Source organism: Castanea sativa, chromosome 5, assembly GCF_040712315.1.
Source record: "Castanea sativa cultivar Marrone di Chiusa Pesio chromosome 5, ASM4071231v1".
In the NCBI taxonomy this organism is placed as follows: Eukaryota; Viridiplantae; Streptophyta; class Magnoliopsida; order Fagales; family Fagaceae; genus Castanea; species Castanea sativa.
In genome coordinates, this window is record NC_134017.1 from 27392641 (window position 1) to 27464729 (window position 72089).

At 32.8% G+C, this 72089-nt stretch overlaps 2 protein-coding genes across 2 annotated transcripts; both read right to left on the minus strand.

The window, feature by feature from the left end:
* Positions 1-35748: 35748 nt before the first annotated feature.
* Positions 35749-45413, minus strand: LOC142633408 (uncharacterized). Its single transcript, XM_075807643.1, has 5 exons — positions 45046-45413; positions 43279-43411; positions 41973-42193; positions 37609-37782; positions 35749-36150 (listed from the first exon to the last, which is right to left on the minus strand). The coding sequence occupies exons 1-5, from the start codon at positions 45223-45225 to the stop codon at positions 36064-36066; spliced, it is 795 nt and encodes a 264-aa protein (XP_075663758.1). The 5' UTR covers positions 45226-45413; the 3' UTR covers positions 35749-36063.
* A 5887-nt stretch (positions 45414-51300) lies between these two features.
* Positions 51301-59198, minus strand: LOC142635007 (polygalacturonase QRT2-like). Its single transcript, XM_075809228.1, has 8 exons — positions 59085-59198; positions 58335-58466; positions 56962-57138; positions 53181-53388; positions 52587-52668; positions 52156-52264; positions 51671-51787; positions 51301-51540 (listed from the first exon to the last, which is right to left on the minus strand). Exons 1-8 carry the CDS (start codon positions 59196-59198, stop codon positions 51301-51303), a joined length of 1179 nt encoding a protein of 392 aa, XP_075665343.1.
* Positions 59199-72089: the final 12891 nt, after the last annotated feature.

Below are 72089 nucleotides of genomic sequence, written 5' to 3' on the forward strand. Positions count from 1 at the left end.
CTTTTGTTTGTGCTGCAAAGTCTTTTGGAACTCCATCCGAAATTGTGGTAGTTTATCAACTATGCCACCTACCACTAGATTATCTCCAATCTTTATGCCTTCGGATCTCAGTTCTGCCACGATCATCTGGAAGTCTTGTGCTTGATCCACCACTGATTTTCAATCCACCATTTGGTAACGGAAAAATCTGCTAAGAGCATACTTTTTTGCACTAGCCTCCTTGGTATCATACTTGCTTTGTAAAGCTTTCCGAATTTTCTTGGCAGAATTATAAGTTGTATCATAATAATCATAGAAATGAATGACAAGATAATTCAAAAGATAAGAGCGACAATTGTATTCATCTTTTGTATACTTACCTTTTTATTTTTATTTTTTTATGAAGACTATATTCTTCCTCACTTATCTCATTGGTAGAAACCTTTGAGGGATTCTTGTTAATGAGAATGTAGGCGACTTTGAGAAGACTCAAGTAGAAGAGGACCTTTCCTTTCCACCTCTTGAAGTGGGCTCCCTTAAAGTGAAAAGGCTTGTTGAGATCTCCAATAATCTCATTTGATTTCTCTTGTGTATGCTCCATGTGTAATAAATCTCCTTAAAATTGTTGGTGCAAACACAATAATAATCGAAATAACACAAAGAGAAACTGAATGGTACTTCTAAATAATATTAATTTGAGATTAAAAAATACACAATATTATTTGGACTGAGACGCGACACTCACTCTCTTTAAGGAGATTTAAGTCCTAGGTTAGCTAAGCTTTGTAATTTGTGCAGACCTTCTCTGACTTGTTTTCCACAGGATACAACAGTCTAACAAATGTCGTATGGCTAGAACAACCTCTACACAAAGTGTTCAAGCCCAAAACTCCACCAGAAAGAACACCCTTCCTTGCCAAGAACCTCTCTATTTTTTGTGTATAAGAATGCTTGCAATTTGCTGGATTTTTTTGGTGTACTAATGTTGTAACTTATATTGGGTCTGAATGAGTCTATTTATCGGCTCAATGGGCTTCACGAAATTACTACCCAAATTAATTTAATTAATTAGGTTCATTATTCTGATGTAGTGAATGTTACAAAATTAATTGCTGGATATTAGTCTGATGGCTTGGAGTTACACAATTAAAGGTGAGATAAGTAGTTTCTGAAGAGTGAAAAGGCCCAAATGGCTAGTCCATTAAGTGGGTTAATGACTCTTCACTTTCTATAATAAAAATGGAGTATTAATTCAGGTCATTTACACACCAATGGATATGGTAATTATTCTGAATGGGCTGTCAAGTAGGAGGATCCAAGAGGCTGATTCATTTCCATTTTTGACACCTCCTCCCTTCACCACCCCCTTGCGCACGTATCTAGCCCTATATTTGAATTAATTCATATTAGTCTAATAATCACCACAATTAAAAAGAATAAAATAGTCTCTCTCATTTTTAACGTAGGATTAAACATTTTCACTTAACTCCTTATCTTTCATATTCACTCCCACATTTTTACATTTATGTTGTAACATTTATTCATTTTAATTAATTTTTTATTAAAATGCTCCAACACATGCCATTAAAAGGAGTTAGGAAATGTAAATTGTTAAGATTGACATAATTAAAAATATGAACATACTAATTTAGTAAATTCAGAAAATATTTAATTATCAACTAAATTAAGTGCACAATTATTTTTTAAGATAAATATATATTTTTTAGCTTATAAGGTTTTCATGAAGGTTTAAAAAAAAAAAAAAAGAATATAACAAAATGTTACCCTTTCTTTCTTTCTACCCTTGTTAATTTTTATCGTGTGTCTAGCGAAATGTTTTGGTGGCCCTATACTTAGTATTAAAAATTTGACATGGACAATTCAAAAAAAAGAAAATGCTAAAAGTACTTATTTATTTATTTTTTTTACATCAAACATACAAACTGATGTGATGATGTATGTGATTGGTGGATTTCAACCATCGAATAAATGAATGTTTGAAATGTATTTTAGTGATTGGTAACACGTTAGTTTGTAAACTTTCTGTTATAAAAGTTGCAGTATCCTTAGCAATACTCTTAAAAGAAAAAAAAAAAGAATTAAAACACAAAATTGGAGACATGGCAAAAAATTATTGGTCCCCTACACGAAGAAAATGAATTTACAAAAACGCCCCCAAATCATCTAAAGTAAAACCCTATTCAGGGCTCATGCATCCCCTGATCCCCATTCTAAAATTTTATTTATTGAAACAAATATCATATTCCAGTCCAGCCTATCAACTATATTTACAAAATTGAATTCCTAATAATCATCATTTTTTTCTCTCTCTAAGTGCTAGTTCATCTAGATTTTTTTTTTGATACTAACATCAAAATGCAAACTGCAACCTCTCACCTATTATCCTATATATATATATATATACACACAAAACTGAAGTCCTCTCTCTCTGTCTCTCTCTCTGAGATCAGAAAAATGTGAAATACAACCGAATAAAAATCGTGAGAAATTGAGGAATGAAGATCGATCACCTTTTTCCCTTTCCATTTTTCCTGCCTTTCAAATAATGTTTGCCACTGGGGGGCAACCAGATTTTCATCTATCTTCTTCTTCTTTGTTTTGTAAATGTCTTTATTTCATTTTTTTAGTAATACACTTTTAACGAATGTGCAATTGTGCGTATTAGCTTTAATTCTTTTAATTTTAAAAATCTGATGTGACACAATATTATTCGATGCTGTAAATCGAGTTTATAACATCTTCTCCTTATTCAAAGAAAGAGTCTTCAATCCTCAATCCCTTCATTGGAAAGTGATTAAAGTGTTCTAAGCATCAAAACAAATTCTCTTTAATGAAGAATTTCTTTAGTTGCTTTGTTTGAGAATGGTGAGGTCAACTATATCATATTTGAGCTAGATATATTCTATTCCTGTATGCAGACAATATACTCGTGACAAAACTTCCGCAGACAAATCTCAACATTCTAAAGAAAATTAGAACAACAAATCGGACAAAGATAGCTTGGGGTATGAAAACATTTACCATTTAATTTTGTTAAAAAAATTCTTTCCATTTCTTCTAGAAGTAAGCTGAGACAAGCCGACTTGAGTCCATTAGCACTTGAACTTATTTCACAATATATATATAAAATAAATTTTCCACTATATCATTGTGCCACAATATCTACTTATTTTCAACTTCTATTTTCCCTTTTTAAACTTTTCTTCTCCCTATCTTAAAAAAAAAAAAAAAAAACTCTTCTTCTCTCTATTAGTTGTCATTTATTGTTACACTTTCTCCAACATTTCCCCTCCCTCATTGTCTCTTTATCTCCTTATTACTTTTTATTTTATTGTTAAATTTCCTTTATCATTTCCTCTTTATTTTATTTTAATTCTTCTTCTCTCTATCTTATTTTATATAAATTTGATATTATTTCTTCTATTCAATCTTTTTGTTTTCACACAAAAACTATTAGTACTCTCTCTCTCTCGGTGGATTTTTGTTTTTATTTTTTTATTTTTTTTATAACTATAATTTAGATTAATGGTTTTCTTTTTAATAATATGTGTTTTGGTGTTGTTGTTGTTGTTTTTTTTTTTTTTTTTGTTTTAAAAATTTCCATCATAAATCCCTCTTATAGCTTTGATTGAATTTTGATTTGGGTTACTACTTACTACTTACTTTTTTTTTTTTTGGAAATAGGAATTTGGGTTAATATAAAAATAAAATCTACATGGCTACAAATTCGAATGTGCCTACCAATTGTTTGAGTCATAAATCATTATAAAGTGTATCTTTAATTCTTATGGTTTCATTTTAATTTTGGTTAAGATAATATTATAGTTTTGTGATAAGTTTTGATTATCATGATAATCCCTTTATTCCTTAAGAGTTAAGAGATGAGAAATTTGAATAATAAATTTGAAACTTATAAAGTTTAGTTTTATATTTGGCAAATATAACCAACTATAATAGAAGTTAGAAAAATATAGTTCAACTTAAAAAAGTATTAATCAAACACACCAAAAATAATAGACTTACATATTTGTAAAGATAAAAAAAAAAATACTTGTAGAAATCTCTTATAAAAAAAAAAAGACAATACTTGAAGTAATTTTAGCTTTTAATATATTATATCTCATTACATAATATTTATATATTCTTACATATCGCCTAAATCTGCGACTAGTATACAACAACATGCAGCGCAATATTAACTATACCAAACGAAGCAGGCAAATCTTTAAACCGTGACAACCATATTCCCTTTGAAGTACAAAAGGTGCAAACCAAAGTGACTTGGTGCAAGTTGGCCAACCGAAGTGCCAGGTTGAACACTTCTTTAGCTTTCCGTCTAGAATATATTCCATTATGGTTAACTAATTGATGCAGTTGACAAATGGAAGAAGGAAAAATAAATGCAAGACCAAGATAAGGACTAGGCAATTTAGTCAGAGGGACAAAATTATGTAAGGATCCCAATTCGATTCATTCATTTCCTATAAATTGAGACTCTAAGGTGTAGTATTTGCAGGAACCATTGGGTTTATGGAATATTATTTGCAAGGAAGAGAGATCTAACATGAGGATAAGTTAGTCCTGTTTGGTAGCCAGGGATGAATTGCCTGCTCCTCTTAGGGGTTTCAAGTATTGAGTCTAGAAACTATTTCGTGGTTTGTAGGCATTCTCCTTGGCTAATCTGACAGACTCTTCTTTCTCATGCTGGGCCTTCTCTTCTTCTAATTAGCAAGCCTTCAACATTATTTTGCAATTTGCATGCAAGATTTATACCAGAGTGTTGGCAAATATCCTACTTAATTATATGGGGCAAGAGTTTCAGATCAAAAATAAAGGGTACATAAAATTGAAATTCTTGTTAATGGCTTGCAATGCCTTCTCCTCCAAATAGGTTTAAGTGTATGGTTATGTACTAATTACTCTCTCACTCACTAAGCTAACAGGCTATTATCAATCTCTAATGTTAGGCCTTCTTTCTCAACAAACCCTTGACCTTAACTCTATTGTGCTAGAAAACCATTTGCATGCATGGTAAATACGAGAAATTCTAGAGCCACAACCTTTTGTGCCACAACTTTGATATGGTATATTATAATTGGTGGAGAATAAATAGAAATCCATATGAAAATAACAGGTAATCGGTCACAATTTGTCACATAAGATAGTTGTAAAAATTAGTGTGATAAAATTTGCGGTATTATATACGAAGAATTGGCATACAAACACATGAAATAGTACTTGCTGGTTTTAGTTGCATTTGTTTTTTGTTTTGGTAGTCTTAATTAATTTTCATTGTTGCTAGTACTCTCTGATTTAGTACCTGTAATTTATTTTCTTCAACTCTTCAAGAGGGCTCAAATGCTCATTACCGCTACTTAATAATCATTTATTTTCCCTTTTGCAAGGTACTGGAAAATTTTCAACCCACACACATTGCAGAATGAGTTGTACTTCTGTATAACTTGGGAAATATGGACCGAAGAGCCCACAGGAAGTCGTGCGAGTTGCTCAGAACCTACTATATAAACAATTTTTGTTCAGCCCTAGATCCAGACCCTGAGTATACACGTGCACCACTCCAACAAAGTGCATGCAGATCAGTTGGCAGGATCAGCTACTGCAGATTTTTATAAGATGTGTAACCCTTTTGTTTTTCGCTTGCTAATGGGGTTGGAAGATTTAAATCCAAGCTCTCCCATTGAGAAAGCTTGGCAATACCATTGAATTATAATGCTCTTTACAAATGACAAAACTGATGTACAATACTTGGAGCGTAGTTCCTTAATTAAATTCCTCAATTAAATCACTACACATGGTTAATTTATCCACATCAGCCAAAAGGGAGTTTACTCATCCTTAATCCTATCAAATATTTGTGTTGCTGAATAAAAAACAAGACCAAGCAGCCACCGTTTCTCAAACCTCCACCCTTTCTCCTTTTTCCCTCACCTCTCCAAGCTCCACCGCACCGCCGCCAACATCCTCTTCCTCGCCAAAATCAGAACCCACTTTCAATTTCAAAAACCAAGTAGCCCAAAAATCCTACTGTGTCAACCAAGCCCATGCACTGCATCGCATTGTGCGAGCTTGTCGGAGGCACTGAGTCCAGGGCCATGCCCGCCGCATGCACCGTCCAGATGATTGACACCATGTCTCTTCCTTGCATGGACAACAACCATTGACAGCAATTGCTAACTCATGATTTGTAACAAAAACTCACCGAAGCACGAAGAGCTTTTCCAGGGGCTGAACCGGGGTTTCAGCCATGACGTGGAATGATTGTGAATATGCGGTGCTTGTGGTTGTTTGGATGGTCGTGGGTTCTGGGTTTGGGTTTAGTGAGACAGAACTGGGTTTTGACAGCTGTAGATTGTTGAATTTGGGATAGGGTGACCATGGGGGATAGTGTTTGGGATAGACTAATGGACAAATGGCCACGGACAACTTGGTTTAGGTGTTGAATTTGGGTTAGGCTTCGTTTGAGAGATTTTAAGGGAATGAAATGGAAAGAGATGATTATAAGAGAATGGAATGGAATGAAATATATTTAAGGAATGAAAATGAATGGAATTGAATATAATAGAATTAAGTAACTTTGATTAGATATTTTAAAATAAATGAATGAAAGTGAATAAAATGTAAGTAATCTTGTTTGGGAGTAACCTAAAGGGAATGAAATAGAATAATTTTATAACAATATTACTATTAGACCAATATTTTAAAGTAAAAGGTTGAATGTATAGGGGTATTTTGAGAGTTTTAATAAAAAAATTTATTAAATCTAATTTCGTTTTCTCCCATTTTTTTCAATTTCAAGAAAAATGAAAATTTGAAGTTTTAAAGGAATAGAAAAGAATGAGCGTTCTATCCTACTCATTTCGTTCTCTTCCACTTAAACTCTCAAATAAGGAAATGGAAAGTCCATTCTCTCCATTAAAACTCACAAATAAGAGAAAAGAAAAATATTTTAAAATTATTTTTTTCATTCATTTTCATTTCATTCCATTCTCTCCTCCTAAAAGAGGGCTAAGGGTGGTCATGGGTGGTAGTGTTTGGGATAGACTAACAAGCCAAATGGCCATGTACCACTTGGGTTTAGGTGGCAGTGACGTACGTCACTGGGTTTTTGATTCAAGCGCAAGGGTTGAGCATTCATGGAGATGCCATTAAGATCAAATTGACACCGTGAATAAATTGGCTAGTGTCACAAGCTTGGAGAGGTTTGACACTAGCCAATTTGGGGAGGTTGTGACACTAGCCAATTTGGGGTATCATAATGAGAATTTTTTAGTTAAATTTCAAGTCTAAGTAATGCCTTCTGTCTAGCAAGAGTCACAAGCTTTCGTCATAAATTCTAGGTGTGAGCACATGATCTTCCATTAAAGGCAAGTATAAGTGAAATAGAATCAAATCCATAGAAATAAGGAAAGTATAAGCTTTCAACACATGGCAGCACAACACATATTCATATAATCATATCCACATAATTTGGGGTATTAGAATGTGAATTTTTGAGTTAAACTCCAAAGATAAGTAATGCCTTTTGGCTAGTGTCACAACTCACAAGCTTTCATTATAAATTCTAGTAATTGCTAAAATTTGACTTTTTACAAAGCAAGCCAAAACATACGTAGCTTAGAGTAGTGTCTTTTTATTTAGGGTCAAGGGAGTTAGTATGTAATTAATAAGTAATTTAAAAAAAAACTATTAACGAGAAGTCACAATACAATCAAGGCACTTTTTATTTTATTTTTTCTCCATTTTCCTTTTTGCAAATCAAAACATACAATAGGGAAGTTGAGTAATTTTCTTTTCCACTGTCTAAAAAGCCTTATTATATCTATATATATATATATATATATATATGTATATTAATAGGCAAAACTCAAAGAAAGTTCAATTAGAATTCGAAATTAGAATACAATTTTATGTATCTAAATTTATGTAGAGACCACACCATATTTATCCATTTAAGTTTGTTAAATTGAGACTGTTTGAACTGTATTTTGTGTGTTTGGGTTTGATTATTGATGGTATGATATGATTGTTTGATTTGGATTTTAAGGCATGGCAATGATTGTTTGATTTAGGCTTGAGGCATGTTTGTGATTGTTTGAATTGGGAAATAGTTTTTTTTTTAGAAACATCTGGGAAGAAATATTGAAATGGAAAAATATGGTGGAAAATATTATTTAGAGAGAGTAAAAAAATAATATTTAAATAAAATAATGATAGAAAGTAACAAAAGGTAATATTTTATGGTAAATTTGACTAAAAATACACTGATCCTAATGCGAATGCTCTGATGTTATTATCATTGATTGCTTTTAGCCACCACAGTCCACGACAGCAGAGTGATGCTCTATTCCAAGATTGGATTTTTGATAAAGAGTTTTCAAACGATTGTGGGAGATAGAGTCTAAGAGCTCACACTCATGGTTTTAAAAACCGAACCAGTCAATGAACCAGTTTGGTACCCATTTCCTGATTTTTATCAGTTCTACCCAGTTGTTGACCGGTTATGAGTGGTTTTACCGGATCGGATCAATGGCCGGTTCCCAATTGAACTGGTCATACTGGCCTAGTCGATCCGGTTTTTAATTAAAACCTTGCTCACACTACAATAATAATAATAATAATAATAATAATAATAATAATAATAATAATAATAATAAAAATAATACAAATTCAACAAAACTTTCTTTAGTGTAATATAATAATTTTCGCGCGCATCACATGAGTTTACTACTAGTAACATTAAAATTTAAATATGGAATACTATAAAATTAAATAATACATTATTTGTAAATAGCATTATTACACAACTCAAAATCACAAATTTAGAGCAATTAGAGGCACGAAAGATTGTCATGTAGGAAGTGTAACTCTTGCACCAACAAAGAGAGCCCTGAAATTAAAGATGAAAACTGAGCATGCTAAAAATGTGAAACACATTTCAATAAATTAAATGGATTAAAACCAACGTGGAATAATAGCTTTTTAGTAAAACAAGTACGGGTGTATATGTATTACACTTGATGCGACTTTAAGTTGCACCTATTGTAATTTTAAGTAACACTACAGGCCAAAATGAGCTTTTACCTCTTTCACACAAAAAATTCAACATTTTGCCCATTTTTTTAAACTAATTAGAGAAATGCTCCTATTTTGAAACTCGATTTTTTAAAAATCGAATTCCAAATGTAAAACTCGATTTTTAGAACATCGAGTTATAGTGAACGTGGACTTAGGAATTTATATTTTTATTTTGGAATTCGAGTTTCAAAAAAAAAATTTTAAAATTTTTTTCAGGTTACTATAACTCGATTGTCCAAAAATCGAGTTTCAAAATAAGGGTATTTCCCTAATTAGTTTGGGAAATTGGGCAAAATGCTAGATTTTTTGTGTGAAAGGGGCATTTGCCCATTTTGGCCTAATATTACACTACTTAAGTTATCTTTACAGAATTAATATTTTGAAAATTTCACCATCGAATTACATGTTCTTTATGTTCTTAACATGTACATCAAATTTTATATATATCAAATATTATTTATTATTTGATTCGTGAATGTTTCATTTATGCATAATTTTATAATACTAAAACTTGAAATTTAAACATTTTATAGATGAAATAATAATTGATCACCGCTCATTTTGAAATTTTTCATATTTTAAAGATATAAGAAAAAGATGTAATTAACGGTAGATTTATTGAAATTTGTATCCAACAAAAAATATTAAGTGTTCTAACTTTATTTGAAATTACACCAAGTGTAATTTAAATCTATATCATATAGCCATATATCCATATATAATGCACAAAATATGACAAGAAAATATATAAAAAAATTTATTATGTTTTTGGTACAACAAAAGGTGCATGTTAAACAGTCACAGTCATTAAGTAATAGCGTACATTAAGACGATTTCCAATATATAATACAATACAAATGATATAATATTGGTAAAATCTTGATTTTTTTTTTTTAAAGCAACCTAGGCCAATGAATTCAGGTTAAGCTATATTAGGGACTCAAGAAAAAAAAAGAAAAAAAGAACAATCACAGTTTGGGGCCTTCCCGTCATTGCCAAATCATTTGTCAAGTTTGCAATGAGGCGTACACAAGAGCTTAGCATAAAAACTTTAAAAGTTGTCAATGTTATTCTTCATAGCACATAAACTAATATTATTAATAATTATAAAATCGTGTATATATAATTAAATTAGACAAACCATCATGAGATTAATCAAAGCAATTCCAAAGGAACTTATTTAACACACAACGCTCCCAAAATGTTCACAATAAATTAATTTAATTTGTCACAAAATTTAATTTAAAAAAAATTTAAATAAAACTTCCTTCAAAATAAGAATTGAATTAATCCTTTTTCCACATGCAAGTTGTAAAAAGTAAAAGTTCCATCATTTTAGCACATAAGAATATGGAAATGGAAATAGTTTCCTCACAAAATTTAATTTAAAATAATAGAGTTCGTTTGTTTCCTAGGAAAGAAAATTAAGAAATCAAAAGAACCTTTGAAAAAAAGTTAACAAACCCACATTATGCTACCTACTTAATTCATAGGTTCAAAAAAAAAAAAAAAAAATCCGACATAGAATTACCTCCCTCATTTTTATTTTTTTTGAAACCAACACTTAATCTTAGTGCTATGGATTGATCTAAAATTGGAAATTACTTTTTGTTATCTTCTAATAAGATATTATCACCGTTATTTTATATATATATATATGTTATAATAAATAAATATTATAATAAATATAAAAAATTACCATAAAACATTACCTCAATTCAAAAAAAAATATTCATAGTTTTAAACCTTAGAATCAATTAAACGAAAAAAAACACAATATAAAAAATAGAAAACTTAATTATTCATTGCATACTAAGAAAATAAATAGTACTAATAAGTTAATGTAAATAAGTTACTATTCTTCAAAAATTACAAAACAAAAAAAAGCTTTTTTTTTTTTTTTGGTATCGGCCGGTATTGCCCGAAATTGTCCTGTATGGCCAGTACATGGCAGGTAAAGCCGATGTTTAAACCGGTACGAAACATTGGTGGTTCGATACTTGTATTCGTACCAGTATGATACATACCGGCCGGTACGGTATTGACTACATTGCTATATACCCAAAAGGATTAGTATATTGCAATTGAGGACTCTCGTAATCACTTTCATGACTAAGATCCACCTTGTAAATAGGTGATGTGGGACTCTAAACATGCTTGCACAACACATATTCATACTAGGGGCGGACCCACTAAGAAGGTTGGGTAGGCCATGGCCCCCAAACTTTTCTAATTTTATAAAATTACTCCTAAATTTCCAAAAAATTTCAAAAAAATATGGTTCCCCCCCCCCCCCCCCCCGAACTTTTAAAATATTAGATTTTTACTCCTTAAATTTACCTAAAACTTTCAAAAGAAATTTGGTTAGCCCCCCAAACTCTTCATATTTCTATGACATATTAAATTTGTTCAATTTTATTTTTGTTATTATTTTGGCCCCCCCATTCATAAAATTCTAGTTCCGCCCTTGATTCATACAATCTAATTCAATTAAATCCATATAATTGGGTTATCACAATATCTTTACTTGAGTACATGACATCCTTACAGGCCCATATTATGTGGTTGTGCTCCCAAGCCACTTGACATTACTAAGTTTGCTTTAATACCATTTATAAAGACCTGAAGAAGGCGATAGCCAAAAATGTAGATGATATGGTACCCAACATATGGCAGCACAACACATTTCGGGGTGCAAAGTGTAATTTAGGATATAGTTTAGGGTGGTAAAGTGTAATTTTCCTGAAAAAGAAAATATAATTGGTTTTAGATGAAGTTGTAAGCAAGGATGGTCCAACAGTCTCAAAATTATGTGTTGAATACAATTCATATTAGAGTAAATTTAGGTTGAAGTCATCCTAGTATTTTACCAAAAGACAACATATGTGGTTAAAATTATGTGGATGTGATTGCTAAGAAGGATGTGTTTATAAATGGATAGGAAAATTTATAGAAAAAAATTGATTCCTGCAAATTATGATATCCTAAGGCTAAGTATATATGTGGTTTCTATGGTTTCATGATATCCATGAGATCTTGGATTCAAAACTTTTTGCCAGCATCTCGAGGCTATCATTAAGGGATTCGTTCATGTAATAAACCTAGTGTGTGTGGAACAGGAGGAATTGCATACACCCAAGAAAATAATTAAATGCTTGAAAAGGTTTGGAATTTGGATAACCTCATTTGTAAATAAATAAATAAATAAATGATTGGACATATAAATTGAGGACCGAAGTGAATAAATCAAATCCATTGTGTCAAAATTTATGACTTAAAGGATGGTGGTAAATTATTTGATGGAAAAATTTTATATACTACAACATTTCCCTACATAAAATTATATTTAATAGGACAATTGTTTAAAATTTGAATTTTGACCGAGCAAGCCAAATCATATGTGGCTTCATTTTTAAAGAGTAGTACCCCTCTCTTATAAGGCTATGAGCTCAAGGGAGTTAGTATGTAATTAATTTTACTGCCAAATGTTTAAAACCATGAATTATTATAAGAGGCTTTTCGAAAACATTAAGGGTCCGTTTAGTTGGGGAGTTTAAAAAGTGGGAGGATAGAAAACAGAGTGAGGATAGAAGAGATTTTAGGTTCCCTCATTTGTGTTTGGTTGGGGAGGGGGTGGAAAAGTGGAGGGAAATGAGAGGATAGAAAATATGGTTTGTCTAAATTTACTCTTATGTCCTTATATCAATATTATAAGCAATACCTTTCTTTATAATAAAATATTACTTATTTATCAATTAAAATTAATAAAATCACATTTTATAAAAATTAAAACATTAAATCTATTATATTTTTTCTCTTTATTATTATATTTACTAGTAAGTTGCCCGTGCAATGCACAAATAATATTGCAATGTTTCATGTAAGATAAGTTCGGAGAATGTTGTACATATATTATACCATAATTGTCATAGAACTTTGTTAGTAATGAGTTCATTATAAGAAGTAACAAAAGCTAAACAAAATAATGAAATAAAGATGAAATTTAGAATTTAAAAAAAAAACGTTAACGAACCAAATTCTAAAATGATCGATTCATACATTATTGAAATTCATAGAAAAGAAAAGCACACACAAGATATAGATCATTATACAATCATCACTAAACCAAAACTCAAAAAAAAAAAAAAACCATTAACCCAAAACTCAATTTATCGTAGGAAAAAAGTCAATATGTATTTTTTTATTGAAATATCAAGAGACTTACTCCAGAAAGAAACTTTGGAGTCTAAAGAATGCGGATTGAATAATCATGTTGTTTTTCCTTTGCAAATTCAATTGCCATTGACTAAATCCCTTCCACGCTACCACCGCACACCCTTGGTGTGATGGTTACTTCACAAGTATAAGTGCTTATGGGATATGGGGAGTAAGGGTTGGGGTTCAAGTCTCCAAGAGAGAGCTTCGCACACATATACACTTAGATTTGGCTCGAGTAAAATTTCTATCTTATATTTTTAAAAAAAACAAAAAAACAAAAAAACCCCTACACCCTAGATGATAACTGCTTGATCTCTATAATCCAATTTATGATTTACAGTAGGTTTAACTTTAGTTTATTTTGAAAAGACCAGTCTACTCAAGCCATATGCTAAGATTAAACAATCTTGAAAGGACAATGACAATGACAATGGCAATGAGACTTTTACACTAAATAAAAAATTATCGACTTCTCAGTTCTAGACTTCAAGCATCTTTTGAAATCGATATACACAATAACACAACCTATAAAAGAAAATAGCAAAACATAGAATCTCACGATCTTAACCCTACTGATTGTAAGTGAAGAAATAAATTTTTGAAAGTAACAAAAGATAGCTTGAACTCATACATGTCAAGGCCACTTAATGTGCAATGGATAGCCACTAACTACAACAAAAGATCACAAGAGCAATAGGTTTCTTCCATTGGCTTGGTGTTTTAAAAAATTGTATGTGTCGGGGGCGAAAAAGTTCCCTTTCCGACAATTGAGATTTAGGTTGGGTCGGGGGCCTAAACTGAAACTCAACGATAGGCCCGATGCACGACCCAAAGGCTATCAGCGAAGATCTAAATAATTCACCGTGTTTTTATGCCTTGGGCCTAGATTTGGACTTACAAGAATGGCCCATAAACAATCCCTATAGCAGACGCGTTAGTGCGGTTGAAAAACATACCGTGTGAAATAGCCCAACAGTGAAGTGTTTCTGCAGAAAATAGCCCAGCGGTAAAGCACTTCTACAGAAAAGAGTAACCCAACCGTAAAAATATTTATGCAGAAAAATAACCTAACAGTACAGTGCTTCTGCAGAAAATAACCCAGCTGTAAAGTACTTCTGCTAAAAAGAGTGACCCAGCCGTAAAAATATTTCTGCAGAGAAAAAATAACTCAGCAATACAATAAAATAAACTTTGAGTATTTCACGGATTAAGAGGAAACATCAGAATCATCATCCATTAGCTCTAGGGAAAAGTCTTCTAATACAATAATATGAGGGAAAAATTCTATGGTAACAGTTACATCATAACCATGAATAGTAAATGAATAGATAAATATCATGGGCTCTATAATGAGGAAAGCTTAGTGTTGGATGAAGGGAGAGAGAGAGATCCCACCTAGTGCAGTAAGATCATTATGGTGCCAAAGTATGCTCTTGGGTGTAGTACATATAATGAGTAAAGAGAGTCATTTGTGAGTAGCGTGAGCCATTTGTGAGTAGCATGGGCAGTGAGTCAGAGTGTATAGTGGGCCGCTGGAATTTTCTGTTGGGGAGGAGCTGTATGTTTTTAACTAGAGGTATGAGAGGTGTTTTTAAGCTAGGAGTGGGGGAACTCAATTTCCATGCTTGAGAATGAAAGTTTTGTGACTTAGAACTTTGCTGGGATTTTGAGAAGCTGAAACAGAGGGGTTTTTGTGAGAGTTTTTCTCTATGAGTGTGTTTCTTGGTATGTTCTTGTTCCCCCTGAGACATTAATGGAGGGTTCTATTTATATTTGAGATTTAGGGGGCAATTGGCAAATATCTTTTGCCAAATCGTCCCCAATCTTCAGAAAATCCCTAGGGATTCGTTCTTAAAATGTTAGCTAAGAATGGTAAGCTTAACCTTTTGGAAGCCTCTTGCTGTTTTTGGGTAATATCAGCTGGGATTCTGACTTAGCATTAATGCTAATTGGTCTTGGCTGATGGGGTTAGAGCATGCATTAAGCTAATGACCTTGGTTGTCCTGCTTACTAGATTTAGAGCTCCCAAAGGCAGGTTGCATCACCCCAAGCCAGGCGTCAACCTTGGAGCCTTTGCTAAGAACTCTGCTGGGATCCCCTTGGTGCCCTCCAAGCCACATTTCCCTAAGTTTCCCCATAAGGGGTTCATGTGCTTGGTCCATGAACCAGAAAATACATATTTTTTAGCATGAAAATGAGTTGATTTCAGCTTGCTTTAGGAGCTTTAATGGCCTGGTCATGGCTACCTTTGATGCTTGACCGAATGGGTTGGAGGACAAAGAGGATGTGGCTAGCTGAAGCGCTTTCAGCTTCTGGTCAAGTCTTTTTAGTCTTATGTCAAGTCTGTTTCAACTTTATGTCACATAATAAATGATGATATTTAAGCTTGTGGAGGAAGGGTTCAACTCTTGATGGACATGTGTCCTGTTCTGACCTGATGGGACAAGCTGAAACCTGACAGCAGTGGGCTCCAGCTGTTGACTTGTGCTGGATTTTGGCTGATTAGCTCACGTGAGCTTCAGTTGCTGGGACCTGAGAACTCTGCTGGGATCCCCTTTGTGCCCTCCAAGCCACATTTTCCTAAGTTTCCCCATAAGGGGTTCATGTGCTTGGTCCATGAACCAGAAAATACATATTTTTTAGCATGAAAATGAGTTGATTTCAGCTTGCTTTAGGAGCTTTAATGGCCTGGTCATGGCTACCTTTGATGCTTGACTGAATGGGTTGGAGGACAAAGAGGATGTGGCTAGCTGAAGTGCTTTCAGCTTCTGGTCAAGTCTTTTCAGCCTTATGTCAAGTCTTTTCAGCCTTATGTCAAGTCTGTTTCAGCTTTATGTCACATAATAAATGATGATATTTTAGCTTGTGGAGGAAGGGTTCAACCCCTGATGGACATGCGTCCTGTTTTGACCTGATGGGACAAGCTGAAACCTGACAGCAGTAGGCTCCAGCTGTTGACTTGTGCTGGATTTTGGCTGATTAGCTCACGTGAGCTTTAGTTGCTGGGACCTGAGTTTGGGCTGGCTAGTCCAGCTGGGCTTTAAGTTTGAGTTGCTTGGGCTTGATTGTTCCTACAAAATGAGGAATTTTGCCATGGATGATTTTCATGGGCTCTTATAACCTTTGCAAAAGAAGTATTCCTTGAGGGATGAATACTAATATTTCCCTTGAGTAAGGAATTTTGGTATATGTGGAATAATTGTTAAGGTAATATTTAAGTTTTGTAATTATGTGCCAAAAATAGTATTTGAGCTTTTAGAAATTGTTGCCAAAATAATATTCGGCTTTATGTAAATAGTTGCCAAATATTATTTGGGCTTTGTGGAAATAGTTGCCAAACAATACTTGGGCTTTAGGAAATAGTTGCCAAATATTATTTGGGCTTTGTCGAAATAGTTGAAAAAGTTGTCAAAATAATATTGGGCTTTATCGAATAGTTGCCAAATATTATTTGGACTTTTGGAAATAGTTGCCAAAATGACATTGGGCTTTTATGAAATAGTTGCTAAATAATATTTGGGCTTTAGGAAATAGTGCCAATTAGTATTGGGCTTTTAGAAATAATTTGCCAAATTAATATTTGGGCTTTGTAAAATAGTATCAAATTAGTATTTGGACTTTGTAGACTAGTTTGCCAAATTAGTATTTGGACTTTGTAAAATAGTGCTAAATTAGTATTTGGGCTTTGTAGAATAATTTGCCAAATTAGTATTGGGCTTTGTAAAATAGTGTCAAATTAGTATTTGGGCTTTTAGAATAGTTTGCCAAATTAGTATTTGGTTTTTGTAAAATAGTGCCAAATTAGTATTTGAGCTTTGTAGAATAATTTGCCAAATTCGTATTGGGCTTTGTAAAATAGTGCCAAATTAGTATTTGGACTTTGTAAAATAGTTTGAGATTTTGTAAAGATATTGCCGTATAGCAACAGACTTAGAAGTGTTGTGTAGCAACATGTTTAAGGTGCTGTGTAGCAACGGGCTTAGTAAGGTGTCATGTAGCAACGGGCTTAGAGGTGCCGTGTAGCAACGGGCTTAGAAAGGTGTCGTGTAGCAACGAGCTTAGTAAAGGGTTTTGTTGGGCTTTTTGGGTCTTGCCCACAAGTTAAATGATTTTGGGTTTTTTGTAGTGGAGGAAGTATATTTTTGTGGCCCAATGTTGGTAGCAATGTGATGGGTAATTTTGTGAAAACCCAAGTTGGATAATATGTGGACTATAATGGGTAATATTTGTGAGAGGACCCATAGTAATTTGTGGGGCTTATATATGTAGGAAACACTTGTGGGAGTCCAATAACATGGAGAATATTTAAGTAATGTGTGGGAGATATTTATGTGGGCTTCAAAATAATTCTTGGGCTTGTGTGGGTATTTTGTGAGTGGGCTAAAGAAATTAGGGCCCAAAAATTTGTATCTCAACAATATGGAAACAAAATTTGAGAGTAGCAGTAGTTTAAGAAATTTAACTATTAAAGGTTTTTTTTTGAAGAGAAAGAAAGCTTTTTTAAGAGAGAAAGAAAGAGAATGGAGGCATAGAGTCAAAGTTGAGGGGAAGGCAAAGCGAGAGAGAGAGGTTGGGGAGTCAAAGGTTTAGAAAATCCTACATTAATCATTATAGCAGAGTATTGATAATGTACATAATTTGAAAACAAAAGGGCAAAAACCAAAATGTCATTTTGGAGGCAAGCTGTGATTAATGCATCTACACAAACATAAAGGCAGAAACTTTTTATATAACTAACGCAAAAACTTGCTGTTCCAAAAAAAAATACTAACAGAGTAGTGAGACTTTGTTTATGAGATGTTTGTATGTAAATTCATCACTATAAAATAAAAAGGATTCCCATAAAATAAAATAAAATAATAATGATTATAGTAAATACAAGATATGGATTTGTGTAATTTAGGCAATAGAAATACTAGAAGATTATCTATCTCAATCTTATTAGTTATTAGTATCCATTTTTATTAAAAAAAGATTGAAACATTTGGTATACTAAAAGACATGAAGAAGAAAGAGTTGTGGCGTAAACTCAAACAATTAATGGGAGAGTTGGATGATTGTAGAGAAACTTCATAAGAGGTGTCACTTGGCAAAAACTTAGACTCTCACACAATGAGGTCTCTGCTTTTATATTTATATATATATATATTGATTACATTTTATTATAAAACAATGGTAAAAAAAAGAGCACAGAGATGTGATGAATACTGAACAATCAAAGAAAAAAAAAAAACAAGGAAAAAAAGGTTACACGTAAAAATAAAAGACACAACAAAAGGGAATTAAAAAAAGAAATGAAGAGATAGAACAGGAAAACTAGAAAAGAACAAGCACAAAAGGATGAAAAGGAGGGGACAAAAAACAAAAGAAAAAAAAAATGAAAGAGAGAGATGACGTTGTCCAACATTAGAAAATTGGGGCAAATTGTAACAAACTCAACTAAGTTTCGCCACATGTGTTTTCTTTCCAAATTAGAGATTGAACATTTTGGGTGGCCCGGGGGAAAAATACCTAGGCCCACCAAAATCCTTTCAATTTGTCACCTCTAACTTGATTACCCCAAAATCCTTTTTTTTTTTTCATTTACTTTTATCCTCCCTATTTCACCCCTATCAAATAGACCCTAGAACTGGAATCATTATCAAATAATATGTATGGGTGATGTGAGATAAATTTTAAATTATACTAATCACTTAAAGAACCTACTTTTTTTTAAGAAAAATTTTGCGTAAAGGTAGTTGAAAAAATAGTATTGTTAAAAGACAAACCCTAAAATTAATGGGATTTTTTTAAACAAAACAATTAAAGTCTATTTTTTAATATTTTAAGGGGGAAAAAGCTATATCCTAGATAAAAATCGTTTTTGAATACTCTTCTCCAACTTTACCCATTTTAATGTTTATTAAGGTTTTTTAAAAAGAAAAAAAAAAAGTTTACTAAGTTAAACGAAAAGGTTAATATGTGAGATAATACAAATATTTTGCACAAAAATCCCTAAACATATTCGTAGACATATAAGTCCTAGATATTTTTCAAAAAAATTTAAACATATTTATAAACATATAAAAACAATAATTATTTTGGGTAAATGTTACTTCAAGTGTTTTTTATTTTATTTCTTAACTTCACCTTCCAACATGGTGGGTTCCACCTTATAGGATGAAGTAAAGTTGAATATACAAATTCTTGGTTTGAAATGGAGCACTTTTCCTCTTTCAATTGCTATCTAAATCAAAATTATGAACATACTTGTAACTATAATTCTTACAAACTTTGAAAAAAAATAAAGTTACTTTCAATTTCTATTAAATTCCGAACATCATATGAATTCTTCTCTTTTTTTTTTTTTTTTAAAAGATAAATTTCTTCATATACTATGTATAACATATTTTTAATCATAAATACAATAGTAAACTTTGAGACACAACCATAGATGATTTTTTTTTTTCACGTTGAAGTCCAATATTAGCAACTTTGTAATTAATTTTGCTTGTCTAATATCACATATGTTAGACCCATTTGTTTACTCTCTTTCCATTTCATTCCTCTCCTCACCCCCTCCAACCACCTCAGTTATTTGCCACCTCTCTCTCTCTCTCTCTCTCTCTTCCCCCTTATTGAAGAAGAGAGGCTTAATTGTTGACCCATTTCTCTAATATTCCCCTTATTGAATGTTGAAATTACAGAAAAATTAGACTAATAAGTAAGTATAGAAATCTATTAAAATAAAAAATGAAAAACTTGAGACTATTAAAAAAAAAGGATAAAGTACATAATTGGTCCTATCTTTTATACCATATCTCAATTTGGTTCCTAACCTTTTTAATGTTATTTTAATTTAGTCCTTACTGTTATCTCTTGGATAAAAAAGTTGATGCGTTAAACTTAATAATAATTTTTTTTATGTCACATCATCTACCAACTCTACTGCCAGATCATTGTTTTTAATTAAAAAAAAAAAATTAAAATTGAGACATGTGACCACCAAAACCCCTAAAATCCCTAACTCATATTCGTTTCTTCAACATAAATCCATCTAATTATTATAAAAAATGGGTCTTCGTTATACAAATTTGAGATCAAAACCAGAATTTCAAGCACAAAAGCAAATTGATTCTGTGAGAATTCAAAACGAGATCAATGCAACACAACATGCAGCTTTTGAAGCTCCAATCAGATAGATCCAAACAAAATTGGATCAAAATGTAAATTCCAACTGAAACTAAAACTGGGATTTGTTGGCTTCTAGGATTTCATTCATATCGAAAGCACTTGCGTAGACCAACACAATCCCCTCCAAGGCCAGAGCATAGCAAAGACTCAAAGACACAGAGATTTTGAAGCACAGAAATAATAAAAAAAAAAAAAAGGGTAAAACGCAAAATTGACCCTTTAAGTTTTTTTAGATTTTATTTCAGTTCTCTAACTTTGTTTCTGTTCATTTTTGTCCTCTAACTTTCAAGTTTATTCAATTAAGGCATTTCCATCAACTTTTGTTATATGTTGTGGTTAATTTTTCAATTTTATAAATTTTTCTTCAAATCTTTTTAATTAAAAAATTCAATTAATGATTGAAAAATATTTTCCCGATTTTTTTTTTCAAAATTTTTTAATAAAAGTTAACTGAAAGGCCTTAATTGAATCAATCTGAAACTTAGAGGATTAAAATGAATGAAAACAAAGTTAGAAGACTAAAATAAAATTTGAAAAAAGTTAGAAGGTCAATTAGCCTAAAAATAAATTAATAAAGCACAAGTGAAAATGGCAGAGAAGGTTCTAGGTATGTTTTAGTTTTTGATTGGTTTAGTGAAGATCTGAGGCTTCTTCACTTTGCGTAAATAGAAACATTGAAGTTTTTGTTTGGTTTCTCAAAGAACAAAGGTGAGGGAATGATAAACAAAATTGGAATTTTGTTATGGTCTTTTTGTTATACGTTTTTTTTTTTTTTTTGAGGAACCATTTGTTATACGTCGTTATGTGGAAAAAAAAAATTAGAGAACTAATTAAATGAGTGAAGTCTGAGTTATTGGTTTTGTTGGAAACTAAAAGGTGAAATTTCAAGTGGGATGAAAATAAGAATTAATCATGATAACCTTTATTCCACGTGGTAGTACATGTGTCATTTGATGTGGCATAAAAATAGTTTGTTATTCTGGTTGTTAGCCACGTTAGCATAAAAATAGTTTTTTATGTGGTAGTACATGTGTCATGTGTTACTTAATGGTAGGGATTATTTTGATAGAATACTAAAATTTTAGGGACTAAACTGACACATTTAAAATGTTAAGGACTAAATTAAAATTTAAAGTAAATGTGAAGGACCAAATTTACCCAAAAAATATCAAATCAAATGTATAGCAGCCTCCAAATTTCACATCAAACAACTACAGAGCCTTTCTTTAAAAGAAAATAAAAATAAATAAATAAATAAAACTTGTGTGCCCTTTTTAATACCTAGAAAATCTGTCCAAAAAAAAAAAAAAACCTAGTATCTATCTATATCTATAATCAATCAATCTATCTATAATCAATATATCAATATAATAAAAGTTGGGTTTAGAAGACGTGGTTGCACCAAGTATTCACCAAATTGCAGAAAATTTTAAAATTTTTAGATTAAAAATATATATATATATAATTTTTCTTTTCCTATAATTTCTAAGTTGATAAAAATCTTAATTTGATTACAATCCAAATTCTTCATCTAATCCATCTAATCCTTATTTTTTATGTGTAGTGTATTATTAAAAAAAAAAAACAGCAACTTTCTTATTAATTACTATACTACATGAAAATTTTCATTGGAAGGATAATTGGAGGAATTGATAATAAATTTGTTATCTACTTTTTAAAAAAAATATATTTTGTTTTAATTTATTTATTTCTGGATAAATATCAAATTTTTGGATAACAAAAAAAGAAGAAGCTAATAATGTTAAAAACTTGATATTTATGGTATAATGGAAAAAAATTGTAATTAATGTTAATTAACAACTTGATTTTTATGGTATTTGATTTTAAACAATCCAAATCTTCATCTAATCTATCTAATCTTTATTTTTTTACTTGTAGTGTATTATAATCCAAATTCTTAATCAAAATTCTTTATTTAATTCATCTAATCCTTTTTCTTTTTTATCTTTTTTTACATGTAGTCTATTAAAAAAAAAAATGCAACTTTCTTATTTTTTTAATTATCACACTACACATAAAAGAAAATATTTATATAAAAAGAAACCACTTTCATTGGGAGGATAACAACACGGGGAAGAATTGATAATAAATTTGTTATCTACTTTTTTTTTTTTTTCAATATATTTTGTTTTAATTTATTTTTTGGGATAAATATCAAATTTTTGGATAACAAATAAAAAAAAAGCTAAAATAACATTAACATCTTGATTTTTACGTTATAACAGAAAAAAAAAATGTAATTAACATTAACAACTTGAATTTATGGTATTTGATTTAAAATAAATTTCTTCCTTTTTTTGCTTATATCAACTTCTTCACAACTTAAAACTATTGTTTTGAATAGAAACAACTTCTAATAAACTCTTTTTTTTTTTTTGTTGAAATTTACCATGGTTAAAATTTTATTTGTTGGATTAATATAGGAATGATTATGGATAATAGTTTTATTATACCATTACTCTCATCTTTAGATTTTCAGGTCACTATAAATAATAAAGCCAGTTTCATAATTTTTATTTATTAATATTATGAACGTCCAAGTATCTATCAATTTTTAGGGTTATTTGTTATTTGTTTTTCTCTCAAATTAAGTCCCTCTTCGCTTCAAAAAATAAATTCCCAATTTTGTTTTTTTTAAGGGCAAATTACAACTTACCCACATGTAATTTGACCAAAATTTAAGTTGTCTGCCTGTGATTTGAAATTTAACACTTTACCCATCTAAGCTTAGTTCAGTTAGACTTTGTTAACCCAACTCTCTTAAAAACACATGACTAAATGTTTCCGTGCTCATAGGGTGTGGGGACCAAGGGTCAGAGTTCAAGTCTTTAGGAGGAAGAGTTTCACACTTTATACTTAGATTATGTTAAAATAGAATTTCTATGTCGTATAAAAAAAATTATAACTTTTCGAAGTATGATTTTGTTGGGTGCACGTGACCACCCTTTGGATTCCAGCACACACAAAGTCACGAGCTCATTTAACGGGCTTGTCCCTCTTGGCTCTTAAGAAACCAAAGTTAGCCCTTTCATTTATTGAGAAGGGGCGTAAGAAAGAAAAGAAAGAAAGGCTATTCGGCCTGAGGGAGAGCTGAAGCAAAAAGAGTCTTTGGGCCACTTTGGAGAAGAGAAGTTCCAGAGAATGTTTGAGAGAAACACGCATAGAGCTTCAAAGGTGCAGTACGAAATTGAGAGAGAAAATATGGTGAGATTGTGTGCGAGTGAAAAAGAAAAAAATGAAATATTTGCTCAAGTTACACAAAAAAAAGTGTGAGAGACCAAGAAACTAAGTGCTCTCAAAAAAGAGATTTTGGTGCTTTTAAGGGCACCTCTCTTTTTTAGTAAGTGGTGTGGAGTCGCCACTTATTTTTTATACAAAAAAATAAGAAAAAATAAATACAAATTACATGTTCAAAATACTTCGAATGTCATTGATTGAATAAAGAAAAATACAATTTTGGTAAATTAACTTTACAAGGCTTTGGGTCCTAGTTATTATCTATGCAAAAGAATATAAAGCTTTGGTCCTAGTTACAATCTACCAAAATTAAAAGACAAAACACTAATCTATCTATCCAAAAATCCTAAGCTCGAGGGCTATATTACAGAATAGGAAGGTGTTAGGCATTCATTCCGCTCAGAAAAGTCTGGTCTTCTAGACTCTAATGACCAATATACCCTTTTGTATAATGTTGAACGATACGTTGAACACACATGATAGACACTTGACAAAAATTAATTTAAATAAATTTGCCTTATAAATTATGTCGTCTTTTTAAAAAAGAATATTCAGATCTGTTTTGAAAATTAAAAACATAAGACTTGGTTTGTAAAAAAAAAAAAAAATCAGATCTGTTTTTATGAAAAAAAAAAAAAAGATGAGATTTGGTTTGTAAAAAAAATCAAATCTGTTTTTAAAGGTTAAAAAAAAAGGGATTTTGTTTGAAGAATTGGATATGTTGTTCAAAGCAAATAAAAAAGGCTTTTGAAAGAGGATCCACATCCATGAGACAAATGTATTATGCATGCATCACATAAAAAAAAAAAAAAAGACTTGAACCTAACTTTCAATCCCTTCTTCAAATTTTCCAAATCTACAATTTTATTACAAAGAAAAAATTTCATAAAAAAAGATTAGATCTGTATTTAATGAAAATACAGATCAGTTTTGAGTTTTAGAAAAAAACCAAATCTATAAATGCATATTAGTTTTGTATTTAGAAAAAAATCATATCTGAATTTAATGAAAATATAGATAAGTTTTAAGTCTTAGAAAAAATCAGATCTGTATTTAAAGAAAATACAGATCAGTTTTGAGTTTTAGAAAAAACCAAATCTGTATTTAATAAAAAAAAAATAGATCAGCTTTGAATTTTAGAAAAAATCAGATCTATATTTAATAAAAATACAGATCAGTTTTGAGTTTTAGAAAAAATCGGATCTGTAGATAATGAAAATACAGATCGGTTTTAAGTTTTCACAAAAAAAAAGGTTTTGATAATCATTACAGATTTTGAAGTGAAAGAGAAAGAATTGAAATAAACAATCATCTAAAGTATCTAAGCATGGCAATTATTTATTAAGAACAAGACATAATAAAACATGCTAAACATATCCATGTATCAAACAATAACATACTAAGTAATAGAAGAAGAAAAGAAAGAAAACAAAATACCTCTTGTATGAGCGTGCTCTTCTAATGAAAGAATATTTTAGAAATCAAAGAAGTTTATTCACTTTTTTGAAGTCTAAAATACTTTACTTACAAAAAAGAAATTCCTAAAGCAAAAGCCTTCAGAACTTCTTTAACATAAGGGGAGCAGAAAAGTGCAAAAAGAAGAACCCCTAATTCTAGTCTTTTTCCTCTATTTATAGCGGTTGAGATGCTAAATGAGATTAGATACGAATTGGAATGCGTCCTTATCTCTAAAAAGTTGAAAAAAATAGGCTTTATCTCAATTAGGAAGTCCTCGGCTTGGGCTGAAAATTTGGGCCAGTCGGCACTCCAAGAGTGCCAAACGGCTCTCTTGGGTGTCGAGCCCATGTTTGAGTTTTGGTCTAATTTGGACTCATTTTTTGAGGATTTTTTAGCCGGAAATTGCACATAGATGCGTTTTTAATTTATATTCTAAAAAGTAATCCATTTTTCTTAATATTTAGGTCTTTAAAGTGATAATTATCTTGTAGATAAATATTGCAAAAAAGACTTGATTATTCACAACCTCTTTGTTATCTGATTATCCACTCTATTCCCATACATGCAGGCTTACTTTTGGCACTAACCAACAACCAATCACAAAATTATTTAATTAATTTTAATTGTCTCACCAATCAAAATTAATTTAAATTAATCATGCGTGATTGGCCTCACCTAAACAAAATGCATGCGGACCGTGAAAACTTGATCATGTGATATTTTTCAATCCGACGTTCCGATTTGGAAATCGGACATACCGTCGCAACCGTTAGAATCTCAAGATCATTTTTATGATATGCAATGAATGAATCAATGCATGTAATGCAACTCTAAATTTTGGGTGTATGAATGGTCACTCTAGTTATCTTCCAAGATTAAATTATGAGTGCAAAATCAAGTGTCTACAAAAAGATAAATTGGTGGAGTTCTTTTTGAGTTTTTAAGTGCTACAAATATTTAATAAGTTATTCCTTTGTGTCCGTTTGGGAACAACTTATTTAGTTTTTCCTAAAAGTGTACTAAAATATACTTGTACCTTGATTTTATTTTATTTTTTAAAGTGAGAAAATCTAAGAAAAAGTAAAATTTTAAAAAGTTGTAAGTAAAAGTTAAAAGCTAAAACCTGAGTTTATAAGCTGACGTCAAACTCAATTTGTGGTGAGATTGTATTTACTCCTTAAAATTTATTTGTTATATATCCAATTTATTGTGGACTCAAGTTTAGCATAAACTTGAGAATTGTAACCTCTGTTTTCATAGTGAATAATTTTTGAACCTACCCTGTGGTTGTTCCCTCTACATTAGAGAGTTTTACACATAAGATTTGGTGTTTTTATGGTTATGTTTCCATTGATCTCTTGCTGAAATTTTTGTTCAATATATATTGTTATTGCTTGGTAGTCATTCATTTCAATTCACGCATAGACATTGAGGGGATTTAGGATTTTTCTCCAACAATTTTAACATTTTGAGAAAAGCATTGACCACATCTACGCTATACCTCAAAAGAATTAGTACATTGCAATTGAGGATCTTTGTAATCACATACGTACCTAAGATCCACCTTGTAAGTAGATGATGTGGGAGTCAGAAAATGCTTGCACAACACACATTCATACAATCCAATTCAATCAAATCCATGCAATTTGGGGTATCACAATATCTTTACTTGAGTACATGACATCCTTACACGCCCAAATTATGTGGTTGTGCTCCCAAGCCACATGGTATTACCAAATTTGCTCTAATACCATTTGTAAAAACTCGAAAGAAGCCACAAATGTAGATGATGTGGTACCCTACATATGGCAACACAACACATATTCATAGAATCAAGTCCAAACAAATCCACATAACTTTGGGTATTATATTGAGAATTTTTAGTTAAACTTCAACTGACTAATGCCTTTTATCTAGGCTCAGAAGCTTTCATTATAAACTCTACGTACGTGAACATATGATCCTCCATAAAAGGCAAGTATAAGTAAAATAGAATCAAATTCATAGAATCAAAGGAAAGTATAAGCTTTCAACACATGGCAACACAACATATATTCATAGAATCAAATCTACATAATTTGGGGTATTAGGATGAGAATTTTGAGTTAAACTCAAGTAATGCCTTTTAGCTAGAGTCACAAGCTTTCATTATAAATTCTAGATGAACCTATTACCTTCCATAAAATGTAAACTGAAAAAGAGAGTCTAATCAATATATTTAATCTAATACTATATATACAATTTGTTTAGGCTGGAGTACCCTCAACTTGACATGTGATGACTTCCTTCAGTAATTTGGTATCACATGGACAGAGTATTCAACATGTCAGAGGACTATTGTTATATGCCAATGTCTTTGCCATGTGTAAATAATAAATTCTAATGAAACGAAATGCCCTTAAATATTCGCCATTAAATGTAATCATTTTCTACCAAACCTAACAATATTTATTGTCTATTTGAGAACAATTTATTTATCTGAAATTAAAAGTTTTTTGCTAAAAGTACTGTAAATAAAGCTAAAAGATAACTGAAATGGTACAGTGGGGTCCATGAATAGTACCAAAAAATGCAATGAGACTTATAAATAGTAGCAAAAATTAACTGAATAGCAAAAAACCCGACTTTTTAAGCAGTCCCAAATGCACACTTAATACTAGTAATTTTCACCACGCCCTTGTAGGGCAAAGTGATACCTCCCCAATCCATGGGTTTGCGTGTTTGAGCTCGGGGTGGGGTTTAAGATATTAGAATTTCTAAACAAATTTTTTTATAAAAAAAAAAAAAAACAACTAATAATTATCGTTACAAAGATCTGCACCTTTTGTCTATTTCTACTCATAGGAAACGTCTAATCTATTTTTTTTTTTTAAGAAAAACAAATTGAAAGTTTAAAACACTCCCAATTTATTTCATAGATTCACAAAACAAAATAAAAATATAACATAAACACCCATCTATTACACCCAACAAATTGAATAAGAAATTTGGGGTTCAATCTCACCTACACCAAAATCCGATTGGTGTCTTGGTCTAATGATAAAAAACTATAATCAAGAGCAAATGCCATAGGTTGAAACTCTCTCAAAAAAATTTTTTTTGAACCAATAATAATTTATATAAAAATATTTACTCTTTCAGCTTTTCTCACTTGTTTCTTTGTGCAATCTTCACATCTTCAATAAAATCACTTGATATACTAACAAGACATATTTCATGATATTATAGAATCCAATTTCTCAATTTCTCTTATACCAGACTAAGGTCTAGTTCTCAATTGAATTGGCCGATTAGGTCCGATTTTTAAAACTATGACAAGAACATTGGAAAAGCTATTAAAATAAGATTAAAAAGGGGGGGGGGGGGTGGGACTAAGGCTGAGACTGTGTCTATCAAATTAAATTGTTATTACACTCCTAGGTAATTTTGTGATTGGAAAATGTGTCAGACCCAAATTGGGAAATATAGAAACTATTGATAATGCCACTACACATTATTAGGGTGATGGTCACTCTACAAGTACATGTTAATGAGGGGTGTGGAGGAGTTCATGTTTCTAGGAGGGAACTCACACATGTACACTTAGATTAAGTTAGAGTAGGATTTTTATCTCAGATATAAAAAGAGAAACTACTTACATTTATATATATAACATGCCATTAAAAGGAGTTAGTAAATGTAGATTGTTAAGATTAACATAATTAAAAATATGAACATACTAATTTAGTAAATTCAGAAATATTTAATTATCAACTAAATTAAGTGCACAGTTATTTTTTAGGATAAATATATATATTTTTTCGCTTATAAGGTTTTCATGAAGTTTTTTTAAAAAAAAAAAAAAATTAGAGAATGACAAAATGTTACCCTTTCTTTCTTTCTACCCTTGTTAATTTTTATCACGTGTCTAGTGAAATTTTTAGGTGGCCCCATACTAAGTATTAAAAATTTGACATGGACTATCCAAAAAAAGAAAATGCTAAAAGTACTTAATTTTTTTTTTTTTTACATAAAACTTACAAACTAATGTGATGCTGTATGTGATTGGTGAATTTCAACCACCGAATAAATTAATGTTTGAAATGTATTTTAGTGATTGGTAACATGTTAGTTTGTAAACTTTTTGTTATAAAAGTTGCAGTATCCTTAGCATTACTCTTAAAAAAAATTAAAACCCAAAATTGGAGACATGGCAAAATATTATTGGTCCCCTGCACGAAGAAAATGAATTTACAAAAATGCCCCCAAATCATCTAAAATAAAACCCCATTCTAGGTTCATACATCCCCTGATCCCCATTCTAAAATTTTATTTATTGAAACGAGTATCACATTCCAGTCCAGCCTATCAACTATATTTACAAAATTGAATTCTTAATAATCCTCTCTCTCTCTCTCTCTCTCTGTGCTAGTTCTTCTAGATTTTTATTTTTTGATACAAATATCAAACTGCAAACTACAACCTCTCACCTATTATCCTATATATATATATATATATATACACACACAAAACTGAAGTCCTCTCTCTGATCAGAAAATGTGAAACACAACCGAATAAAAATCGTGAGAAATTGAGGAATGAAGATCGATCACCCTTTTCCCTTTCCATTTTTCCTACCTTTCAAATAACGTTTGTCACTGGGGGCGACCGGATTTTCATCTATCTGCTTCTCCTTCTTTGTTTTGTAAATGTCTTTATTTCATTATTTAGTAATACATTTTTAACGAATGTGTGATTGTGCGTATTAATCTTTATTCTTTTATTTTTAAAAATCTGACGTGACACAATATTATTGGATGCTATAAATTGAGTTTTTAACATCTTCTCCTTATTCAATTTAATCTTGTCGTTTTTTAGGGGTCATTCTACCGCACTCTCTACTATTTTAGTGGGTATGGTACCCACCCCAATCTCTAACCGCAAATTTGGTAATGTTTTAATCCTGGCCTTTCTTTTAACTTTAATGGGATACCGGATACTAACACGATAGGTAAGTGAATAAATAAATAAATAAAACAACGTTCTCTCCGAGAGCTGTCGTTGTCTTTGAATTCTCCCTTGCATTGTCCCAATCTTCCGATCCCTTTGTGGTCTCTCTGGTGAAGATTCTCAAAAGGCTCAAAATCTTTTTGATATTATTAAGAGAGGTGCTATATCTACAACATTTTTACAAAAATCATAGGTGGTTAGTTGTTATTGGTTCAAATTTGAACACTAAGATTACTTTTTTGCCCCAATAATAGCAACTAGTAACAACTTGTCACTTATAATTTATTGTAAAAATGTTATATGGCTCAAAACGACAAAACCTTGATTTCAGTGTCATTGTTTTGCTTCCCCTTTTTCGTTATATGTTTTTTGGGCAACCATTTTGTAAAAGTAGATATATGCGATTTTAAATTATTAGTGTTGACATTCTTGAGGGTACGGGGTGGGTGGGGAGGATTCCTTAATCTACTCCATCATTTTTGAATTTGATTCTATTTGTTCCGTTGAAGTAGCATGTGTACGTGGGTTTGTGTTGTTTTATCGGAATAGAGTTTTTGTGAATTAAATCAATAATATGATTTTTTTTTTTCTATGCCAATAGAATTGGCTTTATTCTTTCAATTATGACTGCTTAGTGCTTGAAGATTGATTTTTTTTTAAGGTATGTGGACTAAAAAAATTGCATCAATTTTATGAGTTTTAGGGTGTGTCGGTGTGAATAATGATTTCTTTTAGAAAGGGTTTTCAATCCTCAATCCCTTTGTAAATAATAATTTCTCTTTCGGAGAAATTATTAAGTCCACCAGGAGGACTACTGACGTGGTCTTCTTGACCTTCCAACCAATAAAATGCTTTTATTTATGCAAATATGACATCATCTGGTAATTTTTATTTTTTATTCCTTGTGCTGAGTAGGAAACTCACACATACATTTGCATAGATGTCATCATCTCATTGGTCAGGAACGACCACATCAACAGTCTTCCCGGTGTAAATAATAATTTCTCCTTCGTTGGAAAGTGATTAAAGTGTTCTAAGCATCAAAAAAAATTATCTTTAATGAAGAATTTCTTCAGTTGCTTTATTTGAGAATGGTGAGGTCAACTATATCATATTTGAACTAGATATATTCTATTCCTGTATGCAGACAGTATAATTGTGACAAAACTTCCGCAAACAAATCTCAACATTCTAAAGAAAAATAGAACAACAAATCGGACAAAGATAGTTTGGGGTATGAAAACATTTACCATTTAATTTTGTTAAAAAAAGTTCTTTCCATTTCTTCTCGAAGTAAGCTGAGACAAGCTGACTTGAGTCCATTAGCACTATAACTTATTTCACAATATATATATATATATATATATATATATATATATATATATATATATATATATGAAATAAATTTTCCACTCTATCATTGTGCCATATTATCCACTTATTTCCAACCTCTATTTTTTTCCTTTTTAAACTTTTCTACTCCATATCCTTCAAAAAAATATTTATAAAAATAAAACAAAAACTCTTCTTCTCATTTTTACACTTCTTCCAACATTCCCCTCTTTCATTGTCTCTTTATCTCTTTACTATTCTTTACTTTATTGTTAAACTTCCTTCATCATTTCCTCTATATTTTATTTTGATTCTTCTTCTCTCTATTTTATTTTGTATTAATTTGAGTATTCTCTCTCTCTCTCTCGGTGGATTTTTGTTCTTTTTTATAACTCTAATTTAGATTGATGGTTTTTTTTTTTAATATGTGTTTTGGTGTTGTGTTTTTTAAATTTTCCATCACAAATCCGTCTTATAGCTTTGATTGAATTTTGATTTAGGTTAATACTTACTTTTTTTTTTGAAAATAGGAATTTGAGTTAATATAAAAAAAAATCTACATGGATATGAATTCAAATGTGCCTATCAATTGTTTGGATCATAAATCATTATAAAGTGTATCTTTTATTCATATGGTTTCATTTTAATTTTGGTTAAGATAATATTATAGTTTTGTGATAAGTTTTGATTATCATGATAATTCCCTTACTCCTTAAGAGTTAAGAGATGAGAAATTTGAATAATAAATTTGAAACTTATAAAGTTTAGTTTTATATTAGGCAAATATAACCGACTATAATAGAAGTTAAAAGAATAAGGTTCAACTTAAAAAAAAAAAAAAAAAATCAAACACACCAAAAATAATAGACTTATATGTTTGTAAAGATTAAAAAACAAAAAAAGATACTTGTAGAAACCTCTTATAAAAAAAAAAACAATACTTGAAGTAATTTTAGCTTTTAATATATTACATTCACTACATAATATTTATATATTCCTACCCATCGTCTGAATTTGCGACTAGTACTATACAACAACATGCAGTGCAATATTAATTATACCAAACGAAGCAGGCAAATCTTTAAACCGTGACAACCATATTTCCTTTGAAGTACAAAAGGTGCAACCAAAATGACTTGGTGCAAGTTGCCCAACCAAAGTGCCAGGTTGAGCACTTCTTTAGCTTTCCGTCTTTGTATAGAATATATTCCATTATGGTCAACTAATTGATGCAGTTGACAAATGGAAGAAGGAAAAATAAATGCAAGACCAAGATAAGGACTAGGAAATTTAGTCAGAGGGACAAAATTATGTAAGGATCCCAATTTCATTCATTAATTTCCTATAAATAGAGACTCTAAGATGTAGTATTTGCAGGAACCACTGGGTTCATGGAATATTATTTTCGAGGAAGAGAGATCTAACATGAGGATAAGTTAGTCCTGTTTGGTAGCCAAGGATGAATTGCCTGCTCCTCCTAGAGGTTTCAAGTATTGAGTCTAGAAACTATCCGTGGTTCGTAGGCAAGTCTCCTTGGCTAATCTAACAGACTCTTCTTTCTCATGCTGGGCCTTCTCTTCTAATTAGCAAGCCTTCAACGTTATTTTGCAATTCGCATGCATGATTTATACCGGAGTGTTGGCTAATATCCGACTTATATGGGGCAAGAGTTTAAGATCAAGAATAAAGGGTACATAAAATTGAAATTCTTGTTAATGGCTTGCAATGCCTTCTCCTTCAAATAGGTTTAAGTGTATGGTTATGTTCTAATTACTCTCTCGCTCGCTAAGCTAACAGGCTATTATCCATCTCTAATGTTACGCCTTCTTTCGCAACAAGCCCTTCAACCTTAACTCTAATGCGCTAGAAAACCATTGGCATGCATGGTAAATGCAAGAAATTCTAAGGCCACAAGCTTTTGTACCACAACTTTGACATGATAGATTATAATTGGTGAAGAAAAAATAGAAATCTATGTGAAAATAACAGGCAATCGATCACAATTTGCCACATAAGATAGTTGTAAAAAATAGTGTGATAAAGTTGCGGTAATTTATATGAAGAATTGGCATACAAACGCATGAAATAGTACTTGCTGGTTTTAGTTGCATTTTTTTTTTTTGGTAGTCTTAATTAATTTTCATTGTTGCTAGTACTCTCTGATTTAGTACCTGTAGTTTATTTTCTTCAACTCTTCAAGAGGGCTCAAATGCTCACTACTGCTACTTAATGATCATTTATTTTCCCTTTTGCAAGGTACTGGATAATTTTCAACCCACACATTGCAGAATGAGTTGTTCTTCTGTATAACTTGGGAAATATGGACCGAAGAGCTCCCAAGAAGTTGTGCGAGTTGCTTAGAACCTACTATATAAACAATTTTTATTCAGTCCTAGATCTAGACCCTGAGTATATGAGTGCCTTGTTAAATACTTGGATATATTATTCAATTTTTTCTAAAAATTGATTTGATTTGATTTGATGGGATAAATTTAGTTGTAATTTCAAGTATATTTTTATTAATGAAATAGGTTTCATTAAAAAAATTGTACTAGTTGTAGGGCAAATTAACAAAAACTAGAGTTTTATGGAGTGGGGCGGGACTTCGCAGGGCCTTAAGGGACGGAAATGGGGTGAGAAAGTTTTCTCTATCATGCGGGGTAGGGCGGGGATAGGGCAAAACAAAACCATGTGGAGTGGGGACGAAGATCCCATCCTTTGGCCTCGCCCCGACCCATTGCCATCCCTACTGTCAACCAAGCCCATGCACTGCATTGCATTGTGCGAGCTCGTCGGAGGCACTGAGTCCATGGCCATGCTCGCCGCATGCACTGTCCAGATGATTGATACCATGTCTCTTCCTTGCATGGACAAAAACCATTGACAGCAATTGCTAACCCATGATTTGTAACAAAAACTCACCGAAGCACGAAGCTAATCTAGGGGCTGAACCGGGGTTTCAGCCATGATGTGGAATGATTGTGAATATGTGGTGCTTGTGGTTGTTCGGGTGGTCGTGGGTTTCTGGGTTTGGGTTTAGTAAGATAGAACTGGGTTTTGACAACTATATATTGTTGAATTTGGGATAGGGTGACTATGGGTGATAGTGTTTGGGATAGACTAATGGATAAATGGCCATGGACAACTTGGTTTATGTGTTGAATTTGGGTTAGGCTTCATTTGGGAGTTTTTAAGGGAATGAAATGGAATTGAATGATTATAAGAGAATGAAAAAGAATAGAATGGAATGGAATGTATTTAAGGAAGGAAAATGAATGCAAATGAATGGAATGAAATGGAATTAGGTATCTTTGATTGGATATTTTAAAATAAAGGCATGGAAATAAATGAAATGTAAGTAATCTTGCTTGGGAGTAACATAAAGGGAATAGAATAGAATAGAATTATTTTATGACAATATTGCTATTAGACCCATATGTTAAAATAAAAGGCTGAATGTGTAAGAGTTTTAGTAAAAAAAAATCATTAAATCTAATTTTGTTTCCTTCCATTTCTCTCAATTTTAAGGAGAATGAAAATTTGAAATTTTAAAAGAATAGAAAGGAATGAGTGTTCTCTCTTATCCATTCCATTCTCTCTCACTTAAACTCCCAAACAAGAGATTAGAAAGTTCATTCCCTCCATTAAAACACACAAATAAGAGAAAGAAAGAATATTCTAAAATTATTCTTTTCATTCTTTTCCATTCTTTCCTCTCAAAAGAGGGCTAAGGGTGATCATGGGTGGTAGGGTTTGGAATAGACTAACAGGCCAAATGGCTATGTACCACCTGGGTTTAGGTGGCAGTGACGTACGTCACTGGGTTTTTGATTCAAGCACAGGGTTTAGCAATCATAGAGATGCCATTATGATCAAATTAGCGCAAGGGTTGAGCAATCATGGAGATGCCATTAAGATCAAATTTACACTAAATAAATAGGCCCGAGTGAGGTAGGAAGAACCATAATTTAATTTGAGAACCTAAAGAATCATACCTCAAATACTGTATCTAAGTTTTGCATAGCATGAACTTTATATTTTGCAAAGTAATTAGTTGTTATATATTTTCGTATAATTTATCAGTTCCTGGGATTGCGGGGATATACTAGCTTGTAACTTGTTAGCTTGTCTATGTATCTCTTTTCTGTTGGGGGGGTGGTGTTGGGGAGAGAGACCGAGAGAGAAAGAAAGAAAGGAAGATATCGTCTAGGCCACCAAGATGCAAAAGAAATGGAGCCTAAGCGCCAGTAATGTATAGCCAAGTATTGGGAACTTTCTTCAGAATCTTTGAGAGTATTAGCAAGTACTGTTACAACTTGCAACCCCGTAGGCAAGCCATAGAACAAAATAAAGCCAGTGCCCAGTTGTATACCTTCTCCAGTAATGTATTTTATGATCTAAATTTGCAAATAAAACTTCATCTAATACATATTATACCAGATGTAAGTACTCATTGGAACCAGAAATTATAGAATGATTTGTTGAGCTAAGGATGCAGCAAATTCCTGACCCTATATATCAAATGCTAGTTTCAGTCTCTTAGAAGACATCAGGATGGAAACGTCCAGGAATGGAGCTGCTTTGTTGCGCCTGCTTCAAATGCATCGACAAGGCATAGTTGTTCACCTGCTCCAGTCACATAATAATTGAAACAGATTAGTATGCATATAAAAAGCAAATTTCTGATAGACTTCACAATGCGTGAAATATATATATCATTGATCTACTATTCTTAGTTTCATGGATCTAAATTTTTATAGTGAGGGGAGTGCTTCGGTGTTGGCAAAGAAGACCCCCTATTTCTTTCTAAAAGAAATAGGCTTTTGTTCCACAATGTTTGAATGAAAATTTGGAGGAAAGGGATACGAGGACTTTATTTTTTTGGACTCTTTTCATTTGGATGCCTTTGGATGAAAGTAGGCCTACAAAGTTTGACTTCTTAGATTCATTGTACTCTTGAAATTGTAAGGGGCCTTTTCAGTATATTGTTGATGTCCTCCATTACCCTTTTATTCTTTCTTCTTCATACATCTTTTCTTATGCTATTTTACTAATAAAACATAGAAAATATTTTTAGGATCTTTGATTTGTATCACTTTTCATAATATTGTCAAATTGAAGAAAACTAGAATTTTTTAATTAATCTTTACTGTTTTTTTTGTTAAAGGAAGATGCTTGCTTTACATTGTAAACTAAACAAATGAGTACAATGTTGTAAATGCAAATAAGATTGTACGCTTTTTACAAATATGAAAAACATTGTACACATTTGTTTAGTCTACAATGTAAGAATAAGATTGCTAGTACAATGTAAGCCTATAATTAACCTTAGTTTAATATATTTGTTCATCCCAAACCATGAAACATTTGCAAGAGATGCCCTAAACTTTAATGTACACCTGTACCTTCCATATGAATGTCTAAATTGACAAACTATTGGGAAAATTTATCTTGAAATAGAGTGCTGATCATAGAATTTTACATTTTAAGATACACATTACAAATGCATCCATATTTTTGAGGGTAAATAATTATCCATTAATCTATAATTTAGAAACTAATATGAAAGATAGGAGTAAATTAAAAATTAACCCCACCCAAAATATGGTTAGTGTAGATTTTGGAGTTTAGGGTTGATGACTAGAATCACTCCTGTCTTTTTCCTATTCTTTTTCAATTAATATAACAAGATTTAAAGGACTCATTTCAACACAATTCAATAAATATATTGCTATGGAACATTAAGATTAGTCAATGTGTATTTCTTTCAGAAAAATAATTTTTTTAATCCAATTTTTAATTTTTGTATTAATTTTTTAATGTTATGGATTAAAGTTGTTATTTACATATCCATACGAAAGCATAAGAAATTTTGCAATTTTTCATACCAAACACCAAAACACCAAAAAATGTTCTCTAGAGCATTGTGAGGGATGTAATCATAACACTACAAATAAGCAACTTTCCAACATAAAACATTTTACACCAAAACAAACAAAACCTTAAATTGAAAACAAATAAAGAAATGATTGAGGAGGGGAGGAGGGGAAGGGGGGTGGGGGGTACAAAGGTTTTGACTCTAACCTCAAGTGTTCTCAACTGCTCTTGATACTGAGACAACAACTGCTTCAAATGCTGCAGCTCGCGGTTCTTATCTTCATACTCTTTCTGACGTTCATGCTGAATAGCCACAGCACGCTTGAGAATGGAATTCTCCCGCACAAGTGCTTCAATTTGCTCCTTCAACATCACATTTTCCTATATTTGGAAACATTTCAATTGCAAAATGCCAATCTACATTACTATTAGATCTGAGAAGTTGCAATGAGTATCATGGAGAAGGAACAAGAACAAAAAAAAATCAGGTCTAGAAAATTGCTTGTAACTCCTTATATTGTAAGAGGGTTGGGGTTCAGAAAATTCAACACCTTTGTCTCTGGTGGGCAAGTGGTTAAGGGAGGTTTACTCTAGGAAAAAGGTCATTTATGAAGAAGGTTTGATGCAGAACAAATCTGGCAGAGCTCTCTTGGGACCTTGCTCAGTCATTCTAATGTGAGTTATTCTATTGTTCTTTTTTGTTTATTTGTTGCTGAATCAGTTTTAATCAAGATTTACTAGAATAAGGGCAATTTAGTGATTATAAAAAATCTGGATATTTTATGTTTCGAGACCTTCTCCTATTTGGTTTATAAGTTCGTAAGTACTTTTTTTTATTTGTTATTAATAACGTAGTCATTCTAAGAATAGATTATTTAGTCCTAATCCTTCTATGAAATGATTCAACAATAATCTATATAAAGGTTTTATTGTGGTAATAGTATTGATAGAAAGATTTATTTTAATAAAACTCCAGCAACTTATTTTAAGCTTTGAGGGTGTGATTGCCTTCTCCTACCTAAGTGTGATTGCATAAGAAAACCTAGGTGTGATTGCCTATTGTTTACCTTTCTTTATTTCTTCTTATATTCACCGTTTTAACACCAAACAGCCATCAAACTATTCAAGATTCTATCTTTTCTTTACCTAAGTCCTTAAACATCAATCCATATTCAAGAAACCTTAGGGCCTGTTTGGGAGTTTAGAGAAGGAGAGTAGAGGGGAGGGGAGTAGTGGGGAGGAGAGTAGAGGAGAATGATTACTCTCCACCTTGTTTGGATGTTTTTATAATTAGTAAGGGGGAAGGGAGTAATTAGCTCTTCCCCTTGTTTTTAACATTGTAATTTTATAAATATAATAAGGATAAATTAGGTAATTTACTTTATCAATAATTTTATGTGCTCTACTCTCCCTCCAAATCTCTCCAATTTGGGGGAATTAAAAATGAGGGGGTTGGAAGTAGTTGAAACTCCTTCAAACCCCTCCAAACCCCTCCCCCTCCTTTCTTAAAAAACTCCCAAACAAGGTAATTGAATTACTCCCCTTCCCTCTACTCTACTCCCCTTCCTATTTTAAACATCCAAACAGGCCATTAAAGATTTCATCAAAAAATCTAATTTAGTACTGAATTCCCAAATATCCTACATTAAAATTTGTATCAGAACCCATTAATGCTTTCATCCTGCATCAAAGTTAACAACAATAATATGTGAGGTAGGAGAAAGGGATTGGACTCTCCAATTCACATGGGCTATGAGATTGACTTTGTGGTTGGTAAAGATGATAGAATTCGATTGGGCATGATGTACTTGTTGAAAGTGTCTTATTGTCTTTATTTCAGAAGCTCTCAAGATTGGAAGTTAGAAAAGTTTGCTAATTATTTTGACCTGCTATATTCAGCCAAGATCTAAGTGGGAATGGTGGATAAGGTATTTGGAAGCTTAATAAAAATGGTATTATTAGGCTTTAATAGGGACAATCATGTTTAGCTTTCCTTGGACGGCTATTTGAAATGCATTGCTTTCCTTGGAAGGTTATTTGATATGGATTGTGACCTTGGGGAAAGTTCTCACCATAGATAATCTTATTAAAAAGCGAACGACTTTAACGGATCAGCATTGTATGTGCAAATGGAAGGACCGAGTCTATTGACCATTTTCTTTTTTATATTGTCCAATAACTAGGGAGTTTGGGACTTTGTATGGTGTTAAGAGTAGAATGGAAAACATGAACAGAAGGCTCAATATGGAGGCAAAATCATAGCTCTTCAAAAAATTATTGTATGGAATATAGTTCCAACATGCTACATGCGGTATGCATATAGGATATTCTAGGAGCAGGATTTATCTACGGGAAGGATGAAATCATGATTTGTTAGGTCTCTTGTAATTTAAATGTCTTTGGATGTAGACCATCTAGTGTGTATAGTTTCATAGACTTCTTGTATCACAGGCTTCTTAGAAGAATCGTTGGGCAATATACACTTTGTTCCCCATTGTCTTTAATGAAATCACATGGTTTAGATTTATTTGTTAAATGGAAGTGAATGACTAACAAACCAAGGTAATTAAAGGTTGCTAATAGCCTCTATTGATTCAAGTTGAAGGAACAAAAAAAGGAAAAGGAAGACAAAAAATCACATTAATATTAGTAAAAAATAAAAACCACGTGTCTATTAAAATACTGATTCTCCCAAAAGCTAAACTCCCCCTTACAAGCCAAATGCATGGGATTTTTAACATTTTAAATGAGAGGTAGAATAAAGCCAGGGATAGAACTTAGGATCTCTTGCTTTGATATCATGTTAAAATACTGATTCTTCCAAAAACTCAAGTTGTTAGGAAGTGGTGAATTTGATCATTTAACCATATTTCTAACAATGTCAATTAAAAGAGTAATAGAGAGTATGAATTTAGATAGGATAGAATGGAGAAAAAGAATCCATATGATTGACCCTAACTAAGCTGTAGAGATCTATAGCAAACTCCAAGTATTGGGACTAAGGCTTTGTTTGTTGTTATTGTTGTTGTTGTTTTTTTAATAGCTTCTATTTTTTGAGTCCCTTAGAGCCCAGAAATTGATATTTTATTTTTCTAACTTCATTCATGCTGGCTTCTCCTTGCTAAATTCTTGTCTAACTTCAAGCCTATTACCTTCTCTTTGATATATTCTCATTTTATTGGGGGGCATTTGATGTAGGACAATTGGGAAATTTGTCTACATGTGATTGTGGTAGGTTTAGAGTACAAGAATTTATACTCTTAGGTTTAGAATTATTGAAAAAAGGTTATGGGGTTGTGATAATAATTTAACGGTGGTTTAATGAGTTATTTTATAGGTATTGATAGACAAAAGTACATGCAGGGTTTTTAAGGCTTATAAAGGGGCTTGCTTTGGGGTTGTAAGGAAGAAGGAAAAGAGATAATTTTGTGGTGTTTGGGGGATATATGAATGGTACCAGTGAACAGTACTACAAAGAAGAGAATAAGAAGAGAAGAGACAGGAAGAATGCAATACACGAAAGCCAACATACCTCAATACATAAAACACTCAATATCTTTATTACTCAACTCCTTTTAGTAGAATAGCAAAATAAATATACAATGACTCTTTTTTTTTTGTTCTAGTAGTATTAGGATTCCTAATTTTGACCAACCAACTAATAAAGGAATCTTAGACCCAAAGTAAAGAAAACCTAAAATACTTAAGATTCCTTGAAAATTCTAAAATTAACACCAAAATCCTTGATTTGTAGGAATTGCAAAGATTAGAATTTTGCCCCTGAATTCAAAATTTACCATAACTTAATGGTAAAAAACTGTTTTAACACATAACTAGACCTTTAAAATCACATGACATTTACTTCAATTTGAACTTCAAATGTGGACCCCATAAAATAAGTCTTAGATAGGTGAATTTGCATAGTAGTAACAAATTAATCTTCCAAAGTTGCAACAAGTTTCTTCTTAAACCCTTTGTAAGGGACAATTTACCAAAAGGCAGGACCTTAGTTGGTTCATATTAGATGCACCAAATCCAAGTTCTGCTTGCCACATCATATTTTTGGAACTATTTTAAAATATAACGTTGGGTAAAATGAATGCCACTGTATGGCACACATTGCCCAACATTTTCTATGCATGCTTCACACTAACACATGGCTTTTGATGTGAATAGGAGTTTTGTTGAAAAATCATCACAACAAAGGGCTTATATCCACATTAAACACCATTAATTACGTTAATATCATGGTTAAAAAGGTTTCAACTATTATATAATAAATAATTTTGCAAATTTCATCATATTATTTTTTTTTAGGAAATGAATCCTACTACTAGTGATCTAGAGTTTCGCAGAATAAAAAAACAAGGGACATATGGCTCAAACCACTAGTCCGGTATTGGAAGTAGCTTTTCCCCCAAGAAAATGCTTAAGATTTACAACGCTCCAGTAGTTAAGGGTGTCCTATGTAAAAGTTGCTTCTCGACACTAGCACAACCGATTGCTACCATCATATATTGCTAATATCATATATAAAAAATTTAACTTTACTGACACAAAATTATACATACCTCGTGGACATTTTGTGTTGCCTCGGCACAAGCACATGAACTGATGGACCTCTCTAAAATTTCTAGCAATCTTGTAGCACGTGCTTTGGCATCGTCCATACTAGAAGCACACGTCATTTCCCTAACAAATAATTCGATCCATTCCACACCTTCCATGGGAAGGTTGTTTGGCACTGACAAATTATCAGGGGCAACAAAATTTTCATCATCTGGCAATCTACCTGTCAATTTCGCAAGCAACTATCAAATTCTTTCATACCAAGGTCCAAGACACCAATCACCATAAAGAGTGCAAGTTAAAGCAAACAACTCATAGACAACACTATCCAATACAAAATCATATAATTATAAACAATGAAGTTCTTGTTGAAGACAAGTTACAATTGGAGAGCTAAGAGTTCAGATGACAATGAAAAATTCTTCAAAAGAAGAGGTCTTCAAAAGCAAACCATGAATGAAATTGATTATTTACACAATAGGACATTTAAGGCAATGATTGGGAATATAACTAAACATGATTTTTTTAATATGTAAGCTTTGGCCCCTAGAAAGGGGAGATTCAAACTAGTGACCCCAACTTCATGCAAGGTTGTCCCCAACCTACTGATCTACCCCTTAGAGTTAACATCAAAGATGATATTAAGACGGGGGAAATTTGTTTTTGTTGTGTAATGCCTAATGGCTAGCAAGATACTTCTTAAGGCATTCAAGGTAAATGCGTATAGTTAGAGAGTATGTGAAGAGGCTGGCATATCACTATTTTTAGACAGTCTCACCAACTAGGGCCTCCCCTTATTCGAATCCACGCCTTCTGCCTTCACAAGCCCCATCCCCCTAAATCTGTGCTTTGATAAGCAAACTCCCTTGACACAACATAGAAAAGAAAAGAACCATACCATCCAATTTAGCTTGCCTTGTACCTATATATATTATTGGAAAAAATCTTTTTTTGTGTCCACTTTTTTGTACTTCAATATCTAATTGAAAATGATCTAATAATAAGACAAATTAAGGATATAACGGTAAAATTAAGAGATTTAAAATTCAAATTCCTTAAAAATAGCACACATTATATACTTAACTATAACTATTTGCAGTTACAATTATATATATATATATATATATATATATATATATATATTAATGTTTGTTGATACAAATTCAGATCTCAAAACCACACCGATAGGCAAATAGGTAGAATGGTTACTGACAAGTGACAAGACTAGTAGCAATTAGCAAAACTCACCATCTACTTGAAGGTGTTAATTTTAATGAAAGACTATGTAGATGGTAGCGAATTACATACCCTTCTCCACATTTACATCTGATACTTCAGCAGAAACTGAATTTCCCTCTGCAGATCCTAAGCAAAGCTCATGCAGGCTCTTGATGGCAGCATCCAAATCATTACCACATTCTTGCAGTGCTCTCTCAAGAATCTGAATAGTAAAATCATCATATAATTAGTAAGCTGGAAAAACATTATTGCCAGAAAATGGATCAACAACCGTGTGGGAACACTTTTTTCCAATATAACAAATTAAACATGGAAACAGAATATAGTTTCAACAAAATTATTAGATAAGCAAATATACACCACATAATGACAACCAACTTAACAAGGATGCAGCCTTTAATGGATAGAAAAACCATAACAGGATCTTTCCAGCCCAAAGCAACTATTTTCAATAAGCACTACATCCTATGCCCTCTAAGTAGGGAGTTCATCTTGCAATAATAATGTCATACAGGAAAAGAAATGGCAAGACTCCATGCCTCTAGCATTATACACACAAATGACTTGGTGACCATGACAGATCAGAGACCAATCAACTTGAATATATAATGCAATCATCACTTCAGGCTTTTTGCTCAAAAAACTTCAATACCTATCCCACAAACTCTAAATATCTATACAACCCTTGATAAGAAAAATATTTAACAATATTCTCAGAGAAGAACCTAAGCATTCAAGAAGCATACTACAGAGTATCATTAGGAAAAACAATTTACTATAGTCAATGACATCTACAAAAGAATGAGAAGCAATAATGCTAAATGCAACAGACTACTCAGTACTCATGCAAAGTTCTTAGAAATAAACAGTACACAACTCCACACCATTAAAAGTGTGATTATTTCCATCTCTGCAAACCATTTACATAAGACAAAGGGCTGCATTCCAGATCACACCGCTTCTTTGCCTTCGAAACATATTCCTTGACAACAAAAGTACATGTTAGACACCTTTTGGGCCATTATTTGAATAGAGACTAATTTTTTAATAGTGATTTATAAGTATGATGCATTATGCATGTATTAATTGTTTGTCACAAACATAGGCTCCGTTGGGATTCAAACCCAAAAACTGGTTTTTAGAGACCAGCTCCTATCCATCAGGAACAGAGTCAGAGATTTGTCTATAATATTCTTAAGCATCAAATACATTAGATTGGAACACTAAATGCAAAATAACTATATTTAGAATTTGGCGCCTCATCACCTTGGATGATAAAAGGTCTTAGCACCTTAAGGGCGCCTCTCGCCTTTGACTACACTGGGACCATCACCCATTTAACTACAAAATACTGTAAAGACAAAAGACCAAAGGTCTTAAGCAACGATTAATTGAAGTATCAAGTGATCAATCAATTCAACGTTACATTTGCACACAAAGCAGAGCAGGAATCCACAACAATTAGTATTCTTCCCAACGTTGTTGTACTTATGAAACAAGAAACCTTTCCTGGAACTATACTACCCCAACTACTCCCAAGGGAATTGCATACAACTGAATACAATTTTAAGGTTGTACAGAAGCATCTCTGAAGAAATTAGATTCTAAGAACAATGCAGAAGCAGGACAAGCTCAGCCTCATGTACCCCATAAACCTTTTTAACATCAAAACAAACTAAAAAATCTAGACTTTTAATCAATACAATGTTAAAAGTTGAAACTTTTTTTTTTTCTATCGAAACCCACAAAATATAAAAAAAAATATAAGAATTAACAATAAATTAGTAAAAAATAAAAATAAAAAATGAAGAGAATAAATGAGATGAGAAAGAGTACGTGGAAATCCATGTGAGGAAAGACAGAGCGAAGTTGATCAATAAGAGAAGGCGGAGTGAACAGAGTTGGGGAAGAAGATGATGATGATGAAGAGGCACAGCGTAGCCTCTTGGATACAGGAGGCGATCCGGGAAGCTCTTCGAAGAACGATCTCTTGCTTCCACACACAATAGCAGACATATTATCGTCTTCGTCTTCGTCTTCTACAATCTACAGTCTACGATTACAACAAACAACAATCCCAATTCCTCTAATTTCAGAGGTGTTTTCTTTAGAAAAAAAAAAAAAAAAAAAAGTTTAGGGTTTTTGGTTTGAGTCTGAATGAATGCTAAAAACTTTTTTTGAATTTGTATTTAACTTGGGGCTTCGGCTAAGTATTTGTTTTTGTTTTAATTTTATAATGGTGGAAGCCAAAGAGAGAGACGCGTCAGGGTGACTCATGACTCATGAGAAACAAACACAGCATTTAAAAATTCCACGTCACCTTTACTTTCCTTTTTAAAAATAAATATAAAAACTTTGTCTGAAATTCGTGCTCTGCTTTCCGTATGCATATAGGAAATCTTACTTTTCATATTTGGGATAAAAATTAGTATAATTATATATTAATGAATGACTTTTGGAATCCTTCACAAATGCACGGGTTTAAAAAAAAAAAAAAATTTTGAGAAGGAAAAAAAAATTTCCTTAAATGTTAAAGCATTTGACTAACCTGATATTAAAATTTTAGCTAAAAACTCACATAAAACTCATATATCAAACTCAACAAACTACTAAAAAAATTTAACATTTACTCACCACAACCAGCAAGTCAAAGACCTTGCTACTACTAATAAAAATATTTTTTTTTACTCCCTCTCCCTCTCTTTTATCATATTTGTTCTCTCTTGCACAAATGTTGAATGAGTTCTCTTTCTCACGCGGGTGGATGGATTCTCTCTCTTTCCCATCCACAAACCTGTTTAGTAATGGTGGTAGATGGGTTTTAACGGCGACCAATAATTTATGGGTCTGGTGATGGTGAAATTGGGTTTAGTGCGTGAAGGTGGGTTTCATTGATGATTGGGTTTGGTGAAGCTGAAGTTGGGTTTGGAGCAGAGCAATGATGGTGGAGTTTGTGGTAAAGCTCGATAGCAGGGATTTGGTGGTGTTGCTGATGGAGGGCCCATTGGGCAATTGTAGAATTCACTCTAGGTTGCTAGGAAAGGGGTGGGTGAGGAAGGGGATAAAAAAATTATTTATTTTTGGAGAGAGAAAAAATAATATTTAAATAAAGTAGATAGATAAATATTGAGACTGATGTATGAGTGTATTTGTTGAATTAGTAAAAATACAGTTTTTTGAGTTAATTTAGCTAAAATTTTGTTGAGACTAATGTGAATGCCCTTAGCCCTATGTTTTCTTTAGAAGTGTTATAATAGTGGGTGCACCCAAAATACAGTTGATAGGCTCAATTTATACTTGGGCTTACAACTTATTTGTATTGTGGGCTTTGGATTTCCTACTATGGGTAGTCTTTTGCTTAGAGACCTAGCTACACCCTCTTGATTTTACCAACCCCTCTCTTTCTTTTTCCTCACTGAGTCATTATGAAGCCATTTATCCTGGTGGTGACCACCAAAGCATCGTCGTGCAGCTGGATCGTTCCTTCCAGATCATCATCACTAAAGGCAATGGGTTCCCACGTGAGCTTTAACTTTTTCTCGAAGGGTTGTTTGCCCGGGCAACCTTCTGCCGGCACCACAGTCAATACCCCTCTGCTTCCGAACACCATGGTACCCCTTAAAGCGGCGTGGATGACCTCTATCACTCCCAATAGGGTTAGGAGAGGATTTTCTTGAGGCCGAGCTCCCTGCCTGGCGTCTTAATTCCTCGGATCTACCACAAACTTTTTAAATACCCTGTTTTCACCAGCTGCTATAGATGGTCTTTCAACACCCTGCATTGTTCGGTGGTATACCCCTTGTCTTTATGGTAAGTATAGTATAGGTTTTGATTTCTCCTCAACGGGTCACCCCCCATCGTGTTCGACCATCGAAAGTATGGCTCATTTTTTATTCGATCTACAATTCTGTGCACTAACTCTTTGAATGTCATGTTCACTTCCCCTACCTGTGCGCCCATCTCCCGAATCCTCAAGTCCCTTCGAGGCCTTGATTGAAAACCCCTTTGCCAAGGCTGACTCATGATCGGAGCTTTGCCCTTGTTTTACTGCCGATCATCCTCTAACCTCTTGTATTCTTCAATGCGCCTCATCAACTGTCTCATATCCTCAGGTGGTCTCCTCGTCAATGGGTATCGTAGTTCGAAATCCTCCAAGCAATCCTAACTGAAAGGTACTCGCTGCAATTTTTTCGTTGCCTCTGCCAATTTCGTTATACAGCTCCCAATACCGGTTAGCATAGCTGTAGAGGGTTTCCCCTACCCCCATTTTCATTGATAGTAATACGTCCACGGGTTGCGAAACTCGGCTGCGCATCATGAATCGGACACCAAACTCTTGAATCAGCTTAGCAAAACTGTGAATTGAGTCTTTCCTTAATCCATTGAACAACCTCAAGGCAGTGGGCCCAAGACTTGAGGGAAATACCTTACACATTAATGCATCGTTATGAGTATGCAAGGACATCATCTAAATATAATGGCTTACATGCTCTACTGGGTCCCTTTTTCCTTCGTAAGAATTGAATAGAGGCCGCCAAATCTACTCGGCATGGGGGCCCGTTCAATGTCCCCGGAGAACAGAAAATGAGCAGCTCTACGTAATGCTCACTTATAGCATCCATAGCAGCATTCCAGGGCTGTTACTCCTTTGGGGAAATTGAGTCTCGGTCTGCATACTCCCTTGAGTGATCCCCTTGAGTGATCCCTATGTAGATGGGAATAAGATTGGTGGGAGCCTGCTCCATGGCAACCTCCCACACTAGCCGACGCTTCCTCACACTCTACATGGTCTCTTCGTTGACGCCTACCTCTTGCTTCCAACTCCAAATCTCTCACCAACCTACGCAAACGTTCAAGTTCCTCGTCCCTTTCATCAAAATGATGACATCCCGAAATGCCTGAAAGTGTCTAATGAGTTTGAAACGACCCTTCTCTGAGGTCAGACCGCTCTTCTTCTTGCTCATGCTACCTGTCTTTGCGCATCTTTTTTCCTTCCAGGTTGACCCCCTAGAGGATCCCCGAGAACCGCTTCCAACATAACTCCCTGACTGACCTTCAGACATTTTCCCTGCGTGAGTCTCGGCAGAACCACAGCTACATAGGAGATTTCCCACAGATGGCGCCAATTGTGTGCATCCAAAATACAGTCAACATGCTTAATTTATACTTGGGCTCACAACTTATTTGTATTGTGGGTTTTCGATTTTCTACTATGGGTAGTCCTTTGCTTAGAGACTTAACTACACCTTTTTTATTTTACCAACCCCTCTCTCTCTCTCTCTTTTTCCTCACTGAGTCACTCCCCTTCACTCTCGATATGGCTTCTCTCTCTTTCTATCCTCTATTCTTTTCTTTGCATTGCCAACCCCCTAACCTCTCATTTATAGATGGAGGTAAGTGGGTGTGTTATGATTATTTCTTGATCTCACTCGTGTGGATGGGGGTCCAATTCCATTGCTTCTAAGTGGAGTTATCGTTGGTAACAGTGGTAATGGTATTGGAACTAGTTCCTGCTACCAAAAGTCTGTTCGGCAACGATACTCCCCAAGACAATATCGGACCGTTGAGACCTTGTATCCTAGAGCAATCATACTCTTGACCAAGTTAGAGTTGATTGGGAGGGACTCGCTTTTGACGTTCAAGACATGATGGCCCCATTATGGTTTTTGGGGTTTAAACTGGGCTTTAAGGTGCTTTCAAACCAAGGTCATAAGTCCAATGAGGATAGGGTCAGGTGTTGTTTCTCAAGGCCAGAGCCCAAGGCCCACCTGTTTCTCAAGGCCAGGGCCCAAGGCCCGATGGGCTTAGGGCCCTACCCCGTATGGTGCTACAAAGCTAGGGTCCGAGGCCTAATGGGCCTGGGGCCCTTCCCCGTACAAATAGTTACATCAATCATTGAACTGGTAGGTCATAACTTTTATATGCAACTTTATATATAATTTTTGTGTACAAAATAAAGTTTTTTCAATGAAAATAAACCATCAATCAAAAGTACTGATATATATATATATATATATTTTTTTTTTCTTTTTCTTTTTTTTTCCTCAAAGACAATGTATCTTGGATCGTAGAATCGTAGAAGCTATAGCAACTGCAAGAGCTTTAGAATTTTCTTTGGAAATCGATGTTGTTTTAGCAATGCTAGAAGGTGATTCAGAGATCGTTATTAATTCTCTAAGAGATGAGACTAGCTTGACAACCTCCTTTGGTCATTTGATACAAGATGCAAAGTTCATCATAGAGGCCTTTAGGAAAATTAGTTAGAGGACGTTTGGATAGCACGTCCACGTCCATGTTTAGCCCAGTTTTTTTTTTTTTTCCAAGCGCATCTGTCACTGTTTATTGGTCATGAACAGTGATTTTAGGCCAATGAACAGTACTTTTTGGCATGAACAGTACTTTTTACACATTAAAAAATTATTTTGGTACAGTGTTTTCAGTTTTCAGCAATAAGTTCTATCAAAACAGACTCTTATTCTCATGTTTGTTGTGAAGGTAACTTTGTAGTTTACAACATTGCTAAACCTGCAATATATGCATAGGTTTATTAGTGTGGATAGAAGATGTCTCACCACACATTTCAACTATAATTCAAGCCAATTCCAATCTTATTGCGTGTGCAAGCAAAGAAATCCTAATTCTAAATGTATTTTTTTTTATTAAAAAAATTTGAGAATCAATCGTAATTCTACTTGTTTTGCTAAGTCTTGTAACTCTAATAAGTCTAAGATTTAGACGGCCATAAATATATTTCTATGGGTTCATTTTAATACACCATTTATGTAGCAAATATGTAACCATCAAGGATTAGTTTTCAGTGTATACATAGGCCTTTAGGCCAAATTACATAAATTATTTGCATTTACCTATTTTTCTCTTGCTTCCGCTTTGAAAAGCTCTCTAGCTAGGGGAAAAAAAGCCTCGCTTTAAGCTTTTTCTTTGTTTGTTTTGTTTTTTTATTTTCTGTTATTTAAGTTCGGAAAGAGTTATGCAATTGGGCTATTGTATGGTCATTCGTGGTCCAATCTACTATACTTAAATTTATGCTGCCTTTCAAAGTTCAAGTATATATGAAAAAAAAAAAAATAGATGCACATGGAAATGGTGTAGTATAGTATAGGTCAATGAGTCTAAAATTTTTTAACACAGTAAATGTTCGAATTTTTTAGAATTGAAGGAGTTTTTAAGACGGTGTTATTTTTGGGGGAGAAGTGCATTATAATCAAAGTATTTAATCTAGTTTTCTAGGGGGGTTTTTAATAAAAGGAAAAAAATACAATTTATTTCTCTATGATTTGGCCCAATTACAATTTTCTACTCAAAGTATTCCAAATGAAATTGTTAAATTTTGGATTAAAATGAAAACGTTAGGATTCCGTCCAAAGTATTCCAAACAATTACATTTTAACTTAAAAGTTAAGAGATCAAAATAGAACACTTAAAAAATTGTTAACATGAGGTGAATTATAATTTCCCAAAATTAAAAATAAAAAACAATAACAAAACAAAATAGCGTTGAAATTGTCTCTTGCGTGAATTTTAATGCTGTCACCGGGCAATCAAATGTGGTCAAATATATTCATTCTCAACATCCCCAATCTAGGATTCTGTCTGGTCGACTGCATCAATCTAATGAAGCCTTTTATGAGTGATTTGATGCATATCTTATGAGATTAATGAATCTATGAGAACTAAAATGTCTGCCTAGCATTTAACTTTAAGCCCAAGAAATAAAATAGATTTTTACTGATTTGTTATACAAAGACATAAATGAGAACTAGGTTGTAACTTGTGTTTAGGCGTAATATATAACATCTAAAAGTAGTAATGGTGAGGTGGTGAGTGAGATACTCATCTTAGCTTTCATGCTTTTTTCTATTTGTACCAAGTATTATGAATGGATCGCTTGACATTAGAATTAAGAAAATCAAATTGAATAAGTAACATAAGATTAAACAACAATTAGAAACTACTTTGAATTTTTATTCTGCTTTCAATTTTAATATAATATATATGACTATAGCAAGATAATCATAATATCCAACAACATTATTCAATGTTAATGAAAAGAAAGGGCAACATTGGCTACTTTCAAGTTTTCGAAATTAGACAGGACTTGGGTTCAATCGTTCCTTTTGCCTCTCCATAAGCATTATTGCAACTAGAAGTGACTTGCTTCCCAATTGTTGAAGATGTCAAGTTGATATTTTCCAATTTGATGTCGGTGCAATAAGCAACATTTCCACTGCAATTAAAATTGACTGCTACATCGGCCTTTGATGTCCCATACATGTCTGTGTAGCTTAGATTGCTTATTTGAACTCCAACATTCTGTTAGTACACGACAAATACCACATTTCTTTCTAGTGTCAAGATTCTGTAGCTCAAATATTTCTACTATATTCAGTCAAACATGCATATTTCTCTAAACTTAGTAGTACTAATAGCTAGATTGACTTACTGTTGGTGGGCAGCCATTAGGGTTGCCACAATAGTATTGGTCGATGATTATTGGATTTCCAGCGTCTATGAATTTTATATCTGAAAACTCAACATCCCGAACTTCACCTCTCCCAGTCTAACAAAAGATTGAATTAATATTATCAATCTGGTCTAAAAGAAAAGAAAATAAAACATCAAACTGATTTTTTGTTAATATATATATATATTTTATGCCAAAGTTTATATACTTCGAAGGTATCATTGGTAAAATCTCTATCTGCCATGGGTAATGCTCCTCCCATCGAGAATGTTCATGTTAATATCGCTTTCTCACATTAGGATTAGAGTAGTATCAGTTGTTTTGGTGCTAAAAAAAGAATCATATGTAGTTGCAATATCTATGTTTATTTTATAGTATGCTAACTGAGCACATTATTAATCATCTTTATTGTAAATAACCAGTCCATACATAGACTATAAGTATAAGTTGCTCTCCAATCATACCTGATATGTCTTGATTCGTGCTCCATTTTGTGTCCCATTGAAGATAGCATGCCTCACATGGATGTTTGATACATTTACCACATTTCCACTTCCGCCTAAACTTCCAATGCTATCACCAATGAAGAATCAAACGAAAGATCTTAAATTTATGAAGTACGTACAAAAGCCTCTTGTAAATAGAAATCTTGCAAATTAAATTTTAACTAAAGGAAAATAATACAAAAGAAAATTTTCTTTTTTCTTTTTTGAAAAGCATGCAAAAACAATAAAGACAAATAATAACGAACACAAAATTTTACATAGTTTTGCAAATACTACACCGCCAAAGGATAAGAAATATTTAAGCCTAAGGTGTAAAGTTGAAGATAACTAAAAAATTATCATAAAAAAAATATATATATATTAATATAGTGTCCTTGCCCTTCTCTTACCTTATTCTATGACCTGGCCCGCACGTGACATAAGTGATGTTTACGTTTGAAATTCCATCTCCAATAGAGACACAATCATCACCTGCTTGCCAATATTAACAACATCAAGTTATTGTTTTTATATCTAAAACATCAACTAATAAAATAGTGGACACTAGCAGCCTTATGGTTCCATATCATTGCTTGATTCTCCCATAAAACAAAACACAGGTTCAAATTCCTCTTCATGTAGGCCTCATTTGTTTTGGTTTAAAACATTTTCTAGAAATATTTTTTTTCTCATTTTTGGAGCAATTGAAAAACATTACTTTGTTTCTAAAATCTTTAAAATGAACAAAATAACCCCATACAATCTCTAAAATAACAAATATCCTCATTTAGTTGCTTTGTATTAATATTTTAAAGTGTTGAATTGGAGGTGTTATTGAATAATTACAAAAAAAAAAAAAAAGAAGATTTTTGGTTTGAGTGAGTCCAAACCAGCTACGACTTTATTTTGATGCAAGTAGTGAAATTAAATTAATGCAATCTCACGTATATACAATAAAATAAAATGAAGAAATTTTTGAAGAAGCCAAGAGGAAAGATAATTACCAGAGCCAATAAAGGAACTGTTGATGAATACATTATTTGTAGCTTGAATATGAATTTCATCAGTGTTTGGGCTTCCATCTGGTGATTTTATGAATAAGCCTTCGAATTCAACATCATTGCATCCCAATAAAAGAATATGGGTTTGGGGACTATCAAATATTCTAATCTGGCTCATGTGTATATCAGTGCTCTTATGAAATCTGAGTGCCTGCAAAAGAGAATATAGAATGCCATACAATTTTGGTATAAAAACAAAAATCATAGATGATGATGATGATAATAATAATAATAATAACTAGTCTCATCACACGCGCTTCGCGCGTGCGATGAGACTTTTCTTTTTTAGTGGTCTTATTTTGTAGGAAAAAATTATATTTAATTATTTTATATACATATATGATTTTTATTTTAAAAATCTAATTTATAAGTGAATAAATCAATTTAAAAATTAATAGGAAACTGGTCCTATTTTTTAGGCAATATTTTAGTGGGAGTTGGAGTTGCATTTTTACCGGATTGTCCTTTAATTTTGTCTCTACTTAAACATAAAACTGTAGGGGCATCTTTGAACTAAAAAATGAGTTTTTACCGGATTGTCCTTTAGTTTTGTCTCTATTTAAACATAAGACTGTAAGGGCATTTTTGAACTAAAAAAATAGGAATCCAAACAGGGGAAGCCCCTTAAATAGTAGTATAGATACTACTATTTAAGGGGCTTCCCTTATTTGGATTCTACATTTTTTAGTTCAAAAATACCCCTACACCCCTATGTTTAAGTAGAGACAAAACTAAAGAACAATTCAGTAAAAATGCAACTCTAGCTCTCACTAAAATATTGCCTAAAAAATAGGACTACTCTTCTATTAATTTTTAAATTATTTTATCTACTTATAAATTATATTCTCAAAATAAAAATTATATATATAAAATAAAAACACAGGTTGATGTCTCACAAAATTATCTCACAAAATTTTAAATAATAGGGTCAAATGAGTAGTTAATATTTCTCATCCCATCAGTTTCTTATCCACATTTTTCTCAACTCTTCACCTAACACACTTTCCCCCACTCCTCCATGCTCCAAACTCAAATTAAAATGGCTCATCATCCTCATCAATTATCATCCTTACCCAAATTCAAAAACCATAAGCAAGCACCTTATTAGTTATTATCATTTTCTCAAGAATCCGTTCACACGTAGATACTTCTATAGTCCAAAATTCTTCAAGCCTATGTTTTACGATTTCCCACGACTACTTAATGCAGATGGTACTCCTCTCCCCCCCCCCCCCCTCTCTCTGTCTCTCAAATTTCTATATTTCTTGAATTGGGTATTGGTTGTTATTTTTATTTTAGTGAAAGCGTCTGCTAAATCGCAACAGAACCCCCAAATTCAAAACCTATTGAGAAATCAACTTTAGTGAAGCTGTCATTGAAATCAACGCCAGTTGCTCAACATCGTCATTGGCCAGCATGCCATGTCAGTGCAGTTTCATTTGAGAAATAGTAGAAGAGAGCGATCATGGCTATAGAGAGCGTGAGATATCAGATTTGGACTTGCTGAGGTACTTTTCTTCTTCCATGTGTATGTATAAATTTATGTATTAATAGCAAACTCAAGTAATTGCTACATAGTCGTTTCTCCACTTCTATTCTACTACAATTTGTGGTTCCAAAAATTAAATTAAAACAAAAAATAAAGGCCACCAAGTTGAGTAGGTCACTCTATATCTTGGGTCTATTTTCTTTATTTTCATTTTTGAAAAGATTTCGATTATGATTGTTCATTTTTTATTTGGATTACAGGAGGGAGATTACATATTCTTTGAATACCAAATCAATGCAAACTAAACCAACAACACCCCTTCGAGTCAAGAAATGTTCTCATCATAAGGTATATATATCTGTATGAAATTATTAATTCATTGCCCTAAATCCATGTTTAAATTGTAGCCTAAAGATCCTTCCAATAGGCTATATATGATTTGTGGAAATGTACTTACTTAAGGTGTGCATATATGATAGACTTTATCAGGTATGTATGTTTAAATGAACTAATTCATTTAAATATTCATTTCTCCAATGCTATATCTGACATTTTCTCCCCCTCAGGTAACGTTATATCTAATTTGGTAACCCTGTTATGTTTTGTTTTCCCTAACATTATGGTGGTGAGGGAGATATAAATTTAATGCCAACAAAATAATTTTATGCAAGTTCATCCATAAAGAATTTGGGGCATAGAATGAATACACTAAAACAATGATGCATGTGTTGTGGGAATGTCCAATGGCATGAATTCTAGGAAGACTACAGACATGATTTACTGATATGAAGATTTATTTCTCTAGCCTTTTCCAATGATTAACAATGAAATGAAGAGAGGAGGGGAGCCATGGGGCAGTACTGGTCAGGGCAATCTGGACAAGTCGAAACACGTTAAACTGCTTCACTCACAGCAGATAATGGATTTGGCTAAAACAATGCTTCAAGAGTCAAGACTACAAATATGCAAGTTAACACTAGCACGCAAGACATGAGGACAATGCAAGTTATAAGTATTTTTATGAGAAAAATGGATTACTTTGTTCATCCTTAATGGCTAGCTGTAGGAAATAAAACCTTTTATACTTAATATTCTAACAAAAAACAGAGTGTATTGCATTTGAAGATAGTGATGTGAAGTATTTGGAGAGAGATGTATATGCATTTGAAAGCTGATGATGTGACGGAAGGGTACCTGTTAAGTAGACCTTTCCATTCTATATTAAAGATAAAGTTTTCTTTGGCTTATGACATAATAATTCATGTGTGAAATTTGGACAAAAATATCAGTATACATGATGAGAAGAAGGGGATTATCAATCAATATTTCATGGTTAGAACTTTGAAGGTTTTACAACCAATCTTTAGTACAGTTGCAAGAACATGTTCAATAAATGGTACTTTTAAATAACAAAGGCAACTTGGTAGACCCATTAATTTGAGATCTCAATTGCACAGAAGAGTCCAAAGTTTATTTATTGCATTGCATTATCAAGAGACTTCCATTTTAGATTGATTGCCCCAAAAAAGTCCATTTTAGATTTTGTGTTAAGTATTATTTTATTTTAAAACTATCACTTTCGCTTTGTGCGTGCTCAAATTGTCTTCCATTTTTTTTAAAAGACAACTTTTTATTCACCATAATTCGAGATTAATGCATTTTTTAATCACAACTAGTCTCTAAGTACGCGCTCACGAGTGTGCTCAGAAACTCTTTTATTTTTTTGGGAAAAAGTTAATAATTTACATCAATTATAATTTGGGATTACTATATTTTCCAATCACAAAAAAAACCTAGGAGTGTGATGAGTATTATGTATTAGCAGGTGAAATAAGTGCATATGATATTTTATTATTTGTAATTTTTTTATTACATAAATAGCTTATTTTATAATAAAAATTATAAGTAATTTAAACAATATGATGATGTTGAATCTCAATTATATAATTTTTCATCAAACCCTTAGTTTTTTTTGTGATTGAAAAATGTAGTAATTCTAAATTATAATAAGTGTTTTAAATTAACTCCTACCCAAAAAATAGAAGAGCCTCTAAGCACGCGCTCTAGTAATAATAATAAAAGTTTGAATCGTACCATGGGTGCACCTTTGCCACATTCCTGTTGAAAAATTAACCTTGTTAAAGTGTGAAAAAATATATTTAGATAACAAAATTTTGAATTTATCAAAAGTATACAGTAGAGAAAAGCAAATATATCAAAAGTGTAGTGATATACCTTAAGGTCAGGATGATATCTGCATGAGATATCCCACCAACCCTTTCCACGATCATCTATTAAGCCAACCCCATGTATGTAGAGCCCATTCACATACTCAAATTCTATAAATTTCACAGTATCATTCAACTCTTTCCATTCCTTTGGACCAGAAGGTGCAAATAAAACTCCCAATAACTACAAAAGAATCCCATCTCTATGTCATCCATTTGTCATGTACGTGAAATTTTCTCTAAAGTGTTTTTACTTTTACTTATGAAAAGTTTTCTAAAATAATTTAAATACATCTATTTCCATTGTTACGCATGTGTATGGATGCAATTAAAAAAAAAAAAAAAAAAAATTAGAAACATTTAGTAAGTCAAATTAAAGTTAACAATATTCGTTTTTGAACTTTTTGTCAACACTTCCAAAAACCTTGTAATGCTATCATTTCATTGAAATTTATACCTAAATTAATAATACATTTTAGTAAGAAAATTTGAATTAATTTAAAAAATGGGAAGCAAGTAGTTTTAAACGAGCATTAAGAACAATAAGTTAGCAGTAGTTTTATATAGACTATACATAGATTTAAATTTGGCAAGATGTTTGGCATAAAGTTAGGGCCATCAGCTTTGCCAAGGAGCTAAGTCTTCATCATATGGTGGTTGAAGGGGATTCGTTGCGAGTTATTCAAGCCATTACTAATACTAGGCCAGTTAAGACTTTGTACGGCCATGTTATTGAAGAGAATAGAATTTTGTCTTCCATAGTTAGTTGTAGTTTTTTGCATATTAATAGGAGGGGTTGGAAGACCTTTCACGGGATTTAGGTGATGTATTCTAATTTGATTTACAATAATCAAGTTCATTTACCTTTTCCTCAAAAAAGAATCTATTTTAGATTATTTACAAATCTTATTTTTTTTTATATTTTATATGAATTTATAATTTTAAATCAAGGGTAATGAACTTATGGTATACGGTAATGCTCAGTGCTTACTCTTGTAGGAGGTCATTATATTGAACTTTCTTTTAATAATGGCAGAAATATAAAAAAATTAAAAAATAAATTAGGTTTTGCATATATACAACCATTGGCTACCCATGAAAAAAAAATGTGACAGTCTATGATGGATTAGCCAACGAGTTAATAATTTGCTATTTCGACAAATTGTAAAATATTTTGTAAAATTTTTTATGACTCTAAAGCTTATTGCTAAGCAACATAATATTTTGTTCTAAATGGGAAGCCATTTTGAGACACAAGAAACCTCTTTTAAAAATATAATGGAAAAGCCCCTCATTAAACTAGAGCATAATATCGTTTTAAAAAAAAAAACTAGATCATAGAATCCAAGTAAGCAAATTTTTTATTTCTTTTTGACTTACAACAAAATGAACTTTAGACTTGCAAGGACCACGAAAGGTTGTGGGTCGCAAGAAAAATTGCCTTCTTGAAATAAGCATAGTAGGTTCATCTGTCTCGGAATTACATGTATCATTCCATGCCTTTAAAAATGCCTACACATACAAAAGTATCATTGTATTAATATACTAGAAATACTTGAAAGGTTAAAAATAAAAATAAAATAAAAAGAATTTTCTTAAATATCATATATACACTCAAGTTTTTATGTGAGTGTCAATTTGGTTATTCGACTTTTAATTAAACGATTAACTCCTTAGATATATAAGGTTTGTGACAAATAAAATCTTCTATTTATATTTTTTTATTAAACCTAAAAAATTGAATTCCGTGCATGGCCAGTGTATATATGATTTTTTTTTTCAAATTATCAATAATTTTTAAATGCCAAAAGATACTAAGAAAAATTAGACTAATGTTTAGGGAGTTAATTATTTAACTAAAAAAAATATAGGCATCAAATTAACACTGATGAATTGAACGTTCAAAGGTGATATTTAATTGAAGAAACCTAGGGGCCGTTTAGTATTTTTGTTTTAGTAACATTATTTATATTTTTTGAAAATACGTGTAGGTGAAAAAGTATATAAAAATACGTGTAATATTATTTAAAAACTGAAAATATATGTTTAAACTTCTGTACCAAATGGCCTCCTAATATAAAGGGGGTTAAAAATTAATTTCTCATGGAACAAATAATATGAAAGCATTACCACAGAATCGTCTGTAATGGCATCTCCTTTTGCTCCATAATCCATAACATTAAAATATTCAACTTGAGCCGCTTCACCAATACCACAAATTATTGTCACTAAAACCAATATCATGATGCGTAGAATAGCAAAGGACTCCTACATGGACAGGTATATATTATCAGCTTTTTCTAAAAAAGGGAGTTTAGATTAAACTTGAGCTAACCATCATAAAAAGAAAAGAAAAGAAATAAAGATTACCATGGCAAATGTCAGTTGTCGACTGTCGAGTTTCCTTAACTTTGTGGGATTAACTACATGGCTGAACGGAGCTATTTATAGAGTCATTTTTATTCATGTGGTAAGGATATGAATCTTCCCACAAACATTTGTCATATTTTTATCTGCAAAATTAGATTGTCTGATTACCCAAAAACAAAGCTCTTAGATGCCGCTTTTCTATTCTTTAGATAGGATAAGATATGAAATATCTATAGGTTCTATTATGTACCCTAAAGATGGTAGTAAAACTTTACCATTAAGTCAATACATCTATGAATTTCTTCTTGTTGTAGGTGGGAATTTAATCTATATTCTTAATTTGAGGATAAGAAACTATATCTATTAAGCTAATTGAAAGTCACTTAAAATACCATTTGACAAAGAAATCTATGTAATGCAATATGCAAATTTCTTGCTATAAGACTTACAAACTAATATTAGGGAGATATTATAAATTTTACTATATAAAACTTATAAACTGATGTGTCATTAATAATATAAATATTATTTATTTATTTATCGGTTGTTGAACTGGCATCATTAACATTCATCACCACATTAATTTAAAAGTCAATCTTCTATAATAACTTTATCATTTTTATTTTGTGTTGTTGAGATCCAATCGTGAGCAAGGTTGTCAGACCCGGACTGAACCAAACGGTCTGACTCGGGTAACCCTGAACTATATAGAAATTCGGTTATTTAAGAGTGAGTTACGATTCTATAAATGTTAAGCTATTTTAAACATAAAAATATTCAGAAATTCGGTTATTTAAGAGTGAGTTACGGTTCTATAAATGTTAAGCTATTTTAAACATAAAATATTAAAAAATGTTAAGCTATTTTAAACATAAAATATTCAAAAAAGTGGATGCAAGGGCTAGAACTAGGAATCAAGTCCACAAATAAGAATTATACTGCCGTTAATACCACTAGGCTATGCCTCTTGGTTGTGGCATCTTTGGATTTAATATTTTATTTATCTTCAATTTAGATTATGGTTTTTAATTTATTTTATTATCCCCTCTCAATCTATTATTATTTGATAATTTTATTAAAGGTTCAAGAACTATACTTTTTACATATGACTATACAATTTATTAATTTATGTTGAAAATGATTTTTATTAGATCATTTTTTTTTCAAAGATTACTAAAGACCAATTTTTTTACACTTGTTTATCATTTATTATTTTCTATTAGTCTTATGAAAATAGTGAAAATTCAATTGAAAGTTATTTAATTTTTAAAAACAAATTTCTAGTAAATTTTTGTTAATGTTTGCCATTTTAATACATTTATTTGTATTTTTTATTATTAAATTAATTATGACATCATCACGGTTCGACCTCAGTTGAACCTCGGTCAGTCCAACATTAAAAACCTTGAACCTCTCCTTTTTTCAATTCGTTAAACGGTCCGGGTTTGAAAACCATGATCATGAGCTCATGATCATGATAAGAATGACAACAACAGTCCCACGAGACTCATCTTCGCGGCTATAACCACCTATGTGATCATATCCAACGATCACCACCTTCAAATTTAGCAATGTGGGAAGATAGCCACATCTTCCACACTTTGCAAAGATCGCAGTCTGTAAAGTGTTTATACGTGTAGATCCAAGTCTAAGTTAGTCATATGACGTAGGTCCGTTGCATTCAAGGTTTCCTTTGCTAGATAGCACATGTGTGCATTGTTAAATAAATTTTGGGTTTGTATTATTATATCTTGGAACCCAAAAAATCATAAAATTGAATAAAAGTAAAAAATCTGATCCAAGAATGATAAGAATTTTCATTTTTCACGTCATTTAGGATAGATCCATGTTTTTTTTTGGCATAAGAATGATGCTGATTGAATTCAAGTGAAATCGAGTAAAGATAAATTAGAGTGATAAATTTCCATTTGTAATTCAATTTTTCATGATTGTATGTGAAGTATGTTCGATTTATCATGTAGAAATTAAAAGCATATAGGGATTGGATATTCATAATTTCATATACCCACGTGTTCATGCATTCTTAGGTATTTTCATTAATGTCAAAACGAGTAGTATTGAATGCTTTTACCTTCGCTAAATAGAATGTGTGCGCATCATTAGATCAATTTTCAACATGAGTTAGTATATCTTGCATCTCATAAAAATGAAAAAAAAAAAAAAAAAGTATAAATCTAATCCATTTTAGATAAGAATGTTCACATGTCATTTAGGATAGATCTACGAATTCTTTTGCATAAGAATGATGTTGACTGAATTCACATGAAATTTATGTAAAGATAGGTTAGATGTGTTTTAACCTAAATTTTCATGATTGTATATGAAATATGCTCATTTATCCTATAGAAAAAGCACCTAGGATTTGCAAATTCATATTCTCACATGTTCATGCATTCTTAGATATTTTTATTAATGTCAAAATGAGTTGTGTTGCATGCTCTTGCCTTTTTTGACTGTCTTCGTTCACCATCTTATCATGTGTTTTGTGAAATAACTAAATTGTTTGTATCCTGATTATTTAGCTATTTCTATAATGTAAACAACTTGTGCATAGAGTTATTTTCAATTTATTTTGCTATTTTTATTTATTTATCAGATGATTGTATGATAAGTAAACTGTTTATATTGGTCACAGTACCTTACGAGAGACCAACTTAGGTTGAATGCTTTTGTGTTAAGTTGTGATTTTTCTTGTATTATGTTGGCTTTATTTCGTGTCAAATTTGTAGTAATTTTTTGTTTAATTTTTATGTATTTTGTAAGCTTTTAATGTATTTGGGTTGGGCTTAGAAATCCATGAAGAGCAGCTGGCCTGTGCAACTCGCGAGTTGACTTGCAAGACCAAGCAATCCGCAACTGGACTGCACGTGAGAGTTCAAAATTCAGTAATATAGAACAGAGTAACCCACGACACTCACGAGATGGGCCAACTAGCGATTGACTCATGAGTGGCTCGATATTGGAGAGTACATATTTTGGATCACCTGCTGTACCTTGTAACTCTTTTTTTTTTTTTGATAGGTTCGAACTCTTTTATTGAATGTAATTGAAATTTCAAGATCCTTATACGAGAAAATATTGAATCTACAAAAAATGCATATGAAATTATCCTAATACTGTCCACTATAATAAATAAATTAAAGAGCGTTTGGTTCACATGATGTGACATAGCATTGTAATATCATATTATTTTAAGAATAATGCTAGAGACAAACTATTTTACAAATTTTTTTACAAAATGCTAATATGATGAGTGATTATTGATAAATAAAAAAGTGATATTAATGGTGAGCCTAAATAAAAACCAATAAGAAGTTGATTATATCATCATTTTGTAAAAATGTTGTAAAATAGTTTGTGACTGTATCATTATTCTTATTTTAATCTTTTATATATATATATATATATATATATATATATATATTAATTGAATCACATTACAGCAATATTACATTACTATGTTTGGTGCATTAGTTACATTCCTAATATATATACCATTGCTTTGATATTGCAATTTTTACAATGGATTTCCAAAAATGTCCATTTAAAAGTATGTATATAAATTTTTATTTTTTAAAAAAATGATAGCATATTGATGAAAAATTTATTTCACTTTCTTCTCCTATCTCATTAACCAAAAAACACAGCTCTCATTAAACAAAATACACAGTTCTAAAAAAGTAAAACAATTTTCTTCCCCTTTCTCACCAAACTACAAAACCATACAACAAATCAAAATGTTTCAAGAAGAAAATCATAAAATCTCATCAGTGAACTTGGTGACATTGTTGGTGGTTGTGCAAAGCTCATCGGAACTCAAAGATTGATGGCCAAGATCTCATAAACCAATATGACAGCGACGAATCCAACAACTTGTTGTCATTGTCATCATCGATGGTCTCGATTATGTCTTGCGATATTGTCGGACCTAGTGCGACTCGAGTATTTCGTGAGAGAACAATGTGTTGAGGAGTAAGATTGGGCTCACAAAGCATTTGAAAAAAGTTCTCAATATATGGTGCAGTGAACAAACTAGGAGGTGGAATTGGCCACCGAGAGTCGTCGCAGAAAACCCTAAGGTTGAGGACTCCATTGGAGTAGAGATTTAGAGCTGGATTAGGGTTTGAATTGTAAGAGAGGGAGAGAAGAGGGGGGGGGTTGATTTAAGTTTGATGAGAGAGGGGCTAGGAATTGAAAATATATTAGGGAAATTTTGTATATAAAATTTTATTATCATGGGCAATTTTGTCAATTGGATAAATTATTATAACAATAAGTAATATAAGATTACCCCAATTTTAGTGCGGTAATAAGATTATGGTGATGTGATATATTTTGTAATCTTAGATTATTGTAATCCTGGAAACAATGAAGTGGACCAAACACATAGTAATGTACACATTACGCTAATGTGACATTGATGTGATGTATCACAGCAAACCAAACGCTCCCTTGAAGTAATTAACCCTAGAAAGTGGCCAACAGTGACGGTGGAAGAGAGAACCTTCATTTAGCTATTAAAAATTATGAACTAATATAGGCCACAAGAAGCCTGGCACCAATAGCAGACGATCTATAGCAAGGTAGTCAAAGGTGAAAGGCGACCTTAAGGGGCCAAGGCCTTGTATTGCCCGAGGCGTGAGGCGACAAAAAGGCCTAGCCCGAGTAAAGCGAGGCGCCAAATTCTTAATATATTTATTTTACATATAGAACTTCAATCATATGTACTTAGTGTATAATAATATTATAATGAAGTGTGTTTCAATGTGTAGCATGAAGAAATTAGGTCTATCAAATTATTTCAAAATAGAATTAACATGGTTTAGGCTCTATTAGTTAGTTCTAACAATACATTTTACAATAAGCTTCTATATAACAATAAGTCTTACAAAACAAATTTGTAAATTAATTTAACTAAAAATAGGTTTCATAACATGCATTTTGAAATTAATAGTCTAAAAATAAGTTTCACAACAAACTTCTATAAAAAAAAATTAAAATTAAAAAAAAAAACTTGAGGCTCTCACCTTAGCGCCTTTTTCATGGCTTAAGGCGGCTGCCTTGCTCGCCTAGGCTCTAAAGGCGAGCGCCTCACTAAAGGCGCCTCGCCTTAGAGCCTTTGAGGCGCCTTAGTGGCGCCTCGCCTCGCCCGGGCGCCTAGGCGAGCGCCCGGCTCGCCTTTGACTACACTGATCTATAGATATCATAAAGGAACATAGGGTCAATGTATCTTGGACTGTAAGAGTGAAGGAAAATGTCAAAATGAAAACGATAATAACAAAAAGCCAGTCCATATTACTCCGACGAGCTTGTGCAAGTTGGTTACAAGCCAAAGATTCAAAACAAGAAAAAAAAAGGGAAAAAAAAGAAAAGAAAAGAAAGAAGACACTTGACTAACAAGAAGAAAAAAGAGTGACTTCTTGCCTAAAGAGACACTCAGGCCCTGTTTGGTTTGTGACAAATGGAGATTCATTTTCTATAATCAAATCTTATTCTCAATTTTTGTTTCTAACTCATTTTTTTGTTTGGCATCAATTTTCAGCTTTAGTCTTACCTAGCTTTTTTTTTTTTTTTTTTTTTTTTTTTTTTTTTACAAACCCAATAGATACATACAAAAAGGAAGCTTTTTGTAGTTATCCCACCCGCTATAAACCACTTCCCTCCTACAAACTAGTACAAGTTACAGCAAATACACCTGAAAACAAACACCAAACAACCATGGATCCACCATTAGATTTCAGCAAACTCATCCCTAAACTCCTCTAATTCACCATCAGATAGAAATAGAGAGAGTGAAGAAGAGTATACTCCCACCTCCATCACCACCATAGCTGATCAAAACCCACCTTCATCACCACCACCAAATTTGAAAACCATATACACACAGCCACCCCACAACCACCCAGAGAGAGTGGAGAAGAGAGAGAAAGAAACGGTCACAGCCATACCCGAACCCACGCCCAAACCTAAATCAAAACCCAAACTAATCACCACACCCTCACCCACACCCACACCCACCACCAAACCTACAATCACAGCTACAACTTGGATTCACCATCATCAAAATCAAAAGAAAAACCTAAACCAATTTTAATCTAACTGAAGAGAGAGAGAAAACAAAGCCACAACTTGGATTCACCACCGACAAACCCAATCGGGTTAGTGCAAAAAAAAAACCCAAATTGATCTAGCCAAAGAGAGAGCGAGAGAAAACAAAGGATCTTACCTAAGAGAGAGAGAACATTCTTGTCTAGTAGAGAGAGAAATCGTTTTCATGGATTTTGATTTTGAGACCAAAGAGAAGGGAGAGGCGGAGAGCATGAAGAGAGAGAGAGAGAGAGAGAGAGAGAGAGAGTGATCTGGTAATCCGTATATGTGGAAAGAGAAAGAGACATTGGTAATTTGGTGCAGTGAAATATAGCTAAGTGTGGGGGCCACATATTCTAGTTTATTACAAAAATGCCATTATTCATTTTGAGTCCGTTTGGTTGGAGGAGTAGAAAAGTGGGAGGATGGAAAAATAGGAGAATAGAAAATTTCATCTTATTCTTGACACTATTCATGCTCTCCTTCTCTTTGCCAAAGTTCCTGCTCCTTTTTGAGGTGAAGTTGTTCTTCATGTTGTTCATGCTATTAATCAGACCAAAATTGGGAATTAACCCAGTTTCCCAAACAATATAATTAGTAAGCATTGTTACAAAACTATATTTTTTACTAACATCTCGAGTCTAAAAGAGTCGATTTTGGGCCTAAAAATCGAGTATTTGAGGGTCAATTTTCATGGTTTAACCACGTCTGATGTGACATTTTTTCCACGTGGCATCCACCTGGAAATCGAGTATCTAAGACTCGATTTATAACCCTTTACAAAACAGATATAATGTTTTAAGCCCACCATTTACATCTTCTCATCAGAGAAGAAAGAGAGAGAAAAAAAAAAACCTAGAAACAGATAGGCGTGGGTGGCTTCAAATCGGCATGGGACCATGGGTGGGTGGGTTTCAGGTCGGCGTGGGTGGCTTCAGCTTGGCATTGGCTGTGTGTGGTCGTGGGGCGTGGGTGGCCGTCGGTGCTTGTGGCTAGCCGTGGGTCGGGTTCAGATCGCTGTGGGTCGCCGTGGGTTGAAAAAGGTGAGTGGAATAGGTTTTGGTGGATTAGTTCTCTCCAACTTTGTTTTTTTTCAAAATTTTTGGTTTAACCTCTCTTATGTGTTTTGAGTTTTTCTCTCTTTCTTCTCTGATGAGAAGGTGTAAATGTGTGTGCTTAAAACATTATACATGTTTTGTAAAGAGTTATAAATCAAGTCTTAGAGACTCGATTTTCAAGTGGACGCCACGTGAAAAAAATGTTATATCAGACGTGGTCAGACCATGAAAATCGACCCTCAAAAACTCGATTTTTAGCCCAAAATCGAGTATTTTAGACTCGAGATGTTAGTAAAAAATATAATTTTGTAACAGTGCCTACTAATTATATTGTTTGGGATATTGGGTTAATTCCTAATTTTAGCCTTATTAATTGCATTCCCAGTCCTGTCATCCGAAATCAAACTCTATACGAGTGCTTTTTTGGGTCACCTCCAAACTATCACCACCTTCGCTCCTTCTGCTTTGCTTGTTTTGTTCTTCTTCAGCCACATGAGCATAACAAACTTGAGCCTCGATCTAGATTTTGTTGTTTTCTTGGCTATGGCGAAACTCAAAAGGGGTATCGGTGTTATGATCCTGTCTTTCATCATCTTCGTATCTCACACAATGTTGTCTTTTGGGAACATTGCTCCTTTGTCGAGTTCTCTCACTTCCGTGCTTCCCTATCGACCTCCTTTGTCTTAGATCTTTTTTCAGATGAGCCACATATTCCTTCTATAGTTGCTCCTAATCCTTCTATAGATTTCTCTGTCCAACCACCAGATATTTTTGATGCCTTTCCTAGATCACCCTCTAATGAACAGGTGGAAGACAAATAGGTCGAAGACAAGCCACCTAACCTTGAGCTTGAGTCCCTTGCTCCTGCTCCATCTGAAGATCTTGCATAGGACATTCTACCTCATCACTCAACTCGGGTAAGATCCATTCCTACACATTTACTTGACTATCATTGTTACATTGCCCTTGCTACACTACACAAGCCTCACACCTATCGTGAGGCCTCCACTGACCCTCTATGGCAAACTATAATGAAGGAGGAACTTGATGCATTATCTTAAAAACATACTTGGGATTTGGTGACTCTCCCCCATGAGAAATCTGTGGTTGGTTGTAAGTGGATTTACAAGATCAAGACTCACTTTGATGGATTCATTGAGCAAAATAAAGCTCGTTTTGTTGCAAAAGGTTTTACAGAGAAGTATGAAATTGATTATGAAGAAACCTTTGCTCCGGTTGCTTGAATCTCATTTGGTCGTGCCCTCTTAGCTGTTGCTGCTGCCAGTAAATGGGCCCTTTTTCAGATGGATGTCAAAAACGTCTTCCTTAATGGGAATCTAAGTGAAGAAGTTTATATGAAACCTCTTCCTGGTCTCTCTATTGAACCAAACAAGGTTTGTCACTTTCGACGTGCACTTTATGGCCTTAAACAAGCTCCACGAGCTTGGTTTGCCAAGTTCAGCTCTACCATCTCTCGATTGGGTTATGATTCTACCGTATTTCTTCGTCGTACTGACAAAGGCACTATTTTGCTTCTCCTATATGTGGATGATTTGATCATAACTGGTGATGACCTTAGTGGCATTCAAGAACTTAAGGATTTTCTCAGTTAGTAGTTTGAGATGAAAGATCTTGGATATCTCACTACTTCTTGGGTTTTGAAATCACTTATTCCACAGATGGTTTTTATATTACTTAGGCCAAGTATGCTTCTGAACTAATCTTGGATATCATCACCAAGAGAGAAGGAGATGGATTGCGATTTCTCAGTTACCAAACAGAGGGCTAATACTTGTTCTCATACTAATCTGTTGTATTGTGCCTGTTTCCTCTTTGATCTGCTAGTCTTTTTTTTTTTTAAATTGTAAATTGTTTTTGCTATTTTAATTTAAAAAGCTTTTCTATTTTTATTTTTTGTGAACTATATTAGTTGCTTGTAGTTGTAGATTTGTGCTTGGAGCTATATTTATTATTTGAATTTGTGTACTGTGCTACTTTGAACTTTGGATTTTACACAGCAATCCATATCGTGATTTTTTGTTCTATTTTTAGGGGCAAGGGAACAACGTCGTTTCCCTTGGCTGCCTTCCCCCCCCCCCCTTAAATAACAGTTTTTCATTTTTATTTTAAAAAAAGCCCAAAACGGCGTTGTTTGGGTTAGTAAACGGAAAGAGTTAACAGAAGCCTAACAAAATACTTAATTGAAAATTTTGAAATTTAGAGGACTGAAATGACAAAACTGAAACATAGAGGATTGAAATGATAAAAGTTGAAACTTAAAGGATTAGTTTTGGATTTTAGCCTTAATAAATATATTTTATTTCTTGGGCTTATAAACTATGCAGACAATTTTTTTTTCTCATCAATTCATTAATCTCATAAGATATACATCAAGTTGTTAGGACATATGTGGATATTATTAGAGACATATGTTATGTATATCGGCTAATCCTTTGATAAAACGCACTTTACTTGTAATTGGATAGATCTAGGATGGGTTTATTACTTCAAGGAACAAGGGTTCAAGTTTAGTATTGAAGCCATGCAAATCTGTTCAAGAAACAAGTGAAAAAGTGTTGTTCATTAAAACTCGACAGATTCATATCCATCAAGGTTTAGTGCTGGTGCTCGACTGCAGCTCGACAGACGTTGTATCTATTGAGGATTACGAAATTCAGATTTCCAGATATGATTTCACGCATATCCATGTGTATTTGTGTAGGGTTTCTTTTCTCACAACCCTAGACATATATAAGGATTATTATAAGGGCCATCAAAGGCGATGCAAAGTGATGCAACTCGATGCAACTCAATGCAAATTGATTGTGCATGAAAATTGTGACCGGAGACAGGATTTGCCCTAGTTCATCATATTCTTTGTAGAAGTTGCTGCGTCTTTACGCCAAGGGTTTTGTAACCAAGGAGCTTCTTGATCTTCATCATTAGATGAATTGAAGAACTTTGCAACTAACATCTTCCTCAAGTTGGTGTGTTAATCACATACTTGAATCCATGTATTAATTGGTTAGTCACGTACTGGAAGTCGTGCATTGAAAGAAGAGATTGTCACTACATTACAAGTCCAATTGGGTAATGGAGTAAGGGTTCAACTGTAGGTTGGTATTAGGTATTGAGATTCCTTTTACTTATAACCGCTTGTTTTGGTAATAGTGGATTCTCGAGAGTAGTGACCTTAAATTCACCTGATGGGGTTTTGCCTTGGTGGTTTTCCCCATTCATAAAAAAATCACCTGTGTCAAATTTATTTTTCGCTACATTTAACTTAGTTGGCGATTTGTTTGTGCTACCACGCTTATTGCATGTAATTGAAACTAATCAATTTCACTTGGCTAAATTAATTGATTAAGTTACAAAAGGGGTTAATACATTCTTAGCCTATCAAGTGGTATCAGAGTGGGCACACTCTAATCAGGGTTAAGCTTTGTTATGTGATCCATTGACCCCTGTTTGTCATGGATAGAGGACAGTCTCTAATTATACTTCCTTTATTTGATAGCACTAACTATGCATACTAGAAAGTACGCATGAGAGCTTTCTTGCAGTCCTTAGATAAGAAAGTGTGGCAAGCTGTGGAGATTGACTGGACTAAGCCAAAGGAAGCATCGGTTGAATGGGATGATGCCAAAATCAAAGTGGGGAACTTCAACAGCAGAGCATTGAGTGCTTTATTCAGTGCAGTCACCAATGAGGAGTTCAAGAAGATATCCCTACCAAAACTACTAAGGAAGCATGAGCTATCCTCCAAACAACCTATGAAGGGACTAAGGCTGTCAAGGATTCAAAGTTTCAAAGGCTTACCACGAGATTTGAAGAGATTAAAATGGAGGAGGATGAGTTGTTTGACAAGTTCTATGCCAAGCTAAAAGACATAGTTAACTCTGCCGTTAATCTTGGAGAAACTATTCCCAAACCCAAGGTTGTAAGAAAAGTGCTCAAATCTCTGCTGGGGAGATTCCATGCCAAGATTACTGCTATTGAAGAATCAAAGGACATTGACAAAATTCTTTTGACAGAGCTAGTTGGAAACTTGCAAACCTATGAATTGAGTTTGACTAGGATCGGGAAATCGAGCAAGAGTAAGAGCATGGCATTGAAGGCCAAAAGCAGTGATACCGATGAGTCTTCTGATGATGAAGATTCCAAGATGAAATCCTACATCACTAGGAAGTTCAAAAAGTTCATGAAGAATGCCAATGCAAAGGGATTTGATAAAGACCGAAAGCAATCCAGTTCTTCACAATTCAAGAGCCAAAACAGAGGAAAGAAGGATGCTAAGGATGACGATTAGTACACTGTTCCCTCTGGACCAAAGTGTTTCGGATGTTAAGATTTTGGACATATGAAGCAAGAATGTCTAACATATCTCAAGACTTTTGGAAAAAGCAAGGCCCTTGCTGCTACCTTAAGTGACACCAAGCTTGAGGATGAATCAAATGACAATGATGACGAGGGAATTGTGAATGCCTTTACTGCCACAGTGAATCCTACTGAGGGGATTGTTGAAGAGGTAGATGAAGAAGAGTACTTGGTGGAGTCTAAGTTTGAGAAAATGAATGAACAAGATGACATCCATACAGCCTATGCTAAGTTGTACAAGGTTTTCGAAAAACATGAGAAACTTTATAGGCTGGCCACCAAGAAGCTGAGTGATATGGAGCTAGATCGAGAGAAGCTCTCTACCAAGTTTGATGAAGCAAATCAAACAATTGGAGTTTTGTAGTTCGAAAACAACTTCCTTGCTGGAAAGACAAAGAAGCTTGAAGCAGAACTGGTCCATGTTAGAGCTTAATTGGAGAGGACTTCCAAAGCAAAGCTCGATGAGATGCTAAGCTTTCAGAAAGCTGCTTCTGATAAAATCGGTTTAGAGTATGATTTCTCTTCTCCTAATATTGCCTTTCATAGTACTACTGTGTTTGTCTCACCTGCTAATAATGTTAATTCTGAGAACAATGAATGTAAGATTGATATAGCTAGTGAGAACGTAGACAATGACAAATCTATTTTAGGTGCATCCCCTAAACTTGACATCCAAGGACTAAAAGGTTAATAATAAACAGTCTTAATCGAAGAAACTGCATTTCTGACATCATTGTGGTGCTTCAAGGCATACTCGTCCAAATTGCTACAAGTGGCTAACCACTCAACAAAGCAACAGTATGATCTCGTCTAGAAACCAGAATCAGTTTTCATCCTCTTTTACTCCTCTTGGAGATCTTCTTAAGGCCCTCATGTTCCTTTCGAATTTGAACGCTTTCAACTCTTCTCTCTCACCACCGGATCAAAGGTTCGCTCAAAGGAAAGGTTCTTCCAAGGTGTGGAAAGAAAAATGTTCTAAGTGATTTAGTCACTCTCTCTCTCCCCTTATGGTTTTTGCATTACTTGTGTGTTTTGCTTTCTTGTTTTTGAGTCAGTCTAGTTTTATGCTTTTCTTTATTTAACATTTTTTTGTTTGTTTGTTTTTAGTTTTTGCTTTATTTTGTTTTTCATAAAAATAAAAAAAAATTGAAAAATTAGAAAAAATACAAAAATTGTGTGTTTTGTGTACTTTGGTACTTGTGTACCTTGGATGGCCATTGAA

Excerpts from the sequence above, each read along its gene's own strand:
- LOC142633408 (XM_075807643.1), bottom strand. The coding sequence starts at position 45,225 with ATGTCTGCTATTGTGTGTGGAAGCAAGAGATCGTTCTTCGAAGAGCTT. Across the intron at positions 43,412-45,045 it reads TTCCTCACATGGATTTCCAC|ATTCTTGAGAGAGCACTGCA; the intron begins GTACTCTTTCTC and ends TTTACTATTCAG. Across the intron at positions 42,194-43,278 it reads AGATGTAAATGTGGAGAAGG|GTAGATTGCCAGATGATGAA; the intron begins GTATGTAATTCG and ends CGAAATTGACAG.
- LOC142635007 (XM_075809228.1), bottom strand. The coding sequence starts at position 59,198 with ATGATATTGGTTTTAGTGACAATAATTTGTGGTATTGGTGAAGCGGCT. Across the intron at positions 58,467-59,084 it reads CCATTACAGACGATTCTGTG|GCATTTTTAAAGGCATGGAA; the intron begins GTAATGCTTTCA and ends TTGTATGTGTAG. Across the intron at positions 51,541-51,670 it reads CTAATGGCTGCCCACCAACA|AATGTTGGAGTTCAAATAAG; the intron begins GTAAGTCAATCT and ends GTGTACTAACAG.